At 44.1% G+C, this 71,567-nt stretch overlaps 1 protein-coding gene and 3 long non-coding RNA genes across 22 annotated transcripts in view; 2 read left to right on the top strand and 2 right to left on the bottom strand.

The window, feature by feature from the left end:
* LOC116183241 (uncharacterized) overlaps nucleotides 1-5,314 on the top strand; it is a 7,349-nt gene extending 2,035 nt beyond the window's left edge. For 2 of the 4 annotated variants that reach the window (XR_013339516.1, XR_013339514.1), the window contains exons 3-4: nucleotides 3,152-3,264; nucleotides 5,000-5,314. This is a non-coding gene — a long non-coding RNA (uncharacterized LOC116183241). The other 2 variants (XR_013339515.1, XR_004147817.2) reach the window with 2 other exon arrangements.
* Nucleotides 5,315-11,052: 5,738 nt separating this feature from the next.
* On the bottom strand, nucleotides 11,053-14,045 carry POU3F3 (POU class 3 homeobox 3). Its single transcript, XM_021538184.2, has one exon. The coding sequence runs from the start codon at nucleotides 14,043-14,045 to the stop codon at nucleotides 12,726-12,728; it is 1,320 nt and encodes a 439-aa protein (XP_021393859.1). The 3' UTR covers nucleotides 11,053-12,725.
* A 3,348-nt stretch (nucleotides 14,046-17,393) lies between these two features.
* LOC110474635 (uncharacterized) lies at nucleotides 17,394-69,556 on the top strand. 16 transcript variants are annotated; one of them, XR_013339511.1, is made up of 9 exons: nucleotides 26,825-26,928; nucleotides 27,309-27,418; nucleotides 33,706-33,787; nucleotides 42,620-42,705; nucleotides 51,849-51,971; nucleotides 55,673-55,825; nucleotides 56,824-56,915; nucleotides 64,961-65,010; nucleotides 66,120-69,556. It is a non-coding gene; the product is annotated as an uncharacterized LOC110474635 (long non-coding RNA). The 16 variants fall into 16 exon arrangements; XR_002466120.2 differs by lacking the exons at nucleotides 64,961-65,010; nucleotides 66,120-69,556 and adding exons at nucleotides 27,554-27,604; nucleotides 29,159-29,183 and having other exon boundaries at nucleotides 56,824-57,386; XR_002466122.2 differs by lacking the exons at nucleotides 64,961-65,010; nucleotides 66,120-69,556 and adding an exon at nucleotides 29,124-29,183 and having other exon boundaries at nucleotides 56,824-57,386.
* On the bottom strand, nucleotides 22,089-26,769 carry LOC116183242 (uncharacterized). Its single transcript, XR_004147818.2, has 3 exons — nucleotides 25,574-26,769; nucleotides 24,670-24,786; nucleotides 22,089-23,164 (listed from the first exon to the last, which is right to left on the bottom strand). It is a non-coding gene; the product is annotated as an uncharacterized LOC116183242 (long non-coding RNA).
* Nucleotides 69,557-71,567: the final 2,011 nt, after the last annotated feature.

The raw sequence follows: 71,567 nt of genomic DNA, 5'->3' as shown, positions 1-71,567 counted from the left end.
CAGGAAAAGCCGGGTCGCGTACACGGGCGGCCAAGACGCCGAGGACAGGGCTATTCTCTGCCGTGCCGCTGCCCGGGCCCCCCGCGGGACCTGGGTGCTAGGGGTGCCGGGCGGGCTCAGCGGGAAAAGCTGAGGACCAGCAAGGCCAGGGAGCGGCGTCGAGACAACCGGGCAAAGCCTGGCAAAGCTCCCAGGGTCGATGAGCCCAAGGGAGGCCCGCGGGCCGCCGTCTGGCCAGCTGGTCACAGGGCAGCCCGTGTGTGCCCGGCACGGCACGGCAGGGGAGCAGCCCCTCCACGAGCCGTGGAACGCCAAGGCGGAGCGGGCTCTGGCTCGGGTTGGCCGGGTGGTGGCTGGGGTCGACCTGGCTGGACCGGGGGCCGCGCACCGGCTACCCACATCCCCAGTGGGAACTGGTGGCGGGGAGGGGCTGGAGACAAACTTCCCGTCTTTTGCCAGGGAAACGGGATTTTCCACAATTATAACTACCCCTCTTCACAAAGTTAGGGGCGACAGAGAGGGAGAACTGGAGGTTCTTCCCGGGCTAGGCGCCTAACCCTTGCCCTGCCTGCCCCTTGGCCTCTGGCCGCCGCGGGGGGTGAGCCCGTCCCGGGCGGCACCAGGCATCATCAAGTACTGCTTGTCCTTAGAGATTTACACTTCGCAAAAGTAAAGCTTTCCCCAGCATTCAATGTGACTTTTTTTTTTTTTTTTTTTTTTTTTTTTTTTTTTTTTTTTATGTCAGTCGGCAGAAAGGCAATTGGGAAACTCTATTCCCTCCCATCCTCTCTGGAATTGTGTTGCTGGGATTTTTTTGCGGTTTGATTTTTTTTCCTTCTCACACTCCAGCTCTTTCTCAAAGACTTCCCCCTTCCTCCCTCTCTCTCTCTTTTTTGCTTTTTTTTTTTTTTTTTTTTTTTTTTATTCCCCTTCATCCCATTGACTCTACTCAGCCCTCAGCTTTTCCTTAAGATGCACAAGGAAAAAACCAAACTACTCTACCCTGTATGTGCAGATGGACCTTTCTTGGAGAAAAGTAAAACAAACCCCCTTTTACCTGCAATAGAAGATAGTGTACAAAATTATGCACAAACCTCCTCCCCCCCCGCCCCCTGTCCTATATTGAATGCAGCTGTAATTAATTGAAAATTGCGGGAAGAGATGCGTTTTCCACGTGTGAATGTAACAGCTAAGGGCGGTCGGGTAGACAGGACACCTCGTTCCTGCTCATCACGGGTGGAATCGTTCTCTCCAGCTGGGATGGGTGGTGTTGTAAGTCTCGCAGAGGTACAAGATACAACTATTCGGTTTTCATCTATCACAAAAGCAGGCTTCGTTGGATGAAGCACCCATATTAACTAACTTTCTGCCTCTCCGTCCCTAGTTTTATTTATTTTCCTTGGATGCGGGACCGAGGTGGTAAAAACCAAACAAAAGCACTTGCGTTTGTGTCGGCACTTTGTCGTCGGGGCAGCACCCGCATTAGATTATTGCCAGGGATTTATTTGCATGCAGCTGCAAACCCACAAGCCGGCTGCTGACCGCTGCGCATAAAGGGCTGCCGGGGCCGGCCCCTGCCCGGCCGCCGCGGCTCCCGGTGGGAACACGGCCCGGGGGCCGGGGGGGGAGGATTTGGGAGTGGGTTTGCTCCCGACACGGCCCGGGGGGATGGTCACAGAGCCGACAGCAGCAGGGTCCCCAGCGCAGCCAGAGGCTGCAGGTGCGGGGGATGGGGGTGGGAGGGGGGGGCGGAGGCGGTGCCGGCCCGCAGCCCCCCCTCCCCGCCACCCGGCTCGCCCCCAAAGGCAGCCGCAGCTCCCACTGGCCTTGCTCACAAGCACATCCAAGAAAAGCTTTTCCTAATGCCTATGTCCCGGGGAAAATAAAAAGGACCGGTGGCAGATCCTCGGGATTTCTCAGAGCTATTTTCAGTGCTTTGAAATTTGTAGTAATGTTGATGTTCTTTTTTCCCCGTCTTCTACCCTCTCTTCGGCCCAGTAGCGTTTGGCAGCGTTTGACGAGGGAGCTATTAACCTTTGAAGCAAGGGCTTTAGATTTAAACTACCTCCTTCGCAGCCCTCTGTATGCCTCTCCCCCTCCCACACAGGCACGATGCGAGGATGGATTTGGCTGCATAGGATCGATGTAAATGTCTCCTCAGGCCTCCCTCTACCTCGGGCTACACTACCAAGTGTCCTTCATCTTCTCCCGGCGAACCCAGTAAAGGCTCAGGGCTCCTGGAGCTGGAACTGGCTCCCCTCCGAGTACAGCGGGATCAAAACCTGCCTCCAAAGCGGGACCGGCTCGGGGACGAGCCCCACAGTAGCGCTGCTGTGGTCTGGCCCATCTTTCTCTCCCTGAGGGGAAGGAGGGAGTCAAACGAGCTATCAGCAAACTTAGGGGGACTTCTGAGCGTCCCTCTCCTCCGACGGCCAGCATGGGACTGTAGGAGAAGGGCAAGAAAAACTGGGTTGGGGGAACTTTATTTGTCAGAGGAAAAAGATGTTCCCAATCTATGCAGGCTCCTTCCACTGGGCGTGAGCAGGAGAGGCCCCTCCGGGCTTTTCTGCCAAAGGCAGGGGGCTGCGGAGCGGGAGCTGCCAGACAGGGAGGCAAGGTCGGAAAACCTGCCCTAGGGGGAGAAGCTGGAAGGGCAATGGGAATGCACACAGACACACGGAGGGTCACGTTCGCGCCTCGCATCCCCACAGCGGTGCGTGGAGATGTCGCGCTGCCCCTTGGCCAGGCCACGCCGCCGCAGGGATTGAAATCCCTGCGCGCTGACGGGCCGGGGCGGGCACGCCGGGGCGGCCGGAGGGCAGCCCACCCTGCCGGGCCGCCCCGTCTAGAGCCGGGCTCCCCGAGTGCGGCCCGGTCGCGGTAGGGATCTGGCAGGGCTGCTCGGGCGCAGGAGGGGGTGTCTCCAACCCCATGCCCCCAGAAAACTGGGGAATAGGAGGATGGACTGCATGCGCAAATTAGGATGCGCCCGTGTGCTGCAGTGGGCAGCGTTTGTGGGGAGCAGGTCAGTAACACGAGTGGCCAGGAAAAGTGCGGGGAAAGGCAGGAAGGCATGAAACCATTCGCCGACTCCTTGCGGAGCGGGAGTGTGTTGTCATCTTTGTTTTGGTTGTGATGTTTTGTTTTGCAGGAGATTGGGACAATAGCTGGAGTGGATTACTCATTCCCGTAGGCAATACTTGCCTGTATGGGCTTCAGGATGCAGTTGGAAGCTTGGGAACAAAGCGGGCATCGAATGTCAAGGTAACTGGTCCCCTTCCTTTGTTTATGCTATTGTTAATGACGGGGCTCACTCAGCCCTGGCCTCAGCCGTGCTGTATGGCATTAATATTGACTTGAGAGAATAGGCAGGGCAATTAAAACCCAAACCCAGAACAACAGCAGCATCCAGCCCAAGCCCAGTTTTTCAGGTAAAACATGCCTCTTCTGGGCCCTGAGAATGATATAGTAGTCTTGCCTGGTATTTGTAGAAACACACACCATTCATAGAATTAAACACATCCCTATACAGCATTAACACGTAGGGGAGACACTGTAACCCTCTATTTCAGTATCAAATCAAAAAGGAAACAGCATACCCACATATTAATATGAGGGAATTCTCATCAGGATAAAAAAAATTAAAGAAAATAATATAATTATTATTTTAATTATGATAATCTAAAACTAGTAGAAACCTGAGCATTTATTGACTAATTTTCTTCTTGAGGTAGCGGATGGTATTTAAAGTTCAACATTTCACACGGCTTCTGGTTTAGTCTGTTTTTCTCGACAATTTAGGCAATTTCAGCAAACTGGGTTAAAATTTTTGGTACACATCTGAGTATGGGTCTGCATAAAATAGAGAAGGTGAGAGAATTGGGGAGAGGATGTTTTATTATTTTGAGAAGGGAGCGCATGTTTGCATGTGTGTGTGTATGCATATGTGTGAGAGAGAGTGAGAAACAAATGGAAAGATTTGCACCTTACATTTGATCTGTAGCTTTAGTGTGGAGTCTGAAACAAATATCTATTAGATTTCTCTGAAAAATGTCCCACTCAGGCAGGCAGACCCCTGATTTGAATGAGAGCTCCAGGTGAAGAAAGAAATTAATGTTATTCCAGAAGAATTCTTTATCAACTCTTTTTTTTTTCTTTGTCTAGAAAGATTAATTTCATCTCTCCTATCCTGGGCCCATTTTCTGTCAGTGAAGGGATATAATAATGATCAATGCCCAGTACTTCTCATATCTTTTGTAGTTGGTAAATATTTTTAATGTTTTGAATGTGGAAGGGAGGTGAAGAGATGAGCCCAATCTCAGCTTCAGAGGATCCTCATGAGTACTCACACAGAGGGAGGAAAAATCCAAACAACCAAGCCAACCTGTTCAGAAGACCCTCCAGCCCAAAACTCTACAGTCATGCAGATAGTTTTTGTATTTTATCTTCTTGCTTGGTGAAAGGGTCTGCATACATTGGGCTATCTGGGTCTATGTGACCAGCTCCAGGTGTACATTAGTACTCCAGCTGAAAATAGAATCTGGAGTTGTTCAGCAAACAGTTCCCATTTGACTATAGTGTGGACTGAATGCTGTATGGAGTGGTGGCAGGGAAGTAGCTCCAACTATTTCCAAAACTAATAACAAAAAGGTTACTATATATAAAATGTTTATACAGCCCACATTCCCTCAAGATGTTTAAATTTTGGTTTGATGCATATAAATATAGCAGACATACCCAGTTTCCCATTAGCCAGTCCCTGCTTTTTAAGATCAATTCATTTCAGTTTGAAAGAATGGCCCCATACTCAAGACAGTCAACAACCCTTTGACTTTTTCCACTCAGTGTGGACCTCGGGAAGAAATAGGATCTGTCTTTGTCATTTCACGAGTATCACAGTGCCTTGACATTGTGTTGTAAGAGCAGGCCTACTACCAGGGAGAGTAACAGTCTCCAGCTGGTTCCCCCTTTCTAATGCATTTTCCCCTTCTCATCTTAGGATCCTTTTGAGGAAGAAATAGTTCTGCTAGGACTCCATACTTGGACTTTGGAGGGCATGGCACAGCGGTCTGATATGAGAGCACTATCCCTGCAGATGGAAACTGTCCTCTGTATCCTGCGCCCTGCAAGAGAGGCAGCGAGGGGACACTTGAAGTAACCAAGCATCTGGCATCAAGCCTGACAATCCACTTCACACTATGTGAAGGAAAGTTTGTTCCAAACCACATACTTTGTGGTGCTCAATACTGGTGTCAAACTGGTTTGAACTGTCCCAGGTCTAAAATAAATATCTCCATTATGGTATGACAGTGAACTTGTCTCGCTAAACTTTCCCTGTTTATATTGGAGGTACAGAGCTGATGTAATGCTGTCTTTTCACCCATGGATGGATGCAATACGAACAATTCAGAAAAGTTCTGTTTAGTTTTTCCCCCCTCATAGTTGAAAAAATGCAAGTTATCAGAAACAAGCCTATGTTTGAAGGTACAGTTTTCAACATGTGAGTAGGAAACATATGTACTGGCACTATTCAACAGCTCTGTAAGGGCTGTGCTCGAATTTTGGCTTTTAATCTCAGCTTTGTTAGAGAGTGATGCAAAATGGAATGGAACCTGATTATTTGTGCTATAGCCTTGTGATGCTCATCCTATAACTGTTGGGGAGAGAAGCACAACACTCTGCTAAAGCTTTGGGTGAGCCTGAGTTTCAGGGGGACTCTAGTCTTCACAGGTTCTCACTTCACTGCCTTTCTTCCCTTAGTATTTGTTATACGGGATTTTTTTTTTTCTGCTTTTCTACATTTTAAAGTGAGTACAGGCTCAGTCCTGCTAAGAGAACTCCCTCCATCACAAGCTCACATTTGGAAAATGCCTGCCCATTTCGACTGCCCCCCTTCAAGTCGAAAGGGAGAAAAGGGGAGAAAAGAAAACCTTAAAAGAGAAAGAGAGAAGCGGAGTGGAGGGAAGGGGGAGAACCCCTGATTCCCCAGTGACCTGCACAGCTCGGACAGACCTCCAAGATCCCTTCTGCCTCCTGCAGACAAGCCCCGACGGAGAGAAAAACCTCACATGACTAAACTTTTAACGTGGCTTGGGGCTTATACAATTCAGGCTCAATTTTAACAATCTCGGGGCGGGGAGGGGTGGGAGGCGACAAAGGAGAAGAAAGTTTGACTTTACGTCTCTAAAAAAATCACCACAAGCCAAACCCCCAGCCATCAGCAAAAGCGCCCAGTGTCCCCGGCAGCTGGTGCCCTCCCGCCACACAACGGCGGCGGCTGGCAGGGAGAGGCAGCCCCAGCCCTGGCTGCCGGCACCCTGCGAGCAGCTCTGCCCCGGGGCTCCCCTCGCTGCCCCGCCAAGGGAGCTGCCCTCCCTTCTAACGCTGAGAGGGGACAGCAGCCCTGCCTGGGGTCTGCGGGGCTGGCATGGAAGTTTTTTGGCACTGCTAAAGGCGCGCACACACACACACACACACACACACACACAAATATATATATATATATATATATATATATATATATAATACACACACGTCTTTATATATAGATTCATATGTAGGTGTCTAGTCTATGTTTAAATTATTCTATCTATACACACAGTCCTCCTCTGATGAGGTCATTCTCCCATATATATGAGATTGGGTGTAAGATGCCAGAATCTAACGCCAAGATCTTATCACTGCCGATCTAAAAGCAATATAAAGTAAATGTTAGCAGAAGGGGAAATAAATTTTGGAGAGAAACATTCAACAAGGTGTCCCTGAAGGCTTTTCCCCCGCCCTCCCCACCGATGTGCCCACGCACTTTATGCCAAAGAGAGCCGTTTCTGCAGAAGAGACTCTTGCTTCAGAGCAAGGACAGACTGCAGCCCTCATCGTGGGTCTGTGCATAGCAGGGGCTGTACCTTGACATTTTTAATCCCCCTTTCCCTTTCCCGAGCAATGCTCTCCTCTCTAATGCGCTAATCGGCTGCAGCTTATTTATTTTTATTTTTTTCCCTTGTGGCTCCAAATGTCTTAATAATTTTTTTTTTTTTTTTAATTTCAGGAAACTCAAAACGGAAGGGGGGAATGCTACTTGAAAGTGTGACTCAAAGAAAAGGTTTTGCTTTGCAGCCATCAGTAGCACCAGGAGACAGCTCCATTAAAAAAGTAGTTTTCCACTGCTCTTGAAAAGCCGTTATTTTTTACATCGCTTTTAGGAAGATAGATTAACAAAACATCACATTTCAAGCCACTCTGATCTGTAATTAAATGGAGGAGCCGGTTTGTATTCTCCTATGGCTTTTACAGAAGTTGCAGTGATCCAAAGTCAGGTTGCTGTGTCAGAGTGGCATTTTTATTAATGAGAATACAAAAAGCTTGCATATTCTTAGCCCGGCTTGAATTTAGTTGCTAAGCAACCGCTGTATGGTAATTCATCCGCGAAATTTAAATCTCGGAGAAAGGATCCTGCGTTTTGCTGAATGGTCGCCACGAGGAAAACAACTTGTGGGACCCGCGGCAGCTGCCGCCGCGGCACCGCGCCGCCCGCCTGCCGGCTCCCGCGGGCCGCCGCCGCCCCGGGACGGCCGCCGGGGACGGAGGGCAGGCGGGCAGCAGCGGCCGCCCCGTCGGCGCTGCCGCGGCCCAGCCTCCCCCGAGCGGAGGAACGCGGCACCCCCGTTTCCCGACGCGCGGCGCGGCCCGGGCCCCGCCGCCGCCGCCCCGGCTGGGGAGGGGTGCGGGGGACGCGAGTCCCGTCGCAGCCCCGGGGGCGAGGCCCCGCGGGCAGCACTGCGAGCCCGGCTGCTCCTTTGGTGTCGGGCAGGACGGGATGGGCGGCGAGCCTTCCCCCGTTCGGCCTTCACCCCTTAGCTTTTTGTGTCGCCAAAGCCTCTCGGCCAAAGAACTCCCTACTGCTGTGTCATTGACACTGCGGGGCCGCTCGCCGCCCTCCTCTCCCCTCGCTCCGCCGCCTATTGAAGGCTGCGCCCGCTCCATTGTGCCAAACTGCAACTGAAAACACCGATGGGGCAATAACCACCTCCCTGCATCTCCTCCGATCGCTCCATCCAGCCACCCGTTCCTCTCGCCAGAGGCGACCAAGCTTCTGGTCAGCCCTGGCATTAGCAAAATGAATCCCTGTCCTCAAGCGCTCGCCCCACGCCTGCCTCCGAGGTCGGGACTTGTTGCGTCCCTTTTAGAGTTTGATTAATTACCCTGGAACTTAAGCAAACTAAAGTACATGTGGCGAAGAAGCTCACGCCTACAGTTTGTCCTGCAGCTTGCCAGTTACAGAGGTAATCTTTACACTCGCTGCCAAATCGGAATGTGCATCTCTGCGCTTCAGAAAGGTATCCCTGTATAAATATATAGAAGTATCGATTTTGCTGTAGCTTGAAGATGTTGATCATTTATTACAAAAATAAACGAATAAATACAACAATGTATTGTTGCTTTCAACAGGATAAATATTTTACAAATATATAATTTTTAAAAACCCAAATTTAATTGTTAAAGTTATTTAAAATAGTACACTTATTGATAAAATTATCAATAGTATATACTGCATTTCATATTAGAACCAATTATTCTCTAAACGTTCCATTTAAAACCATTCATACAAAACAAGTTATGAGCATTGTAATGTGCAAACACGAATAACTACATTAAAGCATAAGGATTCTGTAAAGATCACTTTCCGATAGGAACTGCGGCGTTTTTAAACCAAAGTAGAGCTCTCTGCTAAATTTCGGAATATATACGCAGACCAACAGCAGTGACATGACTATTTTAAATACACCTGAAAATGATTTATTGTGTACAGACTCGACGGGGGAAGGATGGGATGTGAGTGAGAAGACTGGGGCGTAATAGAGGACCGCAGGATATGAAAATGTAAACTATAAATACACATCTCGGGATTACCCAGTCTGATCAAACATAACTTTGTAAAACATTTGGCTTTCCTTTAGGCAGGGAAAAAAAAAAAAAAAGAAATAATAATTTTAAAAAAGAGTAAGGAAAACGATGCTGACTCTATTACCAAGCACAGAACACTGATACTATAAATGAATACAATTACTAAATTCATTAAGCGATCTGGCGATATATAACAATATTTTCATTATTTACACGTGTAACAATATAACCTTTAGCGCAAACCCTCTCACTTATTATCTACCCCTTGCTATCTCAGAGACTCACAACCCTGAAATTCCTAAATACATTCAAAGGATTCAGTTTCTCGGGGGCGGGGGAGGGGGCGGAGGGGCGGAGGGGGGAGCGCCCATGGCCTCACTTTTTGTGCATAACAAGTCCACGGAACGGGCACATTTTGCCGGTCCTTCCGACCACACGTTACTCCTCCAGCCTAACCCCCAGCTTTTCGGAGGCAGCAACCCGCAAAGGTTGCCTTTTAATAGAAACCAGCGTGAAGCCTAACGTTAGCTCTTTGTTGCCATCCAAATCGAGTAACCAAATACCGCTCCGAAATTTAAATAGACTTTCTCCGCGGCTAATACAACTGCTCCCCTTCGTGTGTGAAAACAGGATCCCACCTCACGTGTCAGTGGTACCCGGCCCCGGGAGGGGAGCCCGGCCGGGCCGCCTGCACGCTGGCCCCCGCCCGGACCTTCTTCCCTCCCCAGCTGCAAAATCAGCCAGCAGCTTCTGCTAAAACGAACAAAAGAAATAGCGTCCTTTACCCTTTCGGGTTCTCTTTCCCTTTGTTGGGTTGGCTTCTTCCCCCCACCCCCCCGCCCCCCCCCTCTTATTTCCTCCGTTGTCAGTAGGGCCTTTCGGATTTCACAAATCAAACGGACGGTGATATTTACTACGAGCTGGTGTTAAAATAATGCATCCCGGTGCGCGGCTCCCAGGTTGGCTTTGATTTATGGACTTACACAGGGCCTATCTGAAAGGAAGAAATGCTTGTTGTTCCTACAGCAGTTTTCTGGGGGGTTAACCCCTGCCTCAACAGCACGTAGAGAAGCAAGGCAGGAGGGAGGGGGCGCAGAGGAGGGGAGGAAGAGGAAGGTGAAGGAGCCACAGACGAGCTGGATCATAAAAGAAAATCTTATTCTCCAGCAGACTATCAATGGGGGCGAGTGGATGCATTAGATGCAGCTTGCAGCTCTCTACTTCCCACAACCTCCCCGCTGCAAAATGAAGACAGTTGAGGTGGTCATTCACTTGTCCCTACATTGCAATAAATTCTAGTGGATAAATATGACAGGTCAGCTAGTGCATCCATTGGCATCTCCAACGTTACTGACACTCGCGAGTGTTTGCAAAGAAGGCATGGCAGCGCTATGGCAAAGTGGAGGAGAAAACTAGACTACACCACTTCACACCCCATAGAAAAACCTTAAAACAACAACAACAGCCACAGCAACAGCAACAACAGAAACGGTGAACTAGGCAGACCGCACGTGGGATGTTGAAAGTAATATTCTATATATTCGATCAAAATAAAAATATAAAAAATAATTTCCTTTAAATTATAAAGATAAATTAAATACAAATATTAATACATACATAAAATTAGTCAAAATAAATTATAGCTCAGCCCCCCCTTCTCCCTCATTGCCCCCCACCCCGCAACCCCCCCCCCCCCCCCACCTCCGTCTAGCCTCAGTTTGGAAAGAGAGGAAACAAGACTGAACTTTTGGAAACATCCCTCTTAGCACCGGCCACGCGGGACCTGAGGACGCGCTCAGGTACCGCCCGCGTCCGAGTGCCAGCCTAAACCGAGGCGCCACAGCCCTTTCGGGGAGAAGGTGGCGTTTGCTGAGCTCCCATCTCGCCGTTCTTCCCGGTGACACAGGGTCCCCGGGGCTGATGGAAGGGACCGCGGACACTCGGGCTCGGCGGACAGGCGGGCAGGGGGAGAGCCCCGCGCCGGGCGAGCAGCAGCAAGGGTGAGGCGGGGGCACTGCCGGGGAGCACGGGCCGTGCAGCCGGCAGGTCGGACCCTCGGTATTTCTCTCACTTTAGCAGTATGTCCCTTCAGAGAACTTTTTGTTTGTTTGTTTTTCGACACAGTGTTTATGCATCAGACACAGACTATTTCATTCTAACAAATTTATTTTCTCAATCAGCTCTTACGGAATCACTACTCAAATTAAATTACAATCAAATTATCACATCAAAAGATACCCTTATTACCTAACAACTGTCCATATTTTCATTTCATTTTGATTTGTGCTCGTCTGAAAAAAACACGTAATACAAGATCTGGGGAAAAAATAAATTACCGTTTTGCAGCAGTTCATAGGTATTCTGAATAAAATATTAAAAGAAGTCATTTAATGAAAATATAAAGCAAATTTTTTTTTTTAGATCAACAACGGATCTAACAATTCTATATTGCCGTCTTTTTGAAAAGTCTGTTTATTAAAACCTACCAAAAACACTGCTTGGAAATGGCAGTATTATATAATCACATCCACAGCACCCATTCAATCAAAGTTGGCAACGGATTTAGGAGAGGAGAAGTTCAGATAAGTGCAGCTGCAGATGCTCAGTCCTTCTAAATCCCTTTATCTGAATCAGTCCAGAAATAAAAAATAAAAATATTAATAAAAAAAATATTAGCAGTGGATTTTTTATGACTCTTCCATGATGATTGGCAGCCGTCAGGAACAGGACTTTGACAGCCCTAAATTATTTCCCTTTCTTTCCCTGGTTCCTTTAATTCATGCAAAGTCCTTCTACAGAGCTCGAACTTTAGGGACCAACAACCTCTCCTTCTCTCACCCTCCCCCTGGCGTCTGTCCCTCCCCCCTTTCTCCTCAGGGTCAGTTTTCTCCGCGTGCGGGCATTTATTTCCATATTTTTGTTCTACAGCTATACCTATATATATAGATAAATATATATATATGTATTTGCTTCCCTATTCAGCCTGCTTGTTTTTAGTGCTGTGTGCATATTTTTTTTTTTCCTGGAAAAAGTGGACCCTTTCATTTTGCAGAATATATAGATATATAGATATATATGTTTTCAGAGTGGATATCTGCCTTGCACCAAAATTCTACGGTTTGGCCAAGAAAAACAGGGTGCTGGAATGCAGCAGGCACCCTCTGATTAACCAGATTATTTTTCTTCTGCTTCCCTTTTTTGACTGCTCCCATTGAAAAAAAAAATTAAAAAGAGGGAGAGAGAAAGGAGAAAAAAAGTTTCTGTGATTCATAGAAGAGAGCCCTTTTGGGGATGGGGGGAAGAGTGCACGGGGGGGGGGCGGGGAGAGGAGGAGGGAAGAGAAGAAGCGCAGACAGTGGTGTTCCTTACTGCGAGAAGGGGATAATTTGGAGAAAAATAAAAACAAAAATAAAATTTAAAAAGCCCAAGCCCACCCCCCAAGCCCTTTCCCCACAACCAACCAACCAACCAACCAACCCCCCGGCACATCTGCAGTTTTGGTGCATTATGCATCTCCACCCCGTTTTCCCAACACGGTCTAAACGCTCTCGCTCGGATCGACCTTCTCCACCGCTCCCTATTGGTATCGATCTTATATATATATAGATGCACGCTTATATCCATATATATATAAACACAAGCAGTCTGAACGAGCCTGGATCGTGTGTGTGTGTGTGTGTGTGTGTGTGTGCGCGCGTGTGTGTCTGTGTGAGCGTGCGGCTGTGCGCGGCGGTGCCGGAGCCGGTGGCGGTGCCGGCGGCGGTGCCCGGCCCGGCCTGGCCCGCGCTGCCCCGCGCTGCCCGGCCCGCCCGCGGTGCCCCTCACTGCACGCTGGTCTGCAGTCCGTGGTGAGGGGGCGGCGTGTCGGAGTTGACGGTGCCGACCTGGGAGTAGACATCGTCGGGGGTCTGCTGCTGGATCCCCGGGGGGGTCATCCGTTTCTCTTTCTGCCTCCGATTGCAAAACCAAACCCTGACCACCTCCTTCTCCAGCTGCAGGCTGTCCGCTAGGTTCGTAATCTCCTGGGCGGAGGGCTTGGGGCATTTCAGAAAGTGGCTCTCCAAGGCCCCCTTGACACTCACCTCGATGGAGGTCCGCTTCTTCCTCTTCCTGCCCTGGGCGGCGATCTTGTCGATGCTGGTGGGACTGCCCGTGGAAGAGTCGGCTTCCTCCAGCCACTTGTTCAACAAAGGCTTCAGCTTGCACATGTTCTTGAAGCTGAGCTGCAGGGCCTCGAAGCGGCAGATGGTGGTCTGCGAGAAGACGTTGCCGTAGAGGGTGCCCAGCGCCAGCCCCACGTCGGCCTGGGTGAAGCCCAGCTTAATCCGCCGCTGCTTGAACTGCTTGGCGAACTGCTCCAGGTCGTCGGAGGTCGGCGTGTCCTCGTCCGAGTGCGGGTCGTGGCTGTTGACGCCGCCGTGGTGCGGCGGGTGGTGCCCGGGATGCTGGTGGTGGTGGTGGTGGTGATGCCCGGGGTGCTCGCCCAGCTCCGGCGTCTCGCCGCGCACGAGCCCCGGGTGCACCAGGCTCTGACCGCCGGGGGGGGGGCTCAACATGCCGTTCACCGTGAAACCCCCGGGCTGCGAGTAGAGGAGCGACTGCTGCTGCTGCTGCCCGCCGGCCATGGAGGGTAGGTGGGCGGCCGCCGCCGCCCCCCAGGCCGCCGGGTGCCCCTGGTGCGGGGGGCCCAGGTGGGGCGGCCGGTGGTGCAGCGCCGCGCCCGAGTGCAGGTCGTCGCGTCCGCCGCTGCCCTTGACGTCGGGCGGCGGCGGCGGCTGCTGGGGGCTGCCCGTCATGCCCACGGGGCTGCCGGACCAGGGCGAGCCCGCTTCGGCGGCAGCGGCGGCGGCGGCGGCGGCGGCGGCGGCGGCGTGGGGCAGGGCTGTCACCCACTGGTGGGCATGGCTCAGCATATGGCCGCCGTTGCTGGCGGCCATGGCGCCCGGCATGAAGTCGCTCTGGACCATCTTGGCCGCCGGGTCGCCGCGGTAGCCGCCCGCCACCGAGGTGACGGCCACGCTCCCCGGCTGCATGCCGCCGCCGCCGCCGCCGCCGCCGCCGCCCGAGTCCGCGTGGACGATGGAGCCGGCCGCCAGGATGCCGTTGCCGGGGAGGTAGGGGTTAGAGGTGGCCGCGGCCATCCCGCGCCCGCCGCCCGCCGCTCGCCCCCGCCGCGCCGCAGACGCCGCTGCGCCGCCGCCGCCGGCTGCCGGGCGCCCGCCGCGAGCGCCCTTGCCCGGCGCTGCCGGGGCCGCTGCCGGGGCCGCCGCCCGCGCCGCCGCCGCCGCCGCCGCCTTCCCAGCCTCGCCGGGGCGCCGGGGCGCGGGGTTCACCTGCTAGCGCTCCGCTGCGCGCTCTCCTCCGCCCGTCCGCCGGCCGTCCTGCCTCCGCTCCGCGGCGCGCTCGTTGCGGTCACCGGCTCTCTCTTCGCCTTTTATATTTTTTCAGCTTTTCTTTTTTTTTTTTTCCAAAAAAAGAGAAATATTTAGCTGTACATGTAGTTTTCCTCCGCCTTCTTCTCGCCCGGGTTTGCTGCTCGCAGGGAGGAAACCAAACAAAGGCTAAAAAGCGAAAAAAAAGGGGGGGGGGGGGATCAAAAAGCCCCCGTGCCTTCTCCCCTCCGCTCCCCTAGGAGTACATCTCCTCCTCTCAGCCTTCCCCTCTCAGAGTGAAACTTTTCCTTTTCTTCTTCCTTTAAGGCTTTGTGTGTGGTTATATTTTCCTTTTTTTCTGCCTCTCTCTCTGTCTTTCTCTCCTCGGTTCCTCGATCTCCTTTTGCTCTGTTAATTGCAAGTTTTGTTGGTGTCCTAAGAAAACTTCCTGTGATGATGATGGTGGTGATGGTGGTGATGATGCATTTCTCAAAGTTGTGCTGTTGTTGAAGCACTTTGTCCCCTTTGAAACAAGAGTCCTGCCGGAGCCTTCTTGCTAGAGTCACGCTCTGGATAAGACATTTTTTTCTCTCTACCTTTCCTTTTGGCGGTCGGAAAAAAAAAGTAAAAAGAAATTTAAAAAGTTGAATTTTGTCGTTACCTCGCGATTTGTTTCTTTCCCTCTCCCGCTCTCTCTCTCGCTTGGTTTGTTGTCTTTTTTTTTTTTTTTTTTGGTTGTGTTTGTTTTGCTTTTTATTTTAATTCCAGCAGTTGGTCGAGGGAGGAGGCGGAGGAGGAGCGCCTTGGTGGAGAGGTGTGTGTATGTGTGTGTGCATATATGGTATCCTTTATACACTAACTCCAGCGGGGAAGTTGGCTGCCGGGCTGGCAGCGCGCACTGGCGGTGCCGGAGTCCCGCCGCTCGCCTCTCCCCGCCTCCCTCTCTCGGGCCGTGCCCGCGCCCTCCCTCCTCCCTCCGCCCCCCGCCCTCCCCGCTCCAGTCCGTCCGTCCGTCCGTCAGTCCCTCCCTCCCTCCCTCCCTCCCGCCGCCGCCCGCGCCGCGAGCGCCCGGCCCCGCCGCGAGGACGCGGCCGCGCCGCCCCCGCCGATTGGCTGCGCGCCCCGTGACGGACAGCGCGCCGCCGGCCGCGCGGCCCCCCTTCCGGCCGTTCCGATTGGCTGCTTTTTAATTTAGGCGAAGTGGCGTCGGAGATGGAAGTTGCCCCCCCTTGCTTCTATCCCTCCTCCCTCTCCCCTTCCTCCTTCCTCCTCCCTCCCTCCCTCCCTCCCTCCGCCTCTTAACTCTTCCTGCCCGGCGGACATACCGCTCGGAGCTCTCCCGCCGTCGCCGCTCGGGCAGGAGCGAGTGCGAGCGGTAATAATTAATACCAGCAGTAATAACGACAATAATAACGACGCCGGCACTGGGCTGGATTCGGAAAGGCGTTTGTGCCAAGGTGTCACCATCGGGCACACGCGCCCTCTTCTCTCCCACCGGCAGTGCCCGTACCGGCATTCGGAGCTGGCCCCCCCTGCGCTCAGCCCCTGAGGCACCCGCCCCCCGCCCGCCCCCTCCTCCCTTTGTCCGTCCCCGCACCCCGGGGTGCGCCCCGGACCCCGGCAGCCCGTCCGCAGCCGTCACGCCGGGGGGCTGGCCCGGCAGCGCCGGAGAAGGGCCGCCCCGTCGGCGGGGGAGGTGGCAAGGGGAGCCGGCGTCCGGGCTTGCCCTGCGCGCTGCGGTCTGCTCGCAGGGAGCCAGCCCAGCGGCATGAAACGCTGTATTATTTCTCGTCCAGCGGAAAGAGTTAAGGGGGGCGGGGGAAGGCGGGGGGCGCGGGGGAGAGATGCGACCGAGCGGAAACACTGCGCGCAGGCAACCTCAGTGAACCACGGAGAAAGAGAAAGTGGCAACAAAAACAAGGGCAAATTGAACGCTCCTCGGGGACCGCCGGTGCAATAACACCGCTCGGACACGGAGGGGACACGGCGCTGCCAGTGACCGCCTCGCCGCGCGGCGCCGTCCCACGCGCGCTCCCGGGTGGCGGGGGCCGCGCGAAGACAACGCGCGGTGCGGGCACGGGAATGGGCAGCGTCGTCCCCCGCATGGCCCTGCCCGCCCCGCTCCCTCCTCCGCTCGCTGAATAACCCGGCCCTGGGAGGCGGTGAGCTGCGTCCCGCTGGCAGCGCCCTCCATGCCGTCCCGCTCCCGCCGCGCTCGGCAGCCGGTGCTCGGGGCTCCCTCCAGCCCCCGGCTGGCACGGCACGAAGTACCACGGCAGGTCGGGTTAGAAAAAACATTCAAGTGAAGCGTACGGATCTTAAGGGCGCTGGTAACTAAACACCAAACATAATAATTTTATATATATATATATATATATATATATATATATATATATATATGTATGTATGTATGTGTATATATGTATATATATATATATGTATATATATGTGTGTATATATATATGTGCATATATATAGGTATATATATTTGTTCCCATGCGTCCTCCAAAGGTTTCTTTTTATATATATAAAAGATCCAACACAGATTTCATTGAATAAATCTGAGATCTCCAGGTGCAGACGTTTGAATAGTCAGTGCCAGAACCCCATGTTTTCCTTTCCAGCCGATTTTGCTTGGATCAAGCTCAAAAACCGAGTGAGTCTCGTGGTTTTGTTTACACTGAATGGGGAGGATAGGAACGGTGCCATGGGGCCGTCTTTCATTAATATACAGTGAGGATTTTGTCTAAATTACTGCTATGAATTTCACAGTACACGCTTTCAAAAGCCGTCTCAGGTGGCCTGATGAAACGTGATAGCGCCTCTGCAAACAGATCTACTTTCTTAATAAAAAAGGAAGGTGTGGGGGGTGGAGAAATCCCCCAAAAATAAAGAAAAAAAAAAAACAAACCACCGTACACCCTCATAACAGAGACAACAAAAAATAAAGCTCAGGCTGGAGTATGGTCTTTTATTTAAAAAATATCCCAACAAAAACAAACAACCAACTTCGTTCCCCAACTCTTCCCACCCCCTCCCTTGCAGAGTGAGATTGTTTTGTCTGGAAAAAAATCCAAAGTATAACAAGGGGAGAACAGTTAGTGCTGATTTTCATTTGCATAAATTTTCATATATTTTGGTGAAAATAATAGACTAGTGGAGAGCGGGGCTTAGTGGAGTCAGTGCAAAGGAAAATCTTAACATGGATCGTTTCGCTGGAGTTGAGAACATGCTTTTTTCCCCCTGTCACCTTATTAAAATCAAAAATTAAAAAAAAAATCTCTAAATCCTGGGAGTTTGATCGGTAAGTGTTTTACATTTTTTTATCTACTTTTGTTTTCTTTAAAGACTTCTGGATATATATTTTCAAAAGCTTAGGACAAGACAGGGAAACCCATGGCAACTGCCTGGAAGGAAACAGGCTGGAAAAAAATGGGAAAGAGAAAGGGAAAAAAAATCCCACCAGCAACAAAAAGCACCTTAGTGAAATATTACATAAAAAGCATGGATTCATTCCAAAGCTCAAGGCAGCAAAGCAATTCTTCAGCGCTGGAAAGTATTTCTGGTTACTACTTCACTTTTCTGGGCACTGTTAATTATTGTAACACCAAGACTCGGGGAGGCTGGGCCGGGGCGGGGGGGGGGGGGGGGCGTGGGGGGTGCGATGAAAGCTCTCGAAAATATTACAGATTTGTGAAGGGGAGGCGAGGCAGAGATGCGGGCTGTTTTCAAACGCGGCTTCCAGGGGGCGGGGGGGTCGCCCGGCGGGCGGGGAGGGGGCCCGGCCGGTGCAGCGGGCGGGAGAGGGGCCGGGGCCGAGCCGGGGCGCGGTGACCCGAGCACCTGCCGGCGAAGGGACAGGCGCGGGGGAGGCAGGGGAAGGTGCGGAGCGGCGTGCACGCACAGGGTTAATATTGTAACTAGGGAACAGACGGTTAAGCACAACATCTAGAGCTCTGTAGTGAAAGTCCATCAGAAAGAGTATAATCAATCAAAACTAACCAGGACATCCCTTCATTTTATTCTCCAAGGAGATTGGGGCTGGAGGATTACAGACCAGATTTCACTTTGTTTCTCTCTCTTGACAATCTTGCCTGTCTCTCCGCTGTCCCCGAATTCCATCCAATTGCGAGGTGTAGTCTGATGATCTGAAACTCTTCTATAGCTTTTGGGTCAGTGTGATAAATAATGTGATAAATAATGTAGGATTAAATTAACAGGCCAGATACCGCTCCTGAAAACTTTACAGAACCTTAAATATCCCATTATATGACTTTAAATTATTTTAATTTTACCCTGATTTTTGCATTTTTTTTTTTCCTTGCCACCTCTGGGCTGCTCTTTTGGATACACAATAGCTGGTGATCATTGTAATTTCCTAGAATTAGTTACTTCTTTGGAAACGGTCGATCGCCAAATCAATAAAATGGCTTGTAAAACTACGGAGGTATAGGTTTCAATTTGGGGGGGAGAAGAATCGCTCATTTTCCACTTCTTGTTGACGTGCCCAGCGTCTCTTTTGACTGGGGTTAACTCTGTGTGCTCCATCGGAACAGATGCCGTATAGAGCTGCTCCCTCAAGATCATTTGTTTCCTTGATGGGGGAACATTTCTGAGCAGAACATATTGGTTGCCATAGAGAAAGAAATAAAAGGAAGAACACTAGTCACATTAAGCTATATGTTTGTGCACTGGGCTTTAGATAAAAGGACCCCAGTTCAAGCCAGAGAGAACGGGGCCAGAGCAGAGCTTCTTAGCTTCACTAAAACTAGCTTTATTTTGTTTTGGACTTTTACGGTTGAAACATGTAAGCTAATTTTATTGGCTGTCGTTAATTTTATACGATACGGCTTGCTGAACAAAATCAACTTTGGGCGCGCTCCGCCTGGCGCCGGCCGGCCGCCAGGGGGCGCCCCGCGACGCCCCCTCCCCGCGCGCGGGCGGGGGCTGAGGGCGGCGGGGCGGTGGGGCCGGCCCCGCACACCGGGACACCCCGCACACCGGGACACCCGCACACCGGGACACCCCGCACACCGGCACTGCCCGCACACCGGGGCTGCCCGCCGTCGGGACACCCCGCACACCGGCGCTGCCCGCACACCGGGACACCCCGCACACCGGGACACCCCGCACACCGGCTGTCCCCGCACACCGGCGCTGCCCGCACACCGGCGCTGCCCGCACACCGGCTCTCCCCGCACACCGGCTGTCCCCGCACACCGGCACTGTCCGCACACCGGCGCTGCCCGCACACCGGCTCTCCCCGCACACCGGCACTGTCCGCACACCGGCGCTGCCCGCACACCGGCTCTCCCCGCACACCGGCTGTCCCCGCACACCGGCACTGTCCGCACACCGGCTGTCCCCGCACACCGGCTGTCCCCACACACCGGCACTGTCCGCACACCGGCTCTCCCCGCACACCAGCGCTGCCCGCACACCGGCTCTCCCCACACACCGGCACTGTCCGCACACCGGCTCTCCCCGCACACCGGCGCTCCCCGCCGCCAGGAGACCCCGCGTCGGGACAGCGCCCCGCAACTCCCGGGGCCGGCGGGCGGGGGGACAGCAGCGGGGGCTGCCGGTTCAGGGGCCACCCGAAAGTGTCCCAGGCGGTGCGGTGCCTCCAGCGGAGCCGAGGCCTGCAAGGGAGTGAGAGCGGTAATTAAACACAGGCACGGGCACCGCAGCTCGGGGTGCCACGCGGGGCTTTTTCTTTCTGGCCAAATAAGGCGCTTAAGCCTCTGGAGATGCAATAAAACGACTCGGGTTTTTTACATTATTTAATATTTAATCGCTGGATTAAACCTGGAAAAATGGCTAGTTTTCTTTTCCTTTTTTTAATTTTCTTTCTTTTAATTTTTCCCTCCTTTCCCCCTCCAACTGGCCACTCCTCCCCCCGGTCCCTTCCTGACTTATCTGTGTGCGGGAGCCAACGATAGAGCTAACGCCGGGCTCCCCCCGCCTCCTGCCCTGCCCGCACCGGCCGCGCACCCGGCACAAGTTTTCGGCGTCCGGGACACTCGCAGATTAACCTCAACTAAACACAACATCGACAGCGACCGCAGCTTAGCTCCACACAGCTCGGGTCTCTGTCCCTCCCCGAGCGCGCCTGCTCTCAGTCTTCCTTTACTCCTTTTCTCTCTCTGCTTCCCTCGCTGAGTGATTGCAACTGAGAAGTTTAGTTGGTGGCTTTTAGTTCTCGGGATTTTTCTAGTATGGGGAGGCGGGTTCGTTTTGTTTTATTTATTTATTTACTTTTTTTTTTTGTGGAATTCCCGCGCAAACACGGCTACTTCTCACCCCCCGCGCCCTCGTTCCCTGGCAGGACACAGGGCACGGGTGGACCCGCGTGGCTGCAGCGTCCTGAAACGCACCTGCGTCCTCCAGGGACGGGTGGGCAGCAGTGGCCACGGGGGCGGGAGTTTGAAGCCACTTTGTTCCCCCGTGGTGGAGCCCCACCAGTTTCCGTGCTACAAGGAAAGTTTTATTTCTTGCCTCCATAAGGAAAGACCAATTGGAATCCTGGAAATCACACAGCCCATAAATATGATAGAACCTGGCAAGATGAACTCCCCGCCTAAAAGCCTAACACATGCATAGGAAAAAAAAAAAAAAGTGAGAGAGAAAAGTAATCAAAGACAGAAAACGACCTACAAAAAATTACACTTTTCATTTAAAGTGTTCGTGGGTCTTCATTTGAAAAACGGAGTCAAGTCTCTGTGTGTATTGACCGTGAGGTAAAATGGTTGAGATATTTACAATAACAAAACTTTCCACCTACCGCTTTTGGCGCAATGAGCTCTAGGAATATTCCAGACTAGTAAAACATATTTCCAGAACGCAATTCTCCTCAGAATCGTGGTCGCTTGCTTGAGATTTGCAGTTTAGTGAACATTTTCCTCTCCTGTGAAGCGGGTGGGTTTTGGAGTTGAAAGACCCCAGCAAAGTTCATCATCCCGGGGTCGGGATTGAGCGGATTTCCCCCAGCTTTCTTCTGCGCGCCCCCCCCCCCCCCCCCCACCCCCCCCCCCGGCTTTCCTCAATCCTCCAAGCGTAACCTGCGTTATATTTTAAACAAAACAGGATTTAGAATCACAGCTCCTCTGCTGTGTGCCTGCACCAGTTAGCAGCAGCAGGAGACTAGGTACCGCAAGCGAAGAGAAAAACTGACGCTAAAACGAGCAACAAGTTAATTCGGCAAAAGTAAACTTTTCTGGCTGTCTTTTGGAAGAGTCCGGTCTGGCCAGGGTTGCCGGCTCCATGACTGCCGTGGCACCCCAACTGTAAGAGTGCTACAGAGTGCATTTTTTTCTCCCCCTTTTAAAAATAAATGCCTATTTTGTCCGAATGGACGCCTTTGGAAAACGGATGTAGAAGAGATACTGTCGTGGAAATAGTGAAAAGAAAGTGTTTACCGTATTTAGTATTCATTTACTTATAGTGGGAAATGATTAGGTATGTACTAATATAACCGTGGAGACCAACTGCCTAATTAGCATTTACAAATTAAAATGTTAAACATAAAGACATATTCCGTATACAGTCTGCTATATGTAAAACACATTCGTGCATAATACAGCAGTCAGCTGCAAACGTGAAGTTGACTGGCTTCCAGATACGTAGCGTTCTTGGCTAATGTGATCTGCTCTGGGCTTTTCAAGCTTACCCATACTGTAGTTCATAGTTCTTATGACCACGTTGATAGCTGCACTAGGGATATTACACTAACCAATCTGGAGAAAATAGGAAAATACACAGATTACTTTTAAAGGCTGATGATAATAATGACAAACACAATAGACAGGTGGATCATTTATCCATACCTTTTATTCTGAAGGCTTCACTCTGAACCTTATTTATTGTTTTGAGCATAACAAAGCATTTTGGGTTCTGTAATAAATTAGAACAATAATACAGAACTGCACATGCAAAGCAAGATTCCTTTATTTCCCAGCTGCATAATTTTGATATTACCCAACGTGTCTTGCTCAGGGTTCACCTCACACGGACTGTAATGAGAGTTGCCAAATGAATGGAACAATCTATCTGTTGACTTGAGCTCAACGTAGACACATTACATATGATGGAAACCTAATGCTCCCACCGATGTTAAAATCAGAGGGATACATAGTTTCAATCTGGACCCTTGAACATGTGGATTTTTATTAATAAGAATAATTGTGCATGTAACAACATTAAAAGGGGATTTACAAGTTGGAATCTTTAAAAAGAGACTGTGAAAACCTTAGCCCTGCTTTTATTAGACATGATATCATTCCGATTTGCGTGCTTGCCATCTCAATGGCGTTTCACATGTGATAAAAAAAAAAATCCATATGCATTACATAGATTTTCTTTTACACGCATAAGGACTGGAAGTCTTACAGTGGATATGAGGGTGAATAATTGTGATACACCAGAAAACAGTTTGTGCAGTTTGGCAGCTCTGGTTATTATTATTAGATTTTTTGACATTTGAACTTGTCTATTGTCTGAGGAGCTCAGTGCAGATTGCAGTAGGTCAACCTTAAGGCTGCTCTTTTTGGCATTGCACACAAACATGCACACGCTGTCTGTTCTCCTTGTGTGAATACAGCAGCTAGAGCTTTATCGTGCCTTTTTTTTTTTTTTTTTTAATGCACATCTATTTTTATTTATCTAATCGGCTTGGGGTTTTCACGGTCGTGTGATAAGTTTGTACGTGCCTTCATTTTACATCCATTCCTCCAGTCTATACATTTGCCTGATGTTGGATACTTTTAAGTACTCACTAGCTTTTACAGCAGTATAATTCCAGCATCATGACGTTTGATAAAAGGGACTTCAGTAGCCCTGGGATTAAATGACATATTTCCCCGCAGCTTCGCTCAACTCCATCATGACTCCTACAGTCAAAAGTTAACGTTATTCATCATCTCCTTGCATTTATTCCCTCCTCCCCTCTCTAAATTCAGCCCCACCACCCGACTTCTGAAACAATTTCTTGCTGCCCGCCAAGAGTTAGGGGGGCAGCATGTGGGGGGCGGAGGTGGAACTCGAAAGCCCGCCGCCGCCCCGCGTCCCCGGGGGACGATCCCCGCCCCGCCGGCCTTTCCGCGGGCGCGGAACGGGCCGCGGTCACGCCGAGGTCCGGCAAACGCCCTCCCGGGCGGGGCGGCAGGACCCACTTCTGAGAAGGAAAACGAGAAATAGGGATGGATTCCCCCCGGGGTGGGAGGGGGAAGAGGAGCAGGGAAACTGGATCAAACCCGATAGGAAAGTCAGTTTGCGCTGGGAAAAACTAGAGATTGCGTCTAAATAACTTTTCCCTGGAGTGATTTGCACGTCTTGCTTTCTTTTCTAGTTTGGTTGGTGTTTTAAATTGAAGCTTTTCCTTCATCTCCAGGGGTGAAGGCACTCGGGCCGAACAACAGCCCATCTCTTCTTGTAGCAGTCTGTCATTTAAATATGTATCTATATAGCTATGCATACATCCAGGCATATACGTCTGGTTTTGTTCCCCCCTTTACTTCCCTCTTCCCTCTTTAACAAGGGCCCGATAACGCGTTTAAGGCTTGTTATTTGAACTCTCTGATCAGCATGCAGAAATGTAATTGCAGCGTTTTTCATCAGGAAAGAAAGGAAAGAGAAAAGGGGGAGGAAATCCCCCCGCTCCCCTTCACACCCTTACACACACAGACACCCAGTGCTCTGTAATCGCTGAGTCACCGCACTGGGGGTCAGTGGGTAAACACGAAGGAGAGAGCAGCAGCTTATTGAAAACCTCGGCGCAAACTGCATCCGTCCTTATCTCCGGACTGTAGATCCCTCCCCTCCTTCTTCCCCTGGATTTATTGCTCCGGACTTGGGAAAGAGTGGCCCAAGTGCGGCCAGAGCCCTTTTTGTGAGACTGCATGTCCTCCTCAGGCGCAGTGGGACCCGCTTTGTTCCGGCGGGGTGGAAGGAAGAAATTTAACATTAAACTGCTATTTGGGCTGCCGGGAATGGGCGTTGTTTTGTGGGTGTGAGGGGAGAAGGAGGAAAGGGGGGAACAACGGCCAGTTCACCTAGGGATATAAAGAAAGCTTTCCCTTTCTCTGGGGTTGGGCTCTGATCTGGGCATATTTACTTCTGTTTAAACGCTATTGTTCCTGCCAGCCTTTGACACAAACAGAAGGAGCGGAGGGGGTGGTGGCGGGGGGGGGGGGGGGGGGGGGGAGAGATGGTGGTGGGGGGGGAGGTGGTGGCTGGAACAAAGCTGCTCAAACCCCAGCAACCCCCAAAGGCAGAGGAATACTTCTTTTTTTCCCTTTAAAAACGTATGTGACAAATCTTTCTGCTTGATGTTGTTTTCTGGGTTCCCCCACTCTCCCTGTGAGCTGACCAGAGTGCCTGGCTGTGATTCACTTACCAGGGCCCGTTTAGAGAGGTACATGTCCCCCTGGTAGGTGCCAGGGAGCCTCGAAGGGACAGCTTCTCCAGCCCCTGGGTCTCAAGGAGAAGACTTGAAATTGGTTTGTGTCAAGCCCTGCAGTGGGAAACAAAGAGGCAGAAATGTTGGGAGCCCAAGGAGGGCCTGAAACACAGAGAAGCATTGAGCTTCCCAGAGATGCTTCAGCTTCTCAGCGGGGGACAGAGCAGAATCCTTTTTGGGCTGTCTCTATACATTTGAGGGCTGGACTGTACAGCCCACATTGAATCAGAGTCATTGTGTGTAAATGAATAAGTGCACATTGTTTTGAGATGCTGCTATTGTATTTGGGGTTGGAGGGAGGAGAAGGTTATATTTTGTGTCTGTGTGTGCATGTGGGTCTATGTGCTTGCAAAAGGTGAGTGCAGATTGCAATAGTTGCTGCTCTATTTTTGTTTGTCAAACAGGGCCCTTCTCTTGGGAGAGGGGCATGTGGCGGATCCCAGCCCAGGATTACATTAATCAAAGCATTATTTCCCCAGGGATGTGCAGCACAAATGATAGTAAATCCTAATAAAATTGGATCGCTGAGAAATTGAACGCTTAAAGTAATCTGCTCTGCCTGATAAAAACTTCAAATTTATAAGATATTATGCATCCCCACCCCCAAACACCTTAGGTATCATCACTATGTGTGTATTATACAACTATCTGTAGGAGAGAAATCACTACTTAGTTTAACAGGCCCATCACTATTGAATATATACATAGATATGTGTTTGTATGAGCATGCACACATATATTGCACATGCACACATGCGCAGAGTCATAAAAGAAGCTAAAATATTTATACACATAACAATAATGACTATGGTCAACATTGTCAGGACTTTACATGCAACACCTTTGCTGTGGCAGGTGCTGTAGAAGGCTTGGACAAGGCTGTATGTGGTTGTGTACCAGCACTATAATCTTGCCTGGGGACTAAATTCTCTCTTGCTTTTTGCTGACACTCATCATAGACCTCCATGATGGCACCTGTGATCTCAAGCCACTGAGCAGCTTTGCTTTTTAAACACGGGACCACTGGGGTGGTATAAAAATAATTAAAAAAAATTAAAAATATATGAACATGAGTATTTGAAGGTGAATTTAGAAAGGTTTTGAGGGGATGAGTTTCAGAAGGAAACTGTGTTGGGCTGGATAGGAGGAGTTGAAAGAAGGAAAGATATTCCCAGACCAGTTATTAAGTGTCAGACATGCAGCATACTGTGTCCACAGTTTTTCAGTACTGGATCTAGATCTGTGTCCACTAGATCTTTCAGTACTTTCAGCCCAGGCCACCACCTTGCTGACATGGGCCAGCAAAGATCAGGGTAGCTGCTGGTCATTCACTAGCTTCAGACCCTCAGACTCAGCTACTTCCTCTCTGCAGAAAGAAAAGTTTATTTATAATTGTTGCCATAGGACATGACAATAGGCTCAAAGAGATCCACTGTCCAGCAGAAAAACAAAAAATTGCTTTCTCTTCCTCCCCAACCCCCCCAAGATCGCTGTGCTTCCATATGTGTAGGGGGCAGAAGGCATTTCCACTCACCCAGCTGAAACTTTGAAAGACTGTGAGCCTCCCCCGGCGTTATAAATGCCGAACATTCCTCCTACCCTCGCGTCCCGGGACCCTGTTACCCCCGCGGGAGCTGGCCCTGCCTCGGGCCCCCGTTCGTGACCGGTCCTGCCGACTGCTTTGCGGCCGAAGAGTCCCGCACTCCTCTCCCTACCCTTGTCATCGCTAGGCAGACCGAAGGCTGCTTGTTCCTTTTCCCAGCGTGGGGTTTTCCTTGCCCGACCCGGCCCCGGGGGCTTGCGGAGAAGGGCGGGCGGCGGTGGTCCCGGCAGCACAGCGCCCCGCAGCCTGCCCTGGCCTCCTGGTCTCTGTCCTCCCTGCCTGCAGACAGGGAAGCGGCGGAGGGGAGCTGAGCCCTCTCCCAACCCCGAAATGACGCAGCCCCTCTTCCAACATCGTCTCCCGTTTGGGCTGGCTCCATTTCAGAAGCCGTCTCCCCCCACCCCCTTCTTCCCAGCCTTCCTCCTTCCTCCTCCTCCTCGCCTCACCGTCACTCTCAAACACCCCCCCCCTCCCCACGCCTCGCGCCCGCTTCCCCCCGCCGCCCCAGACTCCTTCCTCAGGACCGTGGGATGCGGGTGAGCTCTGGTGAGAGTTGCCGGTCTCCATTTCTAAGCGGGGAGCCGCCGGGAGCGGTGAGGCAGCCGTCACGGGGGGGAAGCGGTCGGGCGGTGAGGGAGGCGATGACTGACGGAAGCAGGGGGGTCCGCACCCCCTCTCTCCCCATCTGGAGCAGCCGCTGCTCCCGGGAAGGTGCAGCCCCCGCGCCCCTCGGTGGGCAGCAATGCCCCGCGCCGCGCTCCCGCACCACTCCCCTCGCCCTCCCCCACGCGTGTGCGGACGGCATGGACACCCACTCACCTCGCCACTGACGGTGCCTTTCTTACACACCTCCACCCCCCCCCGGCCAAAAAATACCAAAAACCCAGCAAAGACTAACTATTTGCATAGCGTTCGGCATCCTCGCTCAGTATTTATCCCCACTTTTTTTTATCACCCGTCTACCTCCGCCCAGACCGGCCCTTCTGGCCCACCCCACTCCCCCGCATCCCGGGTGCAACCGGATGGCAAAAATCAAAGCTGGCTCCAATTTACCCCAGTTGTCTTCCTTTGAACACTCATAAGGTAGGTATGGTGGGATGCTGCGCTCCCACTCCCCATGTGCTCAGTGAGGTGCCTTCCTCTCCACCCTCTCCCCCCCCCCGCCCCGCTCTCTATTCCTTAATTGGCTGTATCTTGATGTGCACTTGTTTTGTTTAGCCTATTTTACCATTGCGGACGAGATAGGCAGGAAAAGGAGCGTTTGACTTGGTATGTCTCTGATTTTTTTTCCTCTCTCCCTGCCTTCTGAAGTTAATTTGCATTCGAGGTCTAATTCATGTTTCAAAATCATGCCATTTGAGGACCATATAGGAACAGGGCATTCGTTTCTATTTTTGAGGAGGAGCCTCTCCTGCATTTGCTCCTTTCTGTATAATTTCATTGTGTGCACAAGTGACAGGGATTTGCATCAGTTATTTTGCAATTTATTTTTTAAAAGAGTTGGATCAAATTTTCTTATTTTTAAAATTGCCGAGGGAGCAAATACTAGGCATTAGAAAAGGAGCATACATTATTAACAATGTTGCAAACTTAGTCACAGACTATATATTCATATATATGTATTAATCTGCATTCCTTGGAGTTGGATTTCTGCCTCCTGAACATCTGATTTTGATGAGAGAAATCAGTCAGAGAAAGTCAACTATACAAATACTAAATTGTGTTTGTAGCTCCTCACATCTATTTACAGGTGATTTTACTGCTGTTTGCTACTCTTGCTCCAGCACTTAGTAATTATTTCACTCCAGCATGGCATTTCATAGGATTAGATGCTGCTTTACTCATTAAAGAGTTTCCAGTTTATCCAGGCATAACTTTCATCCACATCTCTGGAAATAGCTATGTGGCCTTGTGGACTTTATGTAAAAAGTATAAAATATAAATGGACATATAAAAAGATTAGATTGTATCCATGGTTCTTTCAGTTCTCTGGATATGATGGAGAATTAATCTATGTTGAGGCCTTTATGGGTCCTTTAAGGACTTCTTTCATGTATTTTATTTGTATCTATAAAATGAATTTTCTTTTTGTATGTAGTGATTACATGAATGGCATATGTTGCATAATATGCATATGAGGCCTTTCAAGTATTTCTGTACGCACACAAATTTATTTTTCACAAATGTATGTGTATGTGTACGTATGTGTTTATACATGTGTGTGAATAAAAAACATGCTGGAAGAGAAAACTGCCCCAAATAAAAAATATTCATAAAGGAAACGCTGTTAAAATAGTTCACTGAGAGTTGGTATCTGGTACATTGCAAAAGTCACTTTAGTTGCAGACTTTACTGTAAATACCTACATACACCCCCATCTCAGCATAAAAATCCTTCTGTATGTAATTTCCCTTCTAGAACTAACTAAATGGGACTATGAATTATGCCTAAAAAGATGCCACTGATATGAAAAACTTATAAAATAGTAATGGAATATGGAATTTTATACAGTGCCAACAACTTTAGCATGATTCTTGGCATAAGCAATTTAGTGCAGTTTTATTTGTCTGAACCAGAATGATATTACAAAGTGAATTAATAGAACATTAGTACTGAAAAAAAGAAACAGTTCTTCCTTTGAAATATGAAGTGCCACTAACTTGAGATGAAACCTGAAAGTCAGTGAATAATATATGGGAAATATTAATATTTTAAATGTATCATATTTAAAATTGCTGTGAACTTAAACAAGATTTCATATCAAGAAAAACCAAGTAATTCATTTTAGGTTCTAATCTTATATGCAACGCTTTACAAATGAAGCAACTCACTAAAGAAGAAAAGTCAGGTATGTAAGCATATCTTGTTATTTTTCACATGAAATATGGTCATTATGGAATATGAATTTAATTTTGGAAATTATAAAAACGAACACTTATTTTATTATTTCTACTACAATACAAGAAAAACATTTTTAAGTAGCTGATTAATTGGATGAAATGGACTGATATGGTCCATAATACCTGCATAGGCTTTTATACCTTGTGAAACCCCACCACAGTGGGACCTTTATAAAAAGTGTGAAGTCAAGTAATGCAATCATATTTTATATTTAGAATGGGAGTTGATATGATTCAGTTTAATGTTGTGAAAAAGTGAGCCCTCTGGCACTTGGCATTAAATTATTTTAAAATTACTCCTTCAAGTAAAGTTAGGAGAAAGACTGTACCATGGTTGAAGCCCAGCACTAAAGCTCAGGGGCAAATTGGGTGCAGCTGCTTGCCCTGCCATCCGTTTAAATGCAGACAAAGTGTTACCCTTGGTTGTCTCCTTAGTTCAAGGTCTATTGGCTCCAGTTTTTCACTGTCCTTCTCCAATGAATGGGTACAGCTCAGCATCTGGAAGCCAAACCTGTGCTGCTCAAGATGGGCCAAATCTTGCTTGTTCCATTCACTGAAGCCATGTGGAGTTTTGTTTGATTGGAATGAGCAGGATCTAGCTCTCATTCACTCCCTGAAGTATTTCCATTAGACCTTAATGTCAATGGAGAGATTATTGTTGCATCTATTTGATGTGAATGGAGTTAGATGTGAGTGCCACATTGATCTTGCCCTTCCACCTCAGCTGTCTAAGGGTTACATCCTACACACTTTGACTAGTGAATCAGGCCAGCAATAATTGTGGTCACTACATTCTGAGAAGTAGGACACACATTACTGGGCATTTTGAACAATCAAGAAACCCCCATACCTGCGTCTGCATCGGTGGGAAGTGCTGGATGTGTGCTGAGCGAAAAGGGCAGTTGTGTGCTTGGGGAAAGATGTAAGGCTGCTGTGAGGACTGTCAGTACTTGTGAGGTGTCTTGTTGAAGGACAGCAAAAGCCTGTTTAGTCTGTAGACTGGTTCCCACATAGCCAGTTGCTCCCACTATGAGCTAGTTGCAGGTGCCACAGAAGAAGACAGGGTGGTGATGGTGGGGAGGGGACACAGTTGTCACTTGTTACACAAGCTGATCTTTTTCTGTCTGGTTTTGGCCAAAGCTCTGGGACATTTGCTATGGTTCTCTCAATTATCTCTCATTAATTTCAGTAGCTTGTGTTTTCATTACAAATGCCCAGTGTCCTTTGGAAACTTACTATGGGTATTTGAAATTCAGAATAACTGTGGTGAGGAAAAAAACCATGCTTTTCCTTTTTAAGCAGCTTTGCCATTTAATCACAGTTTGTTTAAATATGCATTTCTCTGCTGTGAAATAACCTTTCTTTCCACATTTATGTGCACAATCCTAACTCATAGCTGAAAAAAACATTTTAAAACACTGTGTCATGCTTATAGGATAATTATTAATCTTGTCAGAATAAAAAGCGTACTAAAAGTATTCCATACAAAGGTTTGTGCCTCAACATTTTTGAGAGTTTTTTTTTAAAGTAATCAGAGATGTCATAACAGGGGGAGAAACCATACAATATATAGCATGTAGTACAAGACTCCTAGAGGACTATTTAGAAATACACAAAGCTTATTTTTTCTCCTTTTGGTTAGCAGACTACTTAGATGAAAAGGTATATTTTTATTTTTATTCCTGCTTGTGTCTTACAGTTCTTTGAAGGTGATGGGAGACTATAAGTTCCAGATTTTAGTTGTTCTATAGGATATAAAACTAAGGAAGAAAAATATTCATGATACATATCTGGAGGGAGAAATACACAATAATCATGCAATCTGATAACAGAAAGAGTAATTATTTGACAATAACCCAATGTTAAATACAAGCAGAGTAATATTGTTCCAGAGAGAAATACAGCAAACAAAATGATACTACAAAAAGACACTTATGAAACTTCCTCTATGTTTAGAAATTTCCAGTTGGATTTTCCTTTTTAATCATTTGTGACCACTGAGATATGGTTAGTGAACAAGCCAGTCAAAACTCTTCTGTCTTGATTTTCCTATCCCGTATCTACAAATCCAAAAATGCAACTTGTAGTAAATGCACTTGATGTTAGGAGGGTGATTTTGCTGCTTGTTTGCTTGGATTTTTCTTGACACTTGATTTTGCATACCCTGTCTCATGCTGAAATTTCTGGTGCATGTGAGCAATGTTTGTAGGGTCATCTATTTATTTTGTGCAAGAAAGACAATTTTTTAATACTAGAGATTCCAACAGGCACAGAAAAGGGATACTGTAGGAAAGCGATTATTTTTCAAGGGCATTTGCTCCTTCATTTGACTTCAGTGACAATTGTGAAACTCAGTATTAAAAAAAAGTGCCAATTTTTCTTTTGAAAGTCAAGTGTGTCATGGAATTTGACTTGTGTATCTCTGGCTATAATAAATAGTAAAATTCTATAGCTAGAAATGTCTGTTTTTATATTTGTGTGGGTTTATACGTATATAAAATGCAAATGTACCTTTCCTCATGTGATAACTGTTTGCCTTGCCTTTTTCTTCTAAGAGGTAGAAAAAAATTATTAAATCACTACTGTCCTGAAAAAAACCCAGACAGAAACAATAGAAATTATTGTTCACTATTCAGTTAAGAAAATAAGAAATCTCTAATCTGCAGAGGGTGAATTATGATTTTTTACACTGCTGATTTGCCTCTCTGAAATTAGGATCCTTGTGCTGAACTCTTCCAGCTATTTTTATTACTATTAAGAAAGAATAAGATGCAGATTTCAAACACCTGTTAGAGAGACAGCTTTTTGCACTGTGACACTCTGAAACCTAAGGAAAATATAGCAAACTTTTCAGGGAGCCACCAATAGCTGGGGAGAGGAGAGTATCTGCACATGCTTCTTTGCCAGTGAATGCTGTAGCAGATTGTGTGCACCCGAGGCTACGGGTTTTCTTTTCAGAAGAGGACTAGCAGAAGAACCAAAATCCATGACTAGTTATTGAACAAATTCCCCTCAGTGCAGCACTGTCAAATTTTAGGATCAGTTTTGGCTGGATGGTATTCAGCTGTAACTGGAAAAGGAACCCAATCCAAAGATCTGTGCACCCCCTGTGCCCACACTTGGGGAATAATTCCTTTGTCTGCAAGTGATGGTTGAAGCTGGGACCCTCCTCCCAGCAATGCCCAGGACTAGCCGGCCCCACATCCCCCAGCAGGAGCTGTGGTCTCTGGGATGGGAGGGGTGCACCGCTTTGTTGTGTGGAGCCTGTAGGGACAGGGCTTCCCTCCGCATCCCAACGCCAACTTTGTGCTTTGGTTTCATCTCCAATCTCTCTATTAGGGTTTTAAAAATTTTAAGTCCTGGCGTCAATTGGAAACTATCGGACTGTGCTCAGTGCTGTCTTGATAGGTTTGAAGTTCCTGGGAAACCTCAATACTGGTATCTTCTAAACACAGTAAGCAAAGCACACTGGAATATTAATAGATAAAACATTTTAAAGGGACAACATCTCTTTGTAATTTTGTCTGTTAAAACATATCGGCTAAGGGCAGCCTGGTGGAGTTGCACTAAAGCCACAAGTGCTCTTCACAATTTAAAGCTTCTGCATTTTAATTATTTCTTTTTTTTTTCTGCCACTGTAAAAGATTGCTGGAGACAATAGGGCTGCGACAGTTAGCAACAGGTTATCCTCACTGTGCAGGGAGCACCATAAAAAACACAAAATGGACACACAGAATAAAATACAATGCCCACTGCCCTGCTTCCCAGTTTCTTTACTTTCTAGTGTTAGAGTAGTTACACTACATCAGTGGTGGGTAAAAAGGAAAAAACTCAACCAAACAGATGGAAATCCTATCTCTAAACCGACAGTCTCTGCAAATTTGCTTGAATAACTACCTTAAAATAATAGTTACAATAAAACATTCTACACTGTTCTGGACTTTATTTATTTAAACACGAATTTATGGAGCCGGTCACACACTAAAAATTGGAGAGTTTAGTACTGTAGTTGCTTTGGTGTATTTTTCACCATTGTAATGGGCTACAGGGAAACAAAGGAGGATATGAATACAGGGCAGTTGGTATTTAGATTTGGGTGGCACTTTCATGTGTTGAAAATGTCTTTTTAAAAAAATCTATTTTCTTTCTATCATGTTATTAAACTGTAGAATACATTGAGATAGAAAAGCTGGAATTATTTAATAACCAAAATTAGGAGTGTTTTTTGTAATATATTTCTTATATTTCTCACTGCCAACCTCTTGACTGATAAGGAATTCTAAGGTCCGGGCTAAACTCACCCATGGGGTAGAATGGGTTGTTAGAGAGTGAGATGATAGATGGATCTATTCCTCACCTTCCAAACACAGTTGCTTTATAAAGCAGTAGAAAACAAACCTTTTCATAGAGCATCAAAAAGCAAGCTCAAGAACAACACTACTGTCACATCTTTTGCGGTATTTTTTTCAGGCATCTGCCCCTGATTTTAATCCAAAGGAGCTGCTTTTGGAACTGGCGTGTCCGGCTTTGGTGTTTGCCTGCTGAGGAAGAGGTATGCCCTTTGTCCCTCACCTGCAGATGGCTTGGATGCTTTTACTTTACCGAGGCAAGCACTTCCCAGTGGGCTGCATTCAGAAAGTGCTTTTCATAGCATTAGTACAGAACCAAGTTATAAAAGAATATTAATCTAATACATTCCAAAATTCAAATATGTGTGATTAATAAGCATTATTATCTATAAATAAGGCTCTAATGATACTTTGGCAGTGTTGTAAACACAAGAATCAGAAGCAATTATTGTCATTATTGTTCTGCAAGTACCTTCCATGAATACCAAATGGATATTACTGTCCAGCTCCTTGGCACATAGAAATCCTGTAAAGAACAGTTGTCAGTCAGTGAGGCCTGGCCGGCTGCTGTTAACTCCGTTTGTGTAAAATGTAGTGTACCTAAAGACAAAGCCGGCGAGTTATTGAAAGCAAGATGACTGATTAAAAAAAAATTGTTCTTTGTCCTTTGCAACACCCAAAATTATGTTAAATAAAGCCTATGATAAAGTTTTCCCATCCTATGAGATGAATTGTTTGTGTGATGGCTGTGATTAAAAATGGAAGTGGGCTCTCTGACAAAAACACTGCCCTTCTTTGTGTGAAACACACAAAGGTGAGGATGTTCCAGCTGAAAGGTGGTGTGTAAATAATGGAAATATCCCCCCACCCCCTATCTGTAAGAGGTAACTCAGGACTAGTTTTTGGGGACACAGGATGAAAGGGGTCTTAATCCTCATCACATTTACCTCTCCCCAGTTTGTTCAGGTCCCATAGACTGGAGTCACACTGGTGGCAGGGTCCCACTCTCTGTGACTCCCCCACTCGCCCTCCTTTGGCAGTCTCACCTCCTTCACCAAACCTTGCTGCTTTAGACGGCGCCAGCCAACAGCAGCATTTTGTGGTGGGTGTTATGTTGTTCTTCGGATGCCAGGGTGTCATTGCGAGCAGGAACAGTGTGGGTCTGACTCTCCGAATATGCAGAAAGAAAAAGTAAAAAAAACTCAACTAAACCCCAAACAGTAAGCTTTACTTTCCAAATGTGTTCAATTCTTCTTTTCTCTCCTTGATATTTGGGGCGTGCAGCACCCTATACCATGTGGTTTAACATTTTGTTCTCTATTTGTAGGTCAACATTTCCATGATTAAACTTCATCCTTTATTCAGCCTGTTCTGGCTAGGCTTTGCAGCACATGTGATATAAGCTGTTTTCACAGCTAGTAGGCCAAATCTTACTCTGAATAAGGGAGCCAAACATATGTGACTGAGTCAGACACTTAAATCAACTCCTTGGTAAATGGGAGATAACTCCAGGTGCAGTGATGAACACTGAGAACCAAAAAAGTAGGAAGGGTGGCCAGCGTTCCTCTGTGTAGGAAAGGAGACATCCTATGCACACAGGCAGTGAAATCATAGCCCTACACAAATTTTGCTCTCCTGCATTTGTCTGAGGACACAGAGCCCTTTTCACTGAAATAACTGGGAATTTTTCCATTCAGGGTCAGGCCAGCCTGGGGTAGGCTCAGCTGCAGCTGGGCATGGAACAGGCTGTGCAGGAGGGGGACAAGGCAGCAGGGAGTGAGCCCACCTTACATTCACAGCACACACAAGAAGGTTGCTGGGGGAATATGGAGCACTTCACCTAAAGAATTATGTTTCTTTCACTTGCCCTCCCATCATCTCCCTTACTGATCTCATTTACAGACCAAGGCTGGTGGCTCTTCTTTCGCTTGGTGGCAGGTATCGTTTGCTCTAAGTCCATGAAGTTGGACTGGGCAACCTATCCACTTAAATCAGTGGAACAATTCCCAGAAGCACTGTCCATCCAGAGTGAGTGTGACTCACCAGTAACCCTTGGTGCAGGGGATTTTTGTTAAAGGACTCTGGTTGCATGGCCAGCAGCCCTCCTGTCCTTCTTTGCCATTGCCTGGTAATTCTGTTAAGTTCTGAGAAGCCTATAAGGCTCATCAGACACAAACAGAAGTGCCAGAGGAGGAAGGGATGTCATAAATTATTCAGACCTGCTGTGTGGTTGCTGTGTGATGTTCCTACCTTCACCAGAGCTGGACTGGTTGGGGCTGCCACACAGCAAGTACCTGAGTGAACAGCAAGAGAGCTCCTGCAGCAGATCCAGAGAGGACCTATTTTCCTCAAATGCACATGGCTGTACCCATAATATTATAGAGAAAGGACTGTGCTTCATGTATAATTCGGTGATGAACTGCAGCATCACAGAGAGCACTTGACAATGAACCATTTCTGTCAGGAACAAGAACTTCCAGAGCTACACTGGGGCTGCCTCCCTCAGCTGAAGGAAATACAGGCAGCATAGCAGGACTTTCAGTGACTTTTGCTTTTTAATTTTTTTAATGGTACCCATTCTGTAGGTCTTGTTCATTTGCTTAGTTTTTTTTTTTTTTTTTAATAGCTTTTTGTTCATTTAGGAAGAAAAACATATTCTGCCCAAAATTAAATCTGCTTTCTAAATCTTCAGTGAAAAAGGTCAAATGATGACTACTGTAGCTTTTTGAGTACTGTGTTATTCATAGTTTAGAAAGTCCTATCCTGATAAGATAAACAGTAGACAACACATATAAGATGAAGTTTATGCACTAGTCTGAGGTTTTGAGGACCTGCTTCATGGCTGGGCAAATCCCTGGGCATGCATGTGAACATCTGATCCACTTCCCTGCCATTACATTGGGAAGAAAAGTGTGCTGGCCACGAGATGTTACCAAGGACTTAATAGAAGGCAGGTACCTTCAGTGCTTGTCATGCAGTTTGGGGATGACGTATAAAATAAGGCATGGAAATAGATGGTTTGGTCTGGTGTGCCTTGGGGACATGGAATGGTGCAAGGCAGGGGTAGGATGAACTACACACTCCTGGAAAGAAGAGGGAGAGTACCATAATTCTGCCCTCGCTGGAGCGAAAGTTAATCAAGAATATGCTGGAATAAATCCCTATGTGCATCAAAGATACATCGGTATCAAATTAATGGAAAGGAGAAGGGAATTTAGGACAACTAAGATCTGCTGATAGGGTCAGGTGACCTCCCTGTCCTTAGGTCTACATTTTGGAAGCACAAATTGTACTTTGGTTTCACTTTTAAATGTGTAAGCCAAACTGTGATGCTTGCAGAGACCAAGAAGTTTGGAAGAAGCTGGGAAAGTCCTGTAATCAGGGAGCAAAAGGATTGCAGCAGGGTATGGTGAAATTAAGCAAAAGAAAATTAGAATTTTTCTCTCTGGTTATTTAGACAAAAGAAGGTGAATCTCCATTTTATTATGCTTAAATAACAGCCCCCCTCTTCCATGGTATAAAAGATCCCAGGATCATGCAGGAATGAATTAAGACTGTGGTAACAGACACGATTTCAAGTTAATGAAGAGACAGTATGTTTTGTGTTATCATTTCTCTTGTTTTTGGGGTTGATATTACTGTAAGTAAATACATTTGTCTTTTGTTTCATTTCCCCCCTGTGACCTATTTCATTTAATTAGAAGGAAATGCATAATAGGAAATGAGTATCATCACACTGGGCTCCATCCAAAGCCCATGAAATCATCAGGAGCCTTTCCTGGGCTTTTCACTACCACTGCGTCCAGCCCAGCAGAAAAGAGGGGCTATTTCCACCTTGTCTGGAAGAATGTGTGCTGTCAGTGTAAAAATATTACAGTTCTTATTTTAAGGTCTGGCCCCAATACTAGGGTAGGATTTTGCTACTGCATGTGCCTCTCTGTGCCACATGTTTCACATCTGTGGCAGCACATTAAAGGATAAAGGTTCCTAAAACTTTAACTCTGAATATACATATAAAAAGAAGATACAAATTAAGCAAAAGATAAAGGATATTGATGGAAGTACAGGAGATGCTCTTTAACATGCATATTATTGACTCAATAGATTGTTACGGCTTCAGAGCTATTAGGGTCTGCTGTGTCAATGTGTACTTAGGGACTGTTTAATATGCAGATGGTTGACATGACAGACTGGAACCATTACAGTCTATCATGTCAGGGGGGATACATGAATACGCACTTTGCCAACACTGTAAAAAGTCCCTTTAAAATGCAGTAGCTGTTTTTTTATAATAATTTAATAGGTTTGGTTCTTTGGATGCCCAGAGAGTTGAGAGTTTGGATTTATCAGCAATAAAATTTATTTCCAAATTAAGTCATTTTCCATGTGGAATGTGCAGTCTGGAGGACAGGGTGTAATCTCAGATACACAGCTCCTATCAAATCTTGTAAAATTAGCTACTGCACTTGTGCATGTGTAGAAGAGATCAGAATCTATCTGTCGGCATGTGTCTTTTTGAAGAATATAGTTTTGTCTTTTTGAGGGGTAAGGGAGAATGTCGTCTCATTTTTCATTCAAATAATCTTCAGTAGCAATTAAATAGCTTATGCTACCTAAGAGATCAGTTATTACAAGATAAGCAGCATGACAGTTTGGAAAACTGAGTAAGTCTTTGATTATTTACTAAGTTTTGATATCTGCTATTTGCCTCAAAATGCTAAAAAGTGAAGTATAAGATACAAACATGAAAGGCTCATTTGATCATCATAAGGAAAGGAATCAGTAGTTTTGCTTTTCTTTTCCTCAACAACTTATTTTTTATTAAAATAGCAAAGCCAAGTGTTGTGTTTAATAAGATATATTTTTTCATTTGAATATCAAATGGAAAAATACAATTAAAATATTTCTGCTTTTACATTAATCGTAGGCTATATTTCAGCAATGCATATATCTAAGAAGCTCAGCATACACATTTGGTATATATTAGATGCTTCTAACAGATGCCCAGACCTCTTCCCCTGATTTTTAATGTTCTTTTTTATGGCAGTGGTCCAGGGACATTTTAATTTGCAAGCCTGTAAACTTGGAAATAATACTTGTAGTGGGGCATTATGTCTAGTCCATTCCCTCTAAGTTTATTGTCCTGTGTCACCTAGCTCTGATTTTAGCTGATTTGCTGAACTGAGTTGCATAGTGCAATTCCAGCACAAAATTCACTGAGCAAAAGCACTCTGCCTTGCAAATAATAGTAATTGTGCAATATTATAAAGGTCTTTCCTCTTATCTGTGGGAGAGCTGGGGGACAAATTCTACAAAAATTTGCATTTTTAGGCAAATGTGATGGCTGGTTTCTGACAGCTCCTTTTACTGCCTGGTGCTGCCAGGGATACCGTGGGGGCAGTCTGGATGTGGTGGTGATGGGTAGGGCAAGTGCCAGGAGGTAGAAGGTACAGAGAGCACATTTCCCATAACCTGTTACACAAGTGTCCTGGGTCTTCTGTGAGATTTCTGCAGTGACACAGGAAAGCCAGGAAAAGCTTAGGGAAAAAAAGAGGTCTGGAAAAGCCCAGGAGGTGGCTTCTTCTTACAGATGAATTCACCCTGTGCTCACAGAGAGGTGCCTAATGGGAAATAGTTACCTCTGCAACAAGGGAGGACCAAGAAGCAGAAGCCTGAGCTGCAGGACAATGTATTGTAACTTCAAACTGCATCAGTACCTGTGGGAAAGCTGAGCTTTATTCCCTCCCCACCTCTGGGATGGTGGGCACATCCTGTGGCACTGGGTTGTGGCCATGACTGTGGGAGTGGCAGGTCCCACACCTCTTTTGCCTCCACCTCTGGCCTCAACGTGGCTCTCCGGGCCGCTCTGCCCTTCTCCTTCCCCAGTGCAGCCCTGGAAGTTCCATATCCCTCTCTGAGTTACCCATGTGCAGGGAAACATCATCAGCTGAAAGAGGAATGTATGAAGGTATGATGTGAAACACTGTGTTACCTGGTGCTAATCAATAAAGCAAAAATGTAGCTTTTTGACAGCACTTGTAATTTTGACTATTGCGATGGTGTGCTATTTCTTTGAATGCAGTATGCTTCTGTGCCCCATTAAAGCATGGCTGGCATCGCTTTCAACTATTCACAAATGCTGAGATGTTGAAAAATGTAACATTTACAAAAGATACATCTGGTGTATATTTACAAGGCTCAGGAATCATTTAAATAGTGCCTGTGCCATCACCATATTAGGAGAAAAGTTAGTCCCAGCCGCATATGTGAAATCAGTAGTCAAATGTGTGCTGGTTGAAAGTCCATTGCTATGATATGGTATTTTGGGGTATTAAACATGAAAATACCAACCTGGCTATAATGCTCAAATTAGATGAATATAGACCTGCATAACATGTGTGATAGCTACCTATAGGCACCTGTTTAAACATGTGGTCAGAAGAGGGTTATGGGTTTTGAGGGATAAATGGTTAGTTTTTTTTTTTTTTTGAGTAAAGCACAATCTTTGGCTTCTCATTGTGAGGTGTCATCATACCTTTTATCCTGTTCTTCAGTGAGAATTGTAAGACCTACCTTGGAATTGAGGAAAAGGCTATTGAACAGCTTCCTTTATATCACATAACATGTCAAGGACAAAAAGGTGTTTGTCTCCTGCCAGTGCAATACCACTTAAGTTACATTTGTAAACTATTTTTTAATTAATGCGATGGGTCATGTTTTCACCACACTAAGGCAGGAAATTCAAGGTAAACCAGATACTCCCTTTCTCAGTCACACAAACATGAATTAAGCATGTAGCATCAGACTTAATTTCAATTTCTAGGTCTGTAATTGAATCTAGCTCAATGTGAACTCTTTTTTCTGCACCATCACATTGATATCTGGATGTTAGTGACATTATTTAAAGCAACAAATCAACCTATAGGACTGTGTTCAACTATATGTCGTTTGACAGTAAATGGAATAAAAAAATGTTACTTTTCTCTAGGGGCAGATTTGTTAAAGGGTTTTCATCTTTTGTCAAGATATTTAATCTTGGAATGTTAAAAAAAATCAGTTTGTGCAAGTGCAAATTTCTGCATGCACAGTTTGCCTGATTGCTAATTTGGCTGAACACACTTAGCTTTAAGACACACAAATGAAAGAGGAAAGATAATTTTTGTATATATCCTTCTGAGTCAAGTATGAGTCACTGGACCCTAAGGGAAGCAGGTATAGACTTTTGGGGCTGAAGGCTGTCACTCTAGGTCACCCTGTACATCAGTCTCTGTTCATGCATGCCAATGAGAACAAACCCTAACAATGAGCTGTTGAGTGATGCCAGGAAAAATGAATGTTTCTGAAAGCTTCAGGGTTTTGGAGAAAGCAGCTGAAGCCAACTCTGTGGCACTCACCACTGCTGCCTAACTGAAGGAGGGCAAGATTTTGGCAAAAACCTCCCATGTAATGGACATATTTGAACACACCTTTGTTTTTCAACAGGCTGAGTAAAGCTGGTATGGGACTATAGAATTAAGCCAAAATGCCCAACCATGTTATTTCCTCAGAGGGGTTCACTAAAGAGCAACTTCAACTAAATTATTAGCGTTACTAGTAATTATTATTATTAATTCCTTTTGATAAATCTGTCCCTCCATCACAGTAGCAATCACATGCTGGGATGTCTACTGCTTAGGACATCATACTCCTTTGGAAGTGGATGCTTGTTTAATTGATAGATTGCAAAGAAGGTCTGACCTATTGCCTTTTCATGTTTTGCTTTGTTTCAATTGCCTGGACTCTTATAGCTCCTTAGTAGCTTTTCTGATCCATCATGTCAGGCTGGCAGCTGTGCTTCTGCACTGTGCCTGCCTGCCCACCGTGAGCCAGATTTCACTCTCAGATGCATGGCATACCCTCCTGCCTCACTGTTCTTTCACTGGAGAGCTGATTTTGCCTTCACCTCTATTAAATGCCTCAGTTTTAATGGGAATAACTGCTTACTCTCATGGGTCCTCAAACCTGGGCTCTAGGTGTGCAAAGGCAGAGGAGGAGGGCACATTCCCAGATGTCCCTAGGTGTGTGCTACGCATGCAGGATCAGGCTTATGCCTGACATCTGCACACTGAGCCCTCTACCCCTCCCAGTGAATGGTCCCACTCAGAACCATGGGAATTTTAATTTGGAGATGTTTTTCCCAGGCTGTGTAACTTTTGCCCTCATTGTGGACTCCTCACTTCTCTTGAGCCTAATCTCCCTGGTCATGTAGGCCCACAAAGGATGGCACCTCAAAAGAATAAACTCCATTTTACATCAGTCCACCTGAAAAATTGTCCTCAGAGGTTTCCATCCCCTCCCCAACATCAGGAAAAAATGGTTGAAATTTTATATGCAGATTTTAAAGAAGGAACAGGTTTTTTTTCTAACTACCAAGCTGTATAATAGGTGTTTTTGAGAGGTTGTTAACTTCAGCAGTATAGTCAGAAACAGTGTTACACCCCACACTGCATCCATAGTTAAGCAATTAACTTACTGATGGGCTTTTACATTTATTTACCTTGATGGAAAGATATGTTTACTGAACCTGAGTACAAATCAACATGAGGAGGTTCAAGTTCAGAGTAAATTTGACTAATGATGTTGTGTTTTCATCCTTAAAAGAAAGAAAAAACCTCTCTGCTTTTGATGCTATTTTATCTTCATTGGAAGGGATCTGAAATGATCCCAACTGTCATGTGAGAGCTCAGTTAGGCTTAGATCCTCTTTGATTGCAGCTGAACATCTCTCTCTGTTGGCTCATACCTTTCCTTATATGAATACAGCATACAGCAGTTCAGGTTGTTTACTGAACAGCACTTTAACTTTTCCTCTGTGAATGCCCTCATGATTATATCTTTAAGAAAATTTCAGCTGTGGCCACCTTTGCCTGAGGTGATGTTAATGTGGCCTCATTGCTGATGTGAAGGAAGAATTTCCTTTTGCTTTCACAGTAACTTCTGAAATATAAATAAGAAATATTTCTTCCATGAAACTTAATTATCTCTCTTTTTTTTCAGGCCTATTCTTTTCTCCTGTCTTGGTATGTGGATTTCTTTCTCTCGAAGTAATTCCTTAGCATACCCTTGAATGGCATCTACCACACGTGAGCATCCTCCACAGTCTCAAAGATACTTTTGTTGTTTTACTTCTTTGAACATTTGTTTTTTTGAGATGACATTGACAGACATGAGGCCTAAGTCTGGAGATGTTCTGTGGGTAGAACTCACATTTATTTCAGTATGTCAAGCAGTTTTAGGATCTGATCCATATTGAAGACTAGCATGGTGTAATGAGGCCTGGGCATATACAACAATATGCATTCTAACACAGCTCACTCAAAACAAATATGTTCCCTTCTCTTTGGCTGGTATAAACAAACAATCTCCATTGTGTTCTGCATGGCTCTGCTGCGCCGCCTTGCACATGGCAAGAGCTTGGCTTCCCTGTTCACAAAAACAGCATCTCCGTTCTGCGACACAGCCCGTGCCCAGACAGACCTGCAGCTCAGGACACTGGTCCTAAACACTGACAGCTGGTCTGGTGTTAAATCCTAAGTGAGGGAATGAGGGAATTTTTCTTGCAAAGATATACGTACACAGGGTCTTGTTTCTGAGTCCCGTGCACTTCAGTCAGACAATACTGATTCTGGATTCCACAGCTGGGAAGAGGAGAATCAATGTAATAGTTGTTGCAAGATCTCCTCACACTGACCCACAAAATCTTCTCCTCTTGCAATAAAAATTGTCAGCTTTGTGAAAAATTCGTGATGACTCGAGGTGGAAACATTAGCAGGGGTGAGCTCAAAACTCGTGTGAGACCCATTGTCTGTGTGAAGCAGAGTGAGTTTGAACCCAGGTGTTCCTTTTGTGATTGAGCTCAGACTTTTATTCCATTTTACAAAGCCATTACCCTCTCCTGTAACTTGTGCTGGAAGCGGAGTGAGCTGTTTTGGCACTGAAATGATTTCATTGTTAGGCTAAGTGTTACACAGATGGCATTCTTAAATGTAAAATTCTTTTTATGATTCTTTCTATTTCATATTTATTTCATTAGATCATTATTTATGTTAAAGAGTCGCTATTAATCTGAAACGTGCTCAGCTTGAAAGAAAATGTTGAGAGGAGTTTCAGGTATCTGATCCTCAAGCCTTTAGTTTTTTTGTTTTGCATTTTCCTACTTAAAATGTTTTTTTCTGTCTCTAGGTGCTATGTGACAGATCCACACAAACAACAGAGGGGAAAGAGCCTCACTTAACTGATTAGAGGAGAGAAGCAGTGAAAGGGAATATTCACAAAGCACTGCCAAATTCACAGAGCAAAGGAAAAGATAAAAAATAGAATAATTTCACCAGCCTTTTATTTTTTTCTCTATAGAGTAACGTAAGGTATTTCTTATACGAGCATCAGGGAAACAATTTTCAGACAAAAATGTGATTTCTTAATTAAGGATCTCTAATTCAAAATATATTTATTTAATAAAGAGTAATTATGATAGAAGCAACTACTCATTCATATCAATAATTCTTTCAGAAGTAAACAATATCAACATATTAGCATTTATTTTTCCATTTAATACACTGTGATTTAAAATAAATCCAAATCATCACAATCATTCTGCTCCATATGCTGGGAAAGAAAAAGTCACCTTAAACCAGATGCATATTTTGAAAAAAAAAGGAAAAAGAGAAAAAGAGGAAGACAAGTTGTTCTAAAGAAACAGCATATGGGAGAAAATCTTAAGCCTCGGTAAAGATGCTCTGCTTTGTAGATGGCAATTTAGTTTTGAACTGAAAGAGGGTATGTTTAGAATTAGATATTAGGAAGAAATCCTTCACTAAGAAGCTGGTGAGGCACTGGAACAGGTTGTCCAGAGAAGCTGTGGATACCTCATCCCTGGAATTGGTTAAGTCCAAGTTAGATGGGACTTTGAGCAACCTGGTCTAGTGGAAGTTGTCCCTGCACATGGCAAAGCGGTTGGACTAGATGGTTTTTGAAGTCTCTTCCAGCCCAAACAATTCTGTGATTCTATACTTCTGTGATAACTATGATTCTATGATAGCAAGGCTGAGTTATGCCAAACAAGATTCTGGTCAATAATTTTCAAGAATTAGGAATCAAATACTGATTTCTTTATTTTAGAAAATTAAAAAAAAAAAAAAAGAAATTTCTCTCAGTTTTAATCAGGAAAAGGTAGTAAATGTGATCAGGAAAATTCTGTTTTGAAGATGTCTATGTATGGAAACAATACACTGTTTACAAGTTCCAGGTTGGCTCTGCACGTGTACCTGCTTGTGTGCTTGGAGCTGCATTTATTTTTCCTGTTGCTAATTACGTAGCTAATCCCTCTCCTAACTTGTATCCTTAACTACCCACATCATTTTGTCAGCTGACAGCTCTTTTTCACTCCCTAACACATCAGCACTCCTGAAGCAAGTTCTGTTAAAAACTTTTATTTCTGTCACCTCTCTGAGGTCCAGAGAGTGGTGTTTGGAGCCTGTGGATCAGGATTGTACTTTGAATTTTTTTTACTTTTGGCATACTGAAAAAGAAATGAAGGGCTCAAGCCCTGGTCAACCTGTGCTTTTCTGCTAGAGCATCTTGAGAAGACGTTGTAGGTCTCCTCTTACTGCTTTTTCTGTTTTTGCTATCAGCAGGTGAGGCCAGAGGCTGTAGTGGAGAGTGGGGCATCGCCACTCTGCCTGCTCTGCTCCCATGTCCAGGGCAGCACTGACAGCATCCTCTTCGGGCCTTGGTGCAGCCATAGGGCCCTCTTGTCCTTGGATGAGCTCAGCAAAGCCCTTTCTCTCTCCCAGACAGAAAGCCCTGTATTCTGTCTGGGAAAATAAGACTGTGCAGCCCTTCTTCCCCAGAATTCCAGCAGTGATGCTCTCAGGGCACCTCTCAAAGCAGTGGCTGCAGTGGCAATACAGTGAGCATAGTGCAGGTTAGCCCTGCAAAAAGGTGTTTTCTTAGCCCCTCAGGTGAATTTTGTCACCTGTGTCATTATCCTGTTACTCTTCCAAGATTGCTGTTGCTGTCCCAACAAAGACTTCCCAGAGCAGGCAAGTTTAAAAGGTATCTGACTTTTGTTCTTTTCCGATCTCTGTCATGCTTTATGGTGTTAATATTCCTCCAACAATTTTTAAGGAGAAAAGCTAATCATGTTTGATTTTCCATACCCTAACAGAGAGGAGCCATGTATTTTCCACAAGCTATTGCATTATTCCTCTCTCCGGTGTGGCTCTGATTTAGTGCTGGATGAAACTCAAAAGGAGGATTAGTGTAGAGAGACTCCCATATGCTTGGATGCATTTCTGAACTGCGTACTATCCTCACTGCTTTTGATGAAAAAGCTGGGCTATAAACCTGATGAGAGCAGGCTTCCATGCAAGATGTTTAGTATTTCCTGCTTCCATTTGGGCCATGAATACAGCACATCCAGCCACTTTTGGCCCTGTAGGTCTTGGTCACAGGCCTGCCTGAAATTTAGAAAATCACAGTGGTGGAAAATGAATGGGGGAGTGAAAGGAAGTTGATTTTTCTCCACTTTAATAAAGACAGATTAGGGTTTTGTTCCAGCTTTGGCAAAAGCTTTTCTGGGGGATGGGCACAGGTAGAAAGTTTTTATATTAATGGAATTGGTTCATCTGTCTATTAGATGGCTGCACTGGAATGCAAGTCCTTTTTTATGGTCCTGAGTAAAAGAACTTGTGCTGCTTTTTAAGGGCTGCCTTCTGGGAAAATTAGAGCTGGATGTAAAACTCTGACTATATGAAGTAAGCAAGATTAAGAGAAATAGTGAAAAAGGGAGAGAGGGAGTCTTCCCAAAGATAAGCTGCTACAGTGAGTCGTGCTACTGCTCGGTGTCACACATGGGGGCTTCACTATAACTAATATCTGATAATTTTTCTAGCTGGTAATTAAACTGTAAGTAGTGAAACACAAAGCAGCACTGAAATTTACCCTAAAACTGCTGGTGTACTGCCATTTGGGGCTATCTTCTTTACTATTTTCTGTATTAGAAAGAATTTCTCAATAGTTATCAGTCGATCATTTCTGCTGATTCTCCTCTCCATTACAAAGGATTCTGAGTTTGTGAATGAAAGGCTATGTTTTCTCAACCAAATCCTTTGCTCCTCGGTCTATTAGTAAACTAATGTTAACTTAACAAGATTTGACTGAAACCTCAGGGTCTGCCAGCTGGATGCTTGAGGAGTCCAAGCTGGCTAGGTAAAGAAACACCTTTTTCATATGACCCAGCTCGGCTCCCAAGTTGCCCCACAAGTTTCTATCAGTACAAAGGCTGACATTGTGTACAAGGAGCAACTCAGATTACGGTCCCTTCCAGCTGCATTGCCCCTGACCCCAGCCCTGCCCTGGGCTGCCCACGCTCTGCCCTCCCTACACGCACGGAGGCTTCAGCTGCAGCCACTGCCTGACAGCGTTGGGTCTGGTCTTGAGGGTGGCCTTGGATGTGTTTTAAAAGGAAGTGCAGACGCTCTGTGAGGATAACATGGAATGATTATTTTAGGGCAGATTTTCCCCTCAAAAAAAATATAGTTCTACATGTGCGCAGTTTGATCTTCACACAAAAGATTTATATAAGAACTCACTTCTCTCTGTCAGTTACAAAAAAAAAAAAAAAAAAAAAAAGAAAGCATGCTGGCAGGATTTAGGGAAGTGTGCAGGCTAAAGGATAGAAGCAGACAAAAGGGAATTTTTCTTCTAAGAACATCTGCACAGCTGGAACCCTGCAGTGCTGTGGTTTGACAGCCTAGGTGTTGCCTGGCTGAGGCAAGGGACAATGTCTGTTTGGCACCCTCCTGACACAAAAATTTGGCCAGAGATTCTTAGAGCAGTCCTCAGCTGTGTCCCTTGCTGTGCATACACAGATGCATGGACATTATTTTGCCATCAAATGACTGTTTTGGGGAATCTTCTGCCCTGGAGGTAAACTATACATAAATGATCTGAGAGCAAAGGTGGAGGAAGAAACTGTGATTTCTTTACATGCTAAAGTAGATATAAACCAGACACAGAGTTAACTGGAATAGAATATCTTCAATGCCTCTAGATCGGCAGAAACCAAACATCCCTGACTCCTAGATGCCCTGCAAAACGTGCCTATAGCTCAGGCTGGAGAAACTTAACAATAGGTCTGTTAGAGAAACAGCCCTGAGAGCCTAGCAAGGATAGAAAGGCTCCGTTGAGGCACCTGCACCCCAAATCTCTTTGTAAGGTCATATCACCTCCTACGGGTAGACCATAGGCTAGCTCAGTATGATCTGCTCTGTGGTGTGAAGCAAATGCATGTGTGAGTCTGGAGTGGTTCTGATTTTTGTCTGTCTCAGGCTGGCCCCATTCAGCCATCTCTGCCCTTGGTGGGGAGTGAGTCCCAGATCCAAAGACACATTCTAACAATACAGCCTGTGTGCATGCTTCTATTATAACATGATGCTTAAAACTGAATATAAGCAGGGATGAGGCTTTAGATCTTCCTCAAATCGCCCTGTAACTTTGAGATTGTCAGACAGTGCTGAAGTGAAGAGATCTGGAGTAGGAAAATTAGTGAACACAAAAGTCATGATATTTACTCAGTTTATGCATTTTCTCTCTTTTTTTCCATAAAACCTGCATAACTGGCATGTAATTGTTTTGCTAAGTGAGTCTTGAAAGCAAAAGTCTTGATAGCTGTCACATATCTTCTTTGTAGTACAGTGTGTTGTCCTCAGAAGATAATCAGAACTTGCTCAGAAAAACTTAATCAGCAGAACTGAGCACATTGTCAGTGCTTAAGAAATAATAAATTATAATAATAACCACAGTTCCTTTTGACACAACCTATCAAACTTTTTCTTTATTTCCAGGAGTATCTTATTTACGTCTGTTTAAGATTTAATACCTTCTACAACTCTGCTTGTTATGGTTGAGAGGACTGGTGATATAACCTTACAAGGTGGAAGTATTGACTGAAATAAAATTTTGACAAAGGGCAGAAACAAAATGTAAAGAAAATTATTGAAACCTTCCTTTCCACTTAGTGGTGTTGCTTTACAAGTCTTAAAAACTGAATTCAAGACTACATTTGATCTGTTCTATTGTTAAAATATAAAACACTATGCTTACAAGTTAATAGATGCACATTTAAATTTTCTGATAGTCTGTTTTTTAAAAGACAGACTCATTAGGCTTTCTTTACAGAAAGGTGAATGTGTCCAGAATAAATTAATTATTTTTATTAAAAGGAGCTTGAATAGCTCAGAAAGTTGTTAACATAGCTGGGGCTAGGCTATCACTTCTTTGCCACCATTGTAATTTGGCCTTGGCTTGGAGTTACTAACACTCATTTCATTTTCTGATCGTTTGGTAATTTTTATGCAACCTGTTGGTAGGTTTTACTCACTTTGAACAAGACATATATTCACATCATAGAGAAAGCCATCGGGTCAGCTCTAAGCTGCTGCTAATTGTCACAGGCTTAAATGGACCCGTTTCAATTTAATCCAGTTGAGGATCTGGCCAGTGATCACAACTGGCATTAATTAGCAGATGTGTTATCAGACTCCGTGGAGATGTCCTGGGTTGAGTGACAACAGAAGCGCTCAGCTGCTGCAGCCGCTGGAGCTGTGCCAGTTTGGCAGCTGATGGCACAGCGCCCGATGCTGGCAGGTGCAAAGTCCAGGTCACCCCTGACAGAGGCATGCTGGTGGCTTCTGTCACCAGTCTCCAAGTAGAAGGAGCTGCAGAAGGAGCTCAGAGCACCAGGCATGTGGTTGTAGCAAAGCACAAGCAACACAAGTCTTCTGGGAGGAGGAAGGCAGGCAGGGAAGACAGGGAGGATGGAGCGCTGAACTGACTTGTCCCTGGAGCTGGATATGCACCAGACATTGCACTGCTAGAGAAGCAAAAGCCACTAGCAAATATGTTGAGGCTCTGGCTTTCCATGTGTGCCATCTGATCAGACACTGTAATGCCAGTTGCAAGTGTGTGGCAGAAGGATAAGGGAAACACATTTAAAAAGCAGGGGATCCTGAAAAGCAGTTGAATAGCTACTGACAGTGTTAGTGCTATTATGGCTGTAAACTAGAGGTTTGGACCATGACTAGAAAAGTGTCTTGAGCAGGTCATGGGGGTGAATGAAGAGCAGGAATAAGAGGCTGCAATTTTATCAGGGAAAAAGGGCATGCTATCCTCCCTTTGCACTTATCTGAGTGCTGTGTGGGTTAAAACCAGGCTAGTAACCTGCCCAGACATTGCTGAGTAGCAGCCAGTTCCTCTTTCTCGTGCCTACTTACCTCCACAGGATGGTGGCAGGAACAAGTTGCCAAGTTAATGGCATGGGACCCTTGTAAAGATTTATGGTTTGTTAATATTTACAGGACAAAACTGGACATCAGGTAGCTCAGGGAGTAATTTTTTCAGCTCTTGACAGAGTTGGAAAATTTGCTTAACTGACCCCATGTATTTTGATGCACTGTGAAAGAAAAGAAATTCTTTTAATTGTCAGATCTTTCTGTTGTAACTTAGGTAAGGAAAACAGCAAGAGAGTGAGAGTTCAATAGTACTGAGAATGAAGAAGTTTCTAGAATGGTTGCAGACCTCTGACCCAGCTGATAGGAAGATATAGACTATTCAAGGAAGGTGCTACCACCTGCAAATTCTGTCACCCTTCCTGCACATTTCTCCCACCACTCAAAGCAAGATATGAAAAGATGTTTATGCACCTATTTGCTGTGAAAAATCTGGGTCCTTCGCTGAATAGTTATCTTTGGGCCCGAGGCCACAAAAGGGGATGACCGAGACTCATGTGGGTTATAGATGTCCAAGTCCAGGTTCCCAATCTACACACCCCCTGCATTTTTCATCACCTGCATTTTTGATAAAGTTCTTAGGACGTCTAAAACTTTTTTTCTGCTCATGCCTCTTGGTCAGTCACCAGCTCAGCTAAGTTGAACTTCCCAGCAGTTAATCCTGATTCATCTCCTCAAACCATCCACTGCTTCACTCATGTGTCTTCCAAGAGTGTCCTGGTAAAGCACATGTAACACATGATCAGGACTGAGCAGTACACAAAGTACAGCAGCTGTGTTCACTGTCATTCAAAGGCATTAACTTCAAACACCACCCAAGCTTCAGGGGCTTCAAGCCCTTATGTCTTATCTGCAGAGAGAGTGGGAACCTTAGGTAGGAAGCTGCGTACTAAATAGTCACGGGGGAAGAGATTTTTCATATTTCCTGCAGAAGTGGTGCTGAGACATATAAGGTTCTCTGGGAGGAGTTTAAGGCAATGAGGTACAGAATCAGATACAATCTCCAGCCCTCCACTGCTGAATTAACTTGGTGTTTTGGATTGATGCAAGATAGAGGATCTCTCTTGGCATACTCATTGCTGTGTAAGGTGTTTCTAAAACATTGTCTTCACAGCCTAATGAAAATACAGTGATTTTTCAGAAAAATCAGTAGAACATATCCTCAAAGGGTATGATGATTATTGGAGTTTTAATTAAAATAGTAGGTAAAATAAGTATTATAGTGTGCTATTACTTCTAAAATAACAACAGAATAAAGATGCCCATTTCTTTTTTGAGTGCAATTTTCTAAATGAAAAAGTAAACATTAATATCTGCAGAGATCTTACTGATCTTGTATGATAATTTAGAAAAATATCCCTATTAGGGATAGTTATATATGCTTTTTGTTGGAAATGCAATCACAGGATATGCACATAGCTGCAATCTGTAGACAGATTAAGTAAATTAAATCACTCAATGTCTTTTTTCAATAGCTCTAAAGTTAAAAGTAATTTGCAAAGAAAATACTCAGTTTCAATTGGTTTGTAATATCTGTTAATGATCTTTGGAAAAATTTCTGATAACATGCAGGAATTCCCTCAGGGGCAGGGTTGTGAATAAGTGGATTTTTTTAAAGTTTGAGATGTCATTAGCTAGTGATTTCTTTGAAGTAAAAAGCTGTTACAGAATAAATTGCAGAGGTATACAAGTGAACAGGACAATCATTTTTATGAATAATATACATTATTTCCACTGTGCTTTCTGGCCTCCAAAGAAATAATTTACAATCTAGCTTGCCATTACAAACATCCTGGAAGAGCAACTGCATGAGCATTTTGTTATTTTATGTGTACTCTTTGGCTTTATATAAAAGTACACCTTGATGGTATAAAATCACTAGTGTAAAGAGCTGATTTGCCCATTTTATTTTTTTTGTTTTCTTTTCCCCCATGTAGATAACTTTTTCAACCCACAAGGCTGAAAGAACTTCCCTTAACTGTAATGACCCCAGCACAGCTATTCACTAGAAGACATCCTCCATGATTTCTTAGGGGCCCATAAGATGACTGAAGTTGTAGGTAAGTGCAATCATGTCAAAAAGTGCCTCTATTCTCTTGGTACCTTGTCAGCATGAACATATTTTTAACAGTTCAGAGATGAATAGGGTATCTATCATGTCACACCACAGAAAGGTAATATAAGATAAGGCAATAAAGACAAATTATATCTCCTGGTCCCACCTTAGGATATCTCAAGTAAAAAAGAGTGCTGGAAATGTCATAGAACACACCTGTCCATGGAGAATGTTGTACTGCCTCCAAGGTTCAGTTATACCACTCAACCATGGGCACCTGAGGATGGACCTTCTACTTCCACAGGTTCCTGTGGGTGGTTCTGGGTTTACATGGAGATGGAAGGGATGCTGGTCTGGGTGATAGGGCACTGGGACTCCAGTGTGTCTGTTACACTGGTCCAAAGATACAGTTAATTGCAGCCATTGACCTTTTGATTTTCTCACCTTTCTCCAAACCTCTTTTGCCCAAGACCTTGTTGGACTTGGTCATCTTATTCCTGCAGACCTGCAGACAGAGCTGAAGACACACCATGCTAGCATGAATATGACTGATGCTCCCAGGGTTCCCATACAGGGGTGGACGAGAACAGATTTGTTGCACTCTAGAAAGAGATGAGATAATCACCAGTTTGAAAAGCCTCCTAGGCTTTTCTGACCCTCTGAAGGCCCAGTGTGATGGTTTACCATGGGTGAATGTGCTCTCTTGACACTGTCTACTGATTGGCACATGCCATGAACCACTGGGATGATCTGACATCATTGTATAATAGCAGTTAGTAAAAATCACGGATTTTTTAAGGCTAGGAGCAAACCATTATTATAATCCAATCTGATCTCCTGCATAATGCATTCTACTGAATTTAACCCAGCTTGAACTTTGTGTGAAGATTTGCTTTTATGCCTAAAAATGACTTGTAATTTCCAAATATGATGCTGTTTCTCTCAGTACTAACCATGTGATAGCAAGTTCCATTAATTAACTGTACATTGTTTGGAAAAAGCAACTCCTTTCATCCATTTGAAATTCAATACCTTTCTGTTTCACCTTGCAAGATAGGAAATATTTTTTCTTTTTCTGCTAATTAAGTTCAAAGATCCTGAGGACAGAATGTTATTTATATTATAGTCATGCTTAAGTAGAACTCTGAAGAAGCCTGGGGATCACATCATACAAAGTGAGGGAGACTGTGCAAGTCCTTTGGGACTGAGACTGTTTTAATAGATACATGGCACATTTTCAAGGAAGATGAGTGATTTAACTGAAAAAGTTGCCAGTCCAGTCAATGGATTCCTACCTCTCAACCATCTATGCCTTTCAAAAGAGAAAGGTAGAGAAAAGTGAATTTCTAAAAGTTAGACCCAAAAAATGAGTTAGGATTGTAGTCAAGTTCCTGGAAAAGGACTTTTCACAAGCGCATGAAGCGACAGGACAAGGGGAAATGACCTTCAGATGAAGAAAAATAGATTTTTATTATATATTAGGATGAAGCTCTTTACTATAACAGTGATAAGGCACTGGAACAGGTTTCCCAGGGATGTGGGACACCTCACCCTTGGAAATGTTCAAGGCCAGTTTATATGGGACTCTGAGTAACCTGCTCTAATGGGAGGTAATAATCACTACTTATGGAGGTGGGATTAGAATTAGATGATCTTTAAGATCCCTTTCAACCCTAATCACTCTATGATCCTATGATTTAACAAAGGAAAACAAGTGTTTCTAATATGCAGCTCTGTGTCTTGCCCACTGTCCATGGGTCAGATTGGCCTCCAGTGGCTGAAAGTTCTTTAAGACAACAGGGTACACTGAGGAAAATACCTGCAATATCTGGTTCATGAAAGGTCTCAGAGCCTTCCAGAGCTGCTGGGCTCCAAGGACATTTTCTAGTGTCTGAGACAACAGCATGTGTTCTAAGTTTATGGAGAAGCTTTGTTCAGTTCAGTACGATTTGAATAATCAAATAATTAAAGACGTCTAAGATCATCAAGTCCAAACATTAACTTAACACTGCCAAGTCCACCACTAAATCATATCCCTAAGTGCCATATCTAGGAATATGAGAATATGTCTCATGAGAATATATCTTTCCCGAGGGACAAGATGGTGCTTATGTTCTTTCTCTTCTCAAGACCTTTTCACTTTTATAATTTTTATTACCATTCTCTGGACTTGTTCTATTTCTACTTTCTTTTTTCAGGGATTAGGTGACAAAATTTGAAGACAGTATTCAAAGTGAGGATGTGTCACTGATTTATATAATAGCACTATAATATTTTCCATATTATTCTCTAAAACTCTTTTCTTTGTACAAACCCTGTAAGATTCTTTTAATTCTTTGAACTACAATGCCTTTTAACATCTGTAGTTTACTCTGATCAGATTTTAACAAAGGAATAAAAGGTTCCATTTTTCACATAGAATTTTATTTATTGTTTGAACTTTAGAAGAGAAATTGGTTAACTTACAATTTAAAACTCTTGGCAATGTAGACCATTGGGCAAGGATTTCATTATCGGTCCTTCTATACTTTCTGTGGAAGTGTGTGAGGCTGAAAGTTAGTGTACAAGATCTTCTCTCAATAGGCTTGTCTTTTGCTTTGTAGACATGGACAAAATCTAATTTGGAGCTACCAGCATCCCCAAAGATGTCAGAAAGGGCATTCACCTGTACCCCTTTCCTGATGAAACATACTGGAGCCCCACATTTACATGCTGTTCATCCAGGACAAAGTGTGCATACAGCACCTGAATTTTGCCATCTCTCACATACTGAACCTCACACTTCCATCCATACCAGGCCAGGGAAAGACCCCCTTGCAAATGATGCACTTGATGGCTGCAGAGGGTGAGATCTTGCTCTTGTGTCACAGCTTGCCATTATGCCTTCATCAGGATACTAGAAAAGGCTCAGGGAAAATAGTTACAGCTATTCTATCACCTGAGACACTTCTGGCAGCTCCTGCCTTTCCTTAGAATTACCAATCCAAGTGGTGACCCTGCCTGACCCTGCTTATCTTGTAAAACCTGACAAGATCACAGCCTGAAGCAGTATAGCCACAGGCTCAATACTGGCTACCAAAGTGTCTGTCTAGTATTTTCAAGAAACGTTGCTCTAAAGATTTACAATACCAGCTGCTAGATATATGGACAATACCAATGCACAGCTCTGACCCCTGAACATGGCCCCACTTACATAGAAATTTGTGCCTCTCAAGAGGCCAACACTGAGCTGCCACAAACTAGTCATTCCCTATCTGCAAGCAAGTGGATTTTAAGTACAATTTGATTACATGTACTAAGACATTGGGAAAAAGTATTTGAAAACTATGGTCTTGAGATCAGAATTCATGGTTAGTTTTTTTCATCAGTTGCATTACTACTTTAGCAATAGAATGATCTCTGCCATTTCTGTGTAATATATAGAATTTACTTTTAGTTTGGTGTAGAGAATTTTCTTCACTCTTGCATGACCAAAGCAGTTTTTCATTCGAAGGTATTTTTAGATGAACTGTAAGTTTCCTCCCCAGCAAAAATTTTAGCTACACCAAGTGAAAGCAAATGCATATTTCCTCAGCTATCGCTAAGGATAAACACAGGTTTAAATATTAAAAAAACTTTAAGGGTTTAGTTGTATATATGTTCAGACACCAGACGCATGAAGTTCTTGTGAAGTTGTGTGAGCTTTTCTCCCCCTCTTCTTCCTAGAACAGCAAAGACTTGGAACAGACACTGAGGTCCTATTGCTCCTGTCGGAAACTTCTGTTGACTGCAGCATGAGTTGGATGGGACCCAGAGAAACCAAATACAGACAAGTAATGATGAGTTGGCCATACAAGCAAGGAAAATCACAGATAACAGGTGCACACCAATTAGCAATGTATCTTTTGGGTCGTCCAGTACATCTTCCTGACACAATGAAGTTGTTTCTTATGGCATATTTTTGTGGTTTTTTTTTGCCTAGATTAAATTTCCTAAGTGATGCCATATCTCAAGGGAGAGGTTGTGTTGCCTAGAGTAGTCTGTTGTCAGGAGTTTTATCCATTCTTAACATCATAATATTTCTTCTTTTTACATCCCTTTGCAAATTTCCTTTCCCTTTGATCTCTTTTAACTAGTTGATGCTGTGTTTAGTTAGAATTAAGGCAAATTATAGATATTTAGCTCACTTAATATTTTCTAATGTAGCAGTCCTTTCAGACTTCTTGTTATTCTTCATTCTTTCTCATCACACAACTGCCTGTCAGCATCTTTATTAGTTATGAGATTTTAAAGATGTGGTGCATTTCTCTGATCTAACAACAGATCTGGTATAGAGTTGAGCACCCTTAGTGTCTTGTCACTAAAAACCCCTCCTGATGTGTCCAGAGGAAAGCTGCAAGCATTCTGAACAGGCACACAGGTAGAGTATCCTGCTTGACCCACTTCCTTGGTGCCTCTTTATTGACCCACAAAACACTATTAAAACAGTTAACCTAGGAGTTAAAAAAAGTACATGGCATTTTGCTTTTTAAAAAATTATTTCTCATAATGTAAAAAGACAGAATAACACAGATAAAAAAATCTTTGATGCTGTTGAGCTTTTCTAACCCTTGGTCATGAACCTTACAGATTAACATTAAGGAAAACATCATCTTCTGTAACTACATCTGAGTGCTAGGAGAGTACATTGTAGAAAGTAATTATATACATAGTGACAAGCATAGCTGTTCACTTCAGCCAGTAAGTTCTGATCTACAAATTACAATACTCCTTTTGTGCTAGATGAAATCTTGGTTGTAATTGACTGTCTTTACCTTTGTGTTCTGTTGGATTGGAGGAATATAATTTTAATCTGCTCTCTTTAAATTTTCATTAAGGAATATTTCGGCTACCTGCAGCCTCATCTGATGATGTTAATGAACTCAGCTAGCTCGATCTTCTGTGCACCAGCAGGGACTTCTTTACATGGGTAAACTGTATAGAACATTGTTTTCAACTTTAATGTACTTGGATTTAACCTTATAAAATAATGGCATATCTAAAGATAGGTTATATACATAGCACAGACATGTATGTATGCATTTATATGTACATGTGTATGTATACATACATAAATGCACACATATGTATAGAAATGCTGATGTTATTCACCCTTTTGAAATCTTTACAGCTAGTCTTAACATGAATGTGCTGTTAAATTTGGCAGTGTTATACATTTTTTGGAGTTTACTTCTGTAAGATAAAATCATAAAGATAAGCTGTGAAACTTGTGCAGCTGATGACATAATTCTAGAATCTTGTGATGCTGAATCTCATATTTCTATGAATGTGGGATGGATATTCCTTGTTGAAATAATTATACTGCCTATTGCAATATATGTTCCCTTGGTTTTATGTGGGTACTGAGATGTCCAAACTATTAAACATATGTGTACAATGAGTCCTGTGTTCCTTATTTATTCTAAAGAAGGCAATTAATTTCTATGATTTTATTGTATAATAAAGTAAAGTACTCTAAGAATCTCTTATGAGGATAGCAATAATCTGTGACAATATGTATATTTACTTTTAATAATGATGTCCAAATATACATATGTGCATATAAATATGCATATATGTATATACAAACACAGAGAGACATATACACAAATTAAATGAAACCAATTAGAATGTGGCATAAGTAGATTCAGAGCTTACTTGTTATGGCTGTGTGAAGTGATAATTTGAACTACAAGGATATGCAAAAAACATAGTTCAATATACTCCATTGGCTCATTCTCGTTATGTTCACCTGTGACAGGCTGTGTGCTAAGATGGGGTACCAGCAGATACTCTTAATGACAGCTGGCTCCAAACAGAGCTTTCAAAGTAGTGCAACACCCCAACTTCCTTCCAAATCTTGGTGCTTGCTAGTGCTTAACTGAGGCTGGTTCTTAAAGTCAGATGTTCAGATATAAGTTATTTGGAAAGAATCTGATTCTTTATGTTCAAACTGTTGATATGTTCAACATATAGGCTTTTTGTTGCCCATGATTTTGCATTTGAGCTCACACATAGATTATGCTCGTCTATTATCCACAAAAATGATGGATGTTTCTCCCTATACTCTATTTGCCTGGGATGTTCTCTATCAATTTCTTCACTCTCTTGTGGGCTACATAAACTGAGATTTGGATGGGAGCCTTTCTTTTTACTGGGACCAAAAAAATCTGCTAGCCACTATGTTGAGAAAGGGAGAAAATCAGCTTTACTCTAACATCACCCTATATTACACCCCCTAAGCTCAGCCAACCAGGAACACAGCAAAAAAAAAGCCCAACTGAGCTTCAGTTGTTGTGTGTGAATTTTCCTGGTGGATGCAAACAGAATCTGGAAATACACATGCTCCTCCTTGGGAGAGAAAAGCAAACAGGTTTTATCTATTTGCAGTTGAACTAAGTGAAAAATAGCCAGGGACAGAAAGCACACTTGAAGGTAAGATAGGAATATAAGTAAATATCACTATGCTAAATTCAAGGGAAATGTGCCACAGTGTTATAATTATTACGGAGAACATGTGCTACTTAATTGTTACACTGTGTTGGTGCAAGAGTTGAGTATTCCATATGGGACAAATAGAGGAGCTGACCCTGGGATGCTGTTGGCTCTTGTTTAGAAGCCAGTATGTGAGGAGCATGCCATGAATGGCCTTGTGAAAATGAGACTGGTGAGCTGATTTGGTCTTAGAAATTACTTTTCAGAAGGGTTAGAAAAATATTTTAAATCTCTGATAAATTTTAGTTGTGCTAGATGACTGGACAGCTGAATGTGTGCAGTGTATTCGAAAACAGTTTTTTGTTCGCCATACCACTTGGGCAACCCAAGCACTAAGTGTCAGGCCTTCCAAGGAATTCAGACAAAAAATAGCCCTGCTGTTAGGGGATCTTCAGTGCTGCCAGGACACTTCTCTGTAGATGAAATAAAGGAGACCTGAGCATCAGGGAGTTCAGAAAAGCATTGACCATGTGCCTATCAGTCTCTTTTGGATCTACACTCATTTCTGGCGTATTGACCCTGCTTTAGCTGGAGGTGCATCTGGGGAGATGTTGAGGGGAACAGGATAGGTCTGTCCTCATTTCTGGAGGAGGTATGGGTCTCCTGCAAGCCAGAGGTCTGTGCAGGGCTGTTTCCCTGCAGCAGGCTTGCTTGGCTTACAGACACCCGTCGTGCTAGCTCCAGCATGGTACGTGTGAGCAGTGTTGGCCACGCTCACAGGCTGGCGATGCTCCTGTTTGCCATCAGCCTTCCCTCCTGGATCAGGGCCGCTACCGATTGCTGAGGGGTGGCCAGGAGCAGCTCCCTCTGGTGAAACTCTTTTGTGCTTTTATCTCCCTTTTCTTGGCAGTAAACTGCCACTGGCTCCCAGCCATGGCCCTCTCGCCCTCCCCAGTGCCCAGCTTGCATGCTCAGCCAGTGCTTACATCTCTTCCAGCAGCTGGCCCTACTCTTCCTCCACAGCTGGCTGCTGCCCCCTACTGTGGTAATTATTATTTATTATGGATATTCAGTGTACATTATGTGTCCAAAGTCCAGTACAGTCTGAATCACTACCAGGGTCCCACTGTGTGGGCAGAAGCACACAGCCATACAGAGTTGTTTCACATTGATATTCACTTGATTCTCACACAGGGAAAGACTGAGGGGAAAGGGGTGAAGGTGGCTGTTGGCACCTATTAGCACTATCTGATGTGACACCTACTCTCTGTGCTGTGTTACGTGACTCCTGCAATAGCACAACTGAGCGCAGAGCTCCTTTTTCTCCACCTTGCTATCAGTAGCAGGTCTCCTGCTATTCCTGTTACCTAGCTGGAAACACCTGAGGTGTTTTCCAAAAGCCATGGTTGCTACATAATCACAGTTTAACTCCCTGTTGCTGTGAATGCAGACATTGCTTGGCACAGCATGGCTATGTGGGATACCATTTTCTTTCCTATTTCTCTCCATCACCTTCTTCTCTGGGTTTCTTTGTTATGCATCCCTTTCCTTACACTTCAACATTCCTTCGCACCCTGCCTCCCTGAGGACACCACCCTCAGTTAAAAACAGAGGTGCTGTAACTCCCACAACTTAGTGCACAGGCAAAAGTACCTGGAGAGAGAAGCAGATTTCTGTACATTTGGAAAAACAGAATCCGGGACATATTTCTCACATATATGTGCATGTGTGAGAGGCAGGTTCTCAGCACTGCCCTGTTCAAGAGGATGGAGCAATACTGCTCCATGGCAGCTGAGGCTCTGTGCCAGTATGTAAATGTAAATATCTATTTTTACAAACCCTCCTACAGTTTGCTTTTAAAAAAAGCTTTCTCTTTAGACACTGGAAACATACAAACCAGTGAGAAGTGTCCCACTTTCTATATTTTCTCTATTTCCTACCTGTGACTTCATTTGAAAGCTTTTAAAATCTAATGAATTCAAGAGACAAAGTGAATTAAAACTGAAGAAGCTTTGCCTTCAGTACACTGGGCCTAGTCTACAGGAATTAAAAAAAAACTAGGATAGAAAACAGAAGGGTACAAAGCCATGTAAGTCCAGATAATTTAAAATGTTTGATTGTAAGTGGGCTCACCAAACCCTGCAAAATTTCCACTGTCTATTACTTGCAATCTTCTGCCCTTTCAGCTAGCTGCAGCAAGTTAATGTAAAGAACAAATACTTACAGTCTCTGCGTCAGAGCACTTTTTGCCATGGATCACTTTTTAAATTGATTCAGGTTTACATTTAATTGCTTCCTTTGCATGCTATGTGTACACATGCACTTCTCCCACCCCCTATATTTAATACGTAACTGTTGGGTAGGCTGAAGTCTTTGAATATGGAGTATTCAAACCTCAGAGCACAAGCCTCAGGAGTTTCAACCCAGGAATTGATTTGTCCTCTTTTAAGATGGGAACCACATGTGTGACTTGAATCCAGATCTTGGGTGATTCTGGATACACTTATTTGAATGCATCAGGATTTGGGATTCAGACTAGTTTATTTTTTATGACACTAATCCTGACACCTACTACTGGGTTTTTACCTTTCCTTGCCTCAATAGAAAGAGAAATGCTTCTCATATTCACTTCTTCCAGACTGATTTGGAGTTCATTCTAGGATGAAATAATCATCAAGTATTATTCTCAGTTTTGTTTCTTAATATTCTCTGTGATAATTGCTTATAATTGACCTCTGTAAAACCTTTAGAATCTTTAGATCATTTGGTCTCCTTTCTCTGAGAAGACTCTGTCATCCCACTTTTTCTCTGAAGGCTGCTCCACTGGTTTTTCAAAGTAACCAAGTGCACTTTCCCTCTTTGTAACAGCCTTAGTGGTTTGGGAGACTGAAGAACACCTTCATGGGGTGTTCATGTCCAACAAGCTCCTCTCTTGAGCTGTTATTCAGAACTAGTGTTTTTGGGCTCTCTAAAACTGTGGCAAACTTCAAAGCTCTTTTATTCCCAGGATTTTCCTCATCTCCTTTTGAAGACAGGCAACATAATAGGGCTTCCCAGCCTTCTTGTGCTGCTGCATTTTTCAAGGAAAGAAGGCATCCTCTTGTCAGTATCTTGGCTTTTTCTCACTTTATTTCCCCTCAGAACTCCCAGATGAACACCATCCGGTTGTGGTGATTTACTGCACTTGAGTTTCTCAAGTTACTCTACAACTTCCTCCTTAGAGACTTCAATCTGTATAAAGGCCACACTCTGATTTTCTTTGCAAAGTGCCTTTGGCACAGGAATTCCACACCACTCTCAGCAGCAGACACAATGCAAAAGATTAATTTAACTCCTCTGCTAGCTTGTTGCACTCTTCTGACCCACTATATATGGATTTGTGGGGATCTCTGCAATGTTTTTGTGCAAAGTCCAGGCTAAGAACAGTATTTGCCAACAGGTGAGGCATGACTCTCTAGCGGTATTCTCTTGCTGCTGCACTGAAGGATATTTCTGTGTGTATTACAGCCACTCTCAGCACACATCATTTGACTGGTTTACTAAGCCCAGTATCATTCCTCTGCACCATGTCTGTCACAGGTGGGTTAAATTCTCACCCATGCAAACTGGCACTGTTTCTAGGGTGATGCTCAGGTGAGGAGCTAGTCCTGCAGGAGACCCTTCCCTAGTGCTTTGGCAATCCACCTCCTGACAGGTCACAGCAAGAGGCAGGATGAATGCTCAGCACCACAACCCAAGAGGAGTGAGGTTTGTATCCTAGCCTGTGGTCTGGCCCTCATCAAGTGAAAAACTCTTTGGTCTTTTGCCTTTCATAAAGGGAAGTTGGAGGGCTGGAGCAATCCTTTCTCTTTTCTGCTCTTTCTTTTATATATTTTTATTTCTGTTTCTTCCCACTCTCTTTCTGTTTTGAGAAAGACAGAAACTGCCGTATGGCAAATCCAGTCTTAAATTATTTTGAAGGACAGAACTAAAACATCAGAAATGGGGCAAACACTCTTCATGTCCTATTTTATTCTCTGGCTGATGTAGATTTGCCTTCAGTCCCGATATTTCAAAAGAAGGTCAGTTTTATGAAAAAACATACTCACAAACACTACTATGCTTTGTGACTTAAAATTTATTTTAGTGAACTTTGATGACCATAACTTGGTCTGTTTATAGAGTTAAACCCAAGAAATTAGCTTAATTTGTACTGCATTCACTAAAGAAATATATGTCTGATTTAAGACACAGACAATCATCCCTTTGATATGGTATGGATATGAGATTGACATTCACTATAGCTGCCTAAGGCCCAGATATGGAGACTGCCAGAAATCAGTTTCATGACTTCATCCATCAAAGAGAAAAGCATTTATGCTGTTCAGTTTGTCCTAACTTTCTCAAAGGAAAAGCTGTAGAAAACCTACTGTGAGTATCCTTATTTCACTAACTTTCTTATTTCAAATGAAGAATTAAAATCTGAGAGCTCTATTTCTCAAAGGCTTTTGTGAATAAAGACCCTGAGCTTCCTAAAACTTCCTAAATTGAAGTGAAATATGTCTCAAGATTCATAACTGCAGAGCTGTCAGCTGAAGTCCAGCCTATGAAATCTATGTCAAGATACAAACAGGCATGCTCATCCCTAGCACATCTGTTTGTAATAAATGAAAATGCCTTAGAAATTAATTGGGTCTTTCATTTGCTAAAATTTGGAACCTCATGAACAGAGCAGGATTCTTTATAAATTGCTGTGGCTGTCTTAGAATTAGCTATCTAATCTCAGATAACTTTTCTTTCCCTGTCTGTCATGGTAACACCTCCAGATCCCTGTTCAACCATTTCATATGGCCATTATAGTATGGTATCTCATGTGGCCATATGAAAATAAGTCTCTGTTACTGGTCGAGTCTCTTTCTCTCTCAGCTACAGAGGGAGTGTAGGCAATTGCCTCAGAGCAAACCACTAAGGTGATACTATCTCTTTGCTAATGTCTCGGTTCATTAACATTTTAAATTCAAGGTAAGTAATTCTGATTTGATGTATGATTTTCTTTTACTATTGTCCACAGTAATGACAATGCCTCCCAAATATCCCTCTTCTAATCAGTTTTTACTGAAATGCTTTCCAGTTTTTCTGCTTATTTAATAAGAAATGCTACTTTCTTGGTGTCATTTTCATAATCTACAGGTATTCTTATTTTAACTTGCAATATTTTGACTGAATATGGTGATATACTAGGATCCCACTTAGCACATGAGCAAAATGATCTTGTAGTACTGTACAAAGTTAAGATACAGAGAATGAATTGCAGGGAGGCAATTTTAAGATGCTTCTCCTAACCGATATAACCAATTTTGTACAATTGTAATATTGACAAAATACATCAGAATAAATATCTGAATTACTTTGAAAGCATAATTTCAATGGTCAGAACAAATATAATGTGTTGATATTTGTAAAATATGGTTGGCAATAACTAAGTGAAGTAATTGAAATCGCACTATACAGCATATAAAGCAATTTCTCAGTTTTTGCATTCTATTTTCTCACAAAACGAGCAGGTTACACAATGCCCTAAAAATTAAGGTTCTAGGAGATCTAAAATCTTTCAAAGGCCATTGGGTAGAGACACCCAAAGGTATACAAAGCACAGAAGACAACATAAAGAGTAGTCCTATAGAGATGTATAGCTCTTCTTAGTTAAGAAGCAAGGCAAGACATGGCCTTTTATTTTAATAATGCTTCCAGAACTTAAAAAGCCTGTTACACGGCCATACTAGTGAGAGAAGAGTACCAACTACTGCTGTTGGAAAGGTACAAAAAGTAGCAAACCTTTATTTTGGCTTTTGGGTTCCTTTAAAGCCTGTTTACTGTGTGGAATGTATCTGCTGTCAGGAACAGGCTGGTCCCTTCTCAAAATCTCTGCATCAGCAATCAGTTTTTCTCATTAAGACTTGTATGCTATTATCTTTATTCTATACCTCTCTAAGATGCTGAAACTATTGTTCAAGGCTCAAATTCTGGTTCACCTGCCAGTGGTCTGATCACACCCACCATTGCACCGCCCCAGCCCCTTACTGCACCTCACGCAAGAATGTGCAACACCTTCCTCTCCTCTTCATGGGATTTTTTTTTTTGCCAGGACTTAATAAGGCAGATAGGACAAGACAGTGCCTGGAAGTGCTGCCTCCTGTGTCAGTCAGGCTTCTAAAAATTCTCCATGCCCCCATATAGCTTTCTGTGGGCAACTACAAGAAATATGCACAGAATGCTTTTTGGAGAGTGACTTCTTCACACATCTCTGCATAGTCCCAGGCAGTAGTCTGCATTTTTGCTTGGGATGATAGGAAATATTCACAGACAAATAACAAACAGCTGCTCTTATAATCTTCATTGATGTCAAAGCCTGTTGTGTAGGTGAACCAGGAGGAAAAGCCTATTGTAAAGTATGAATCGAGTAAAACTATGTTGAAACATTCCACACAATTGAGCACGTTTGCAGGGATGATTACTTCTTCACTTCCCAGTACTCAGTATATTGCTTGCTTCTCTCCGTAGGACCTACTTCCTGATGATACACTACTGAATGGAGGAAATCTGTGCCATAGGTATGATGGTGGATGCAAAATTAGTGATTAGTAAACATCTTTCAGTTGGTGTTGAAAGCAGAGATGAACAAGAAATGAACTTTAAATGCAAAAAATTGGTTGATTACATCCATTACATTCACAGGGTGATTAATGGTTATCTTCTCTCTGCAAATTTTCATCAACATTGAAAAATTTTGCCAAATCTAAGAAAATTACTGTTACTTGCTCATGCATTTGAGTATAGTCAACAGTTTCTCATTTACTTACAAAGCATTTTTAAATTTATCTATAATTTCTGTATTCTTCAATATTTTATGAAAGTTCTGTCACAAATTTGGATGTGTAAATGGGATCTTAAGGATAGATGAACATAACTCTCCAAAGAGTTATGATGTAACCTTGGCTTGCAAGAGTCTATTCTAGGAGGAATTTTGATTAATCTTCAGATGCAAATGTCACAGTTTAGGGCCATTTATAAAATTTTTGAGTCTTACAACTGGCTCTGAACATTAGTGTACTTGGGAGCACCCATGACACTGTGTGTGATCTCAAAGTGGTGTCTTGGAAAGGCAGGTTTTGTTCTTTTTTCCCCTATAGATCCTTAAAAATATGCAAATCTATGTGATCTGCATCTCATACAAAGAGTTGAACATTCAGCTATGGATCAAAGATTAGAGCATATGCCTATTATTGCAGCTGCCAGTTAACTGATCCAAATGTTTAACTCTTTAAAGAAATAGAGGGTCAGCAGCTTTCTGAATAATTGTTTCCAGACAGTCTTCTGTTAGTTGGATTTCTATATCACATTCAACTTCAATTGCTGCTGTCATTTATCTCCATTCCACAGAGTTTAACTTTACTAAATTCACATGTTAGCATCTGAGACACTTACTCTTAGACACATCTAGAGCATGCTCCATGCTCATTGACTGTTTTTTATGGTACCTCATAGATTAAATGAGAAAAATTGATGCCTTCCAAACACCTGCCTCATGTCTTTTGTCATGCTTGAAAGTGCAGAGACAAAGAAACCAGGCCATAAATGACTCAAAAATTGCTCAAAAATAAAACAAGTCAGGGTGTGTACAAACCTTTTTGAAAGCTTGTCTTCACTTCTGTATTGACAGTCAGAATGGAAGGCGGTTTGATGACAGCCACGGAGCCACATTTTGAGAGAATATTGGGCCGCACTTCCTTGTCTTTCAGTCTTGTCTTGCCCTCATGAAGAAAAGATCTTCAGAGGTTCTCTGATCATGCCCTTTGTCCCACTCTGGTGGGTGCCACCTCAGCCTCAAGCTCCCCAGACATTGGACTTTGTGTTGGGATCAGCATTACCATCCACATTTCAGTGCTTCCTGCTGGAGAGTCACTAGCTGCTGTCTGCAGGCTCTCATGCTGTGTCAGCCTCCTTCACCATCTTCCTCCTACTTTGGTGAAGTTGCCAACCAGGCAGTTGTTTTCTAAAATGATGCAAAAAATGATGTAGGGGGGTTATTTTTAGGTGATAGTAAACTGAAAAATAAAACGTATTGGAACTCTGTTCTTATTCCAGTTTTGGTCTGGACTATTCAGCGCCATCATGCCCTACTTCATCAAGTTACCAAGTCTCAAGTTAAATGCTTTCCTCAACAGATATTTGATTTTGAGGAAGAGAGCAAACATGCTAGTCTAAACTTAAAAAGACTAAGGAGGCAAAAGGGTTAAGGACGGGGTCTAGACCCTTAGCATCTCCTCAGGAGGAATGATAAACACCTCTCTTTGGCCAGGTCCAGTTTCCTACACCTTTCTGAGGAGCAGTAATGGAGAGTGCTATTTATTATGTGTTGGGATGAACATAGGGAATGTTTTCCACCATTTAAAAAAATAGAATCCAGAATTTATGGGAGTTTGAAAAGCAATTTCCTTTTAAGGTGCAAATTCCTAATTTGCCACATAAAAGTACAGGAATTAAGTGCTAAATCCTTCTTTGCCAGTGAGACTTGTGAAAGGAGGTACGAAAAAAGAGTTACTGTTAGGTTTCTATTCATGTCTCCTGAAAGCCAATGTATGCAAAAGTGCTGAAACAGCCCTGATTTTTTTTTCAAAGCCTTCCTGCCGTTTCTGACTGACTTTTAAAAAATGAACCCTTGTCCAGTTTTATTTGTGTGGTGGGTTCTGATTTTGTTCTGCCTGTACTGCATCACTTTTCTCTCCTCACCATTAATCTTCCATGAATGTTCCCTGGGGCACAGTTCTCCCTTTTCTGCATGGAGAGTTTCTATTGAAATTAATGGACTTTCTTCTTGTGGGTGGAAGGAAGAATACACCCTTATATCAGCCCTGTTGCAAAAGAATATTATTCATTGAAAAATAGTGTTAGTCTCACTCCTGAAAGCCCAAGGTCTAGTCAGGCAGATTATAGTGGGAGATCCCAACAGGAGGTCTGGTACAGAAGCAAGAACTACTTGTCCAACATGAAAACAAAAGCCAGAACAGGAGACTTTTAAAATGTTGGAACAAAACCCCATGAAAGTCAGTGGCTATACTGTGTGATGAAGTGTACTGTCCCAAGACTAATTCTAGGGCAGATCCATCTGGTGGAGTACAGTGCAGTGAAGATATCCATTCATGACCTGTAGAACCAGGCATGCTCACAAGAACAGCATGGCACCAAAGACTAATTTGATCTGCAAAGAGGCACTGCAGATTGGCCAGAGGTGCTGGGACATGCAAATAAAGGTATATTGTACTGTGCAGAAGTATCACCTCATTTGGAGCGTGGGCTTGGGAGCTTGGGCATCTTTGACACAGTTGAGCACTGCACAATGTACACATGCTAATAAGCATGGCTACATGCCCTGAGAGGCTTAGATGGAAAAGTCTTATGTTCCTTCACAGAGAACCCTTTGCTGAATTAAAGAGGGTGTTGACAACCTTCAATTGAAACTGCATAAATTCTCATAGGAAGGATAGTAGATGCAATATGAGGTCTTGAGGCAGGCGGATGACCTTATAAAATATACTACAGTATCTAAGTTTAGTAAAACAAACACACTATATTTAAGTAGGCTATGGAAATGTAAACATGCTTCAGGACTGGCCCCAAGCAGTATATGTTACGGTAATGTTGCTGTCACATTTTAGATAGATCATTGCTGTAGATACTATAATCTAAAGCTAGGAGATAGAATTTAATATGCATGGAGAAATTTAAACAGAGGATAAAAAGCCCTCTTTCCTCAACAGTATTTTCAAGAATGAACCTCATCTCCACCTTGTAATAAAAAAAAAACCTCAAGCTTGTCTGAGGAGGCATTACATAGATGGACTAGGCCACTCCAATATTTTTAATCATTTGGGATATTTCACAGGGAAGTCCTTCTAGTAAGGATGACTCTTTCCATGGTGCCTATTTGCTTCCCACGATTCTTTGTACCATGCAGTGCCAAAAAGGGTAGCAAAGGTTTGACAACCACTGTGGCAGACAAATAAGGATTTCTTGTGTGTTTACGGTTTGTGAAACCTTGATTGTTGTATAATTAACATGTCAGTTACCCTTGGATTTTCAGTTTTAGCAACCCATGTGTTTTTAACGTTTACATTTGATTTGAACATCTCTGACAAAGCTCTTGTTACTCCTTGGTGTGTATTTGTATTTTGGTTGAAGATTATGTACATATCTATCAAGATTTTTGCTTTAGACTGTGCTCTATCCGCTCCTTCCACCAAACCTGAATCACTTGCTTTAAGATTAGCCTTGTCAAATTTACTTAAAGTGACCAGGCAAATACATACAACTAATTTTGTTATAGGCAAAATTAACTAATGCTCTTTTTCATGGTGAGGTGCTGTAATGATTTTATATAGCAGTCAAACTATTTAAATACTAATGCTGTCTTCATGCTGTAATCACCATTCTAGTCAGATGTCATTTTTAGTAGCCTATAGGGAATTCCAGCCCTTAATTATTCTTCAATACACAAACCAAGCATTCTTTAATTGGTGTAAATTGAACAGTGTTCCAATGCAAACAAGAAGAGGACAAACTAATCAATGATTCTGTGCATGTCTATTGGAAAGCTATTGCCATTAGATCAGGTAACGAATCCTTGACTCCATTAGCTTCAGAAGAACAATGCAGGAAAAATACTGCTAATGCCACTTCTTACTATCAATCAGCAATGAAAAGTGTGTAGCAAATCCCTTAGCAGAACCCCATCTTTTCTTGAAAGTGCTCATGGAAATTTAAAATATGAAGATATTCTAAGTTCAGACTACTGAGTCATATGTCTTTAATGGGGATTTGTCTGGAAACAATGTGTTTTTATTCTCTGCTTCCTTTAGTCATGTGGTCTGTTTTTTATTTTTCTTTTTCAAATAAATGATTCTTGAATGATAACAACTTTTTTCAACTTGTCAGGAACTTTTGGGTGAATTTTCTGTCTCTCTCAGGCTGTTCTCTGTACATTCATATGTATTCACTACTGCAGCACAACATAAATTTGTTGGCTCTCCCACTTCTTTTTTTTAATACTATCTCAAATAAAGGTGCTGTATTTAAGAAACAGATGAAAAATCCTTCTCATAAATGTGTCACACTCACTTTTCATTCTTGTCTCTTTTTATCAGTTCTCTAAAACTGATTATTTATCTCTGGAGAGGGAGGAAAAAAAAAGTAAAAGGCCCATTACAAACCTCTGGCCCAGATCTGCCAGTCTTAGAGTTTTAGTTTGTGTGGAAAGTGAAACTCCTCTGGAAAGAGATATACTGGCTATGGTTGTTCACTTTTTAATCTATTTGTTTTTGATATAATATGCTATTTACTGTTTAAGGACCTTTCATGTTGCTTTAAATTGAAGTTTTTAAAACGAGTCTAGCATAAAAAGCTCTAAGTGACATAGGCTGAGTAGAAAAATACAGCATCTTGTACAGACAGCCTTTGTTCACCACATTACAATTGAAAGCAGTGTAGAGCAGGCTTGGTAGATAACCTGCCTTCTTAAAACAAGAGGGTTTCTAATTTCCACACATCCTAATCACAGTCACATTACTTCACTCTCTGTACCAGACCCCTCAGGGCTGGCTCTAGGTTTTGCTGTGAAGTCACATGTGTGGGGCCTGAGGCATTTTTCCACTTTACTTTTTTCTTTTTTAATCCTTTTGCCGGTTGGGACTCTCTAACTGGCTCTGTTGTCATGGGTGGCTGACTAGTGTGGTAAGGAAGAGAGCAGCACAGGTAATCACCCTCCAGGTTTCATACTTGTTTTTTTTCTTATGAAGATGAAGATGTTGCAATATGTGTTTGCTAAGGAAAAGGAAGCTTCTCCCCTCACCTCCTTTCCCAGACCAGTGTGTGATTTCCACGTAATAAATTCCCCTCTGTTTCCCTACCTTTTTCCTTTGCTGCTTAGCTCTTGTGTGTGGTTGTACTATTTCTCAAAAAATTAAAATGTGCCATCTGGCTTAAGGTATCTTTCGTCTTTCAGTTGCTCTTCAATATTTTCTGTGGTAACTGTTAGAGGATGTTGATACCAGCAAATGGTTATGACACTTGAAATGGGGATTGTAGAGTGCTGAAGAGGATTTTCAAGAGTGATCAACTCCTCACTCTGATGACAGCATGTTTGGAAAGCCAGTGGGTCCTTTGGAGTCTGTATCTGCTTCCTTGATTTGGAGATTTGGCCCCTGAAAAAAAGGGATACTGAATGTCTGGGGTCCAAGCAGATGGGAGACACTCAAAGAGAGATTGTGGGGCAGCTGCGGGGTGCAGAGGGGATATGTACCACCAAACAGTCAAGTCTGACTCTACCTTGTATTAAAAAAAAGAGGCCTTTTATAAGTCCATAATACTTGTACTATGTTACAAAGGGAAAACTGTATCTAAGCAGAATGTTAGATAAGATGTTTCTATAAAGATTTCCTAAAGTTAAACTTTGCATGTTTTGGTAAATCTTGTGAATATCACTTATTAAAAAAAGATTGTTGCACCACTATTTCCATATACATGAACAAGCCTAACTGCAGTTGAAACTACATAAAAAATTAGACCAACTTCAAAACTACACTTGGGATCCAAATGACACCACTGGGAAGATTTAGCATAAGAAGTTTACCTGAAGCTGGAACCTGTGTTTGCAATTCTGTGCCAAATGTGGTTTGGGCTATAAGAAAGGACTAAGATTTGTCATCTGATATTAATGAAAAACAAATAACATATTTATTTTGGCTTATTTTTCAAAAAAAGCCAGCCCTAGATTTCTGGGAAAGCTTCAGTAGAATAATTTCTTAATCACGTCTATGTTCTTAGGCATATCTGGCCTTCAAAGTCCATAATAAAACTCCCCACTGATTCCCTTGGGATTATGTCCCTCAGAATGGATGACAGGAGAAACAAATACTCATCAGGCCTCAGCCATTGCCTGGCAATCCCAAGGGAAATGCCCCTCTGATCCCCACAAGGAAATCCTCAGACACTATTTTACAGGATAAGGAAAATCTCCTCTTTCCCAAGGATGACAGAAAGAAAGACAGACCACGTGAGGCAGGATGTGCCTATCCCCTTTTGAGACAAAGAGAAAGTGCTAGCACATGGGCAG

Source organism: Lonchura striata, chromosome 2 (assembly GCF_046129695.1).
Source record: "Lonchura striata isolate bLonStr1 chromosome 2, bLonStr1.mat, whole genome shotgun sequence".
Taxonomy (NCBI): Eukaryota; Metazoa; Chordata; class Aves; order Passeriformes; family Estrildidae; genus Lonchura; species Lonchura striata.
This window is presented reverse-complemented; position numbering and strand designations above follow the sequence as displayed.

Excerpts from the sequence above, each read along its gene's own strand:
- POU3F3 (XM_021538184.2), bottom strand. The coding sequence starts at position 14,045 with ATGGCCGCGGCCACCTCTAACCCCTACCTCCCCGGCAACGGCATCCTG.